This window comes from Phasianus colchicus, chromosome 5, assembly GCF_987193195.1.
Source record: "Phasianus colchicus chromosome 5, bPhaCol1.hap1.1, whole genome shotgun sequence".
NCBI lineage: Eukaryota > Metazoa > Chordata > Aves > Galliformes > Phasianidae > Phasianus > Phasianus colchicus.
In genome coordinates this window covers 46484999-46557087 of record NC_143440.1, presented here as the reverse complement: position 1 = coordinate 46557087, position 72089 = coordinate 46484999, and the positions used below count along the sequence as shown (strand labels likewise).

Below are 72089 nucleotides of genomic sequence, written 5' to 3'. Positions count from 1 at the left end.
TGTGCCCTCAGCTCTCATTGCACAATATGGAGCAAGTTGGATTTGATTGTGGCAACATGCCGACAATGTCAAAGTTAATGAATTAAAGATGTTTAACAAAGTATCCTTAATGAAGTTAAATTATGAGAGATTGTTTTACAAGGTGGCATTTAGCATTGATAATAATAATTACAAAGTACCTTCTCTACCAACCTCTGTCTAGGATCTTGTAGAGGTGTATCACATTTTGGAACACAGTTGATTTAAGAAAAAGCAAACATTCGAAAGACCTACAAAGCATCATCAGTTAAATGCAGTGTTATTTACTGTCTTTAAGGATAGTGATAGAAATGAAAGGAGGGAAAGAAAGAACAATGTTATGACTTCTTGCCTTGTAAATGTTATGATAAAGAGGGTGTACCACCATTCCCTCAATTTTCACCTTTGTTGATTCTTAGCAAATCAGCTCCTTTGCCAGTTCAAGGTTTTCTATGTCTATAGAATAGCCTGGCACTGCAGTCCACAATTATTGAGTGATACTTCTGGACTAAATCCAGAAAGGAATGAGAAGGGCCTTCTCACCCAGTCCCATCTATACCTTTGAATGTCTGAAGGCTTGTCCTTAACTCACAGAAGTTAGGAAAGACACAGCTCCACAGACCTCTTGTTCTTCTTCCTACACTGAAGAATCTGCAAGATGGTAATGGGATCAAAACTTAAGATCATAGAATCACTAGGGTTGGAAGAGACCACTAGGATTATCTAGTCCAACCATCCACTCATCACCAACATCCCACCACACGCTGACTTAGAAGAGATAGGCCTTGATCACGCAGAACATGAAAGGTAGCTTTGCCAAACAGACTATTGATTCCCTATGCTTTCTTTTGTAACTTGGCTGACAGGTTTGTAGGACAGCAAGAATCTCAACTAACAGCCATGCTGCTTCAGCCAGTTGCTCTTAATAACCTCGCCAAGTAAGAAAGATTTATACACAGGCATTTAACAAAGCAAGAGGTTTTTTGTCTTGTGTGCACGTGTGTGCTGGGGGCATTGTTGCTTTTTTGTTGCTGTTGTTCAACGTAAGCATATTTCTCAGGGCAATTTGCTCATGTACTGGTAAGACCATTCTTTTCCACAGGATTGCAAGAATACAGTCTGTCTGAAGTGTTTGCTGGATATGAAGTGATAGATGTAGATGGAGTGAAAGAGGCTGTACATAGATCTTGTTGCTTTGCATGTTCCGTCATACAGGAGCAGCTGTACAATAGCTTGGGCTCTTAAATCATGACTTTCTGAGGACTAATCCACTCCCTTTTGAAGTTAATTATAAAACTCTTATTGAGCTACAGAGGGGTTACATGTTCATTACAGTCAAGGGTTAGCCTTCAGTAGGTCCTTGCACCCTAGAGCCATCAACCTGTTTCACTGTTATTACTTTGTGGACATATTCTTCAGAATTAATAACCAGGTCCTTCCAAGCAACCTCTGTGCTTTGTTGAGTGTCTAAACTTGTGACCTTCTGTTTCATCTACACTACAGAATCTGGCACAGCACACTGGAAAATAAAGGGAATACAATAAAAAAATTGGAATTAAGGCGATAAGATGGATAGTAGAATATACACCAAAGAAAAAAAATAAGTCATGCTGAATATGGGATAAGGCTGATTTACTATCTTTCAAACTGTACCTTAAATACTCTCTGCCTTCAGTAACACAGTATAATTTTTTTTTTTTTTCATCTTCCTTTAATGCAGCCCTTTATATCCTTTAAAAGTCTGCACCCTCTGCCCTCCAGAGAAATACAAATCAACACGAAGCACATCCAGGCTGATAGTTTGGGTTTTAGGAAGTTTTTAGGGAACTGTAAAGAAGGTATCAAGACAAAATGGTCTGATATCTGATAGTGTCTGCACTCGAGTGTGACAATGCCACAAGATGGACATAGAGGCTCATCAGGATTTGCCCATCAAAAAGAAACATGGCGAAGCATGAGTCCTTTTGTTTTGTTCTGTTTTGCTTTTTTTTTTTTCCCCTGCAACTCACAGTAAAATGCATGGGTTATTTTGATCTTTAAGTCTCAGATATGCAACTTACAGGAATTCTGTGGACCAAAAACCCCTCTTTGCTTCTCTAAAGCATATAGCCAATAGTGGAACATAAAACCACCATCCTTGACACTAAAACATCCTAATCATTGTCTCTTGAATTCTGGAATTGCACTGAGTGGGGAGTGAACTGTTATCTCTATGACTGTAAAGCATGTCCTGTAACTTCAGGTGCCAGCATAAGAAAGTCTCATGGAGACCCAGAACTGCAGTAGGAGAACTCAATCACTACAGTGTTTCCAGGCTGAATTAGGCTGAAATACATTCACAGAATGTGCTGACAGGTTTCCTACAAGCAGGAACCAATTAAAAAGAAAAGCCATTCTTTTCTGTAAATGCAAATCTTATTTCTTGTTATTCTCCTGTATATACAATATAGAAATTATCCTACTTTAAGAGACAGATGTATCCTAACTTGCACCTGAACTTCACAGTAGTAAGCAATTATTTCTCCCTTTTTCTTACCCAAAAGCCTTAGGCCAGCGTATTAAAAAAAACACCACCTTTCCAAAAGATTTGACTGTCATTTTCCTGAACAGTGATTTCTAGCTAATAGGACATAGTTCATATTCTACCTCTTAAGGTTGAAACTATTAAACTCACCAATTAGGAATGAGATGGAGCAGTCCCCAAGGGACCTTTGCTCGTTGATGTTCTCACTGCCACTGGAAGAATAAATAAGCACAAAGCCTGTCATCCTAGCTTATTCCAGTGATAAAGGTTACAATTACACAATGGGAGTTAACCCATGTTTCAAAAACTATTTCATAATAAATTTACCTCCCTGAAAGTCTTTTTTGTGACTGCAAAAGAGGCAGCAGATTCAAAGCATATTGCCCAGTAGCCTGTGTTTCACAAGGGCCAGCACCAATCAACCTCAGAAAGATGTTTATTTAGACTGGACCTTTCCTGAGGAGGGGAATATAAATCACAATCAACCAGTTCACAGATGTACAGGTGTTCCTGAACCAAGCAATGCCCTGGATGGCACAGGGCTCTCCAAAGGGCCATCAGGACCTCGGTAACAACAGCAAGGAGGAGCCAGTGCCAGGACAAGCGTTTTGTAGTACTGTGCCCTGTGGTGACAAACCTCACATGGGGTGCTTGAACCCATCCTCCTTCCACTAGGATGTTCCTCATGGAAGCCTCATTCTGCCCCATTTTCAATCATTGCTTTATGGACAGTCATATACATGCAAAAATAAAACAAAAAAGTGATCTAGAGATTTTTTTTTTTTTTAAATGAAGCTAAGTTTTATATATATTTTACCAGAAGATAATTTGCAACAATTTAGCATCAGAGAGACAGAATGCCTTAAGTAGAAGTTTTGCTGATGGAAAGTGAAGGAAGAGAATCATAATCAGAACCTGCAATGCTGGGAAGGGCAACGTTAAAAATGGTTAATGCTCATACATACAACCCTCAAAAGCATGAATCAAAGTTAATGCAGAAGGCAGCCCATGGTAAAGTTCTTAGTGCCAATCACAATTTTGAAGAGTTAAGAAACAGCAACAGAAATCAATGATTTGGAGCTGTTCAGTATGGTAACATGAATGAGCCAACCACAACAATGGCAAAGGCAGCCAGCATGCTGGGTATATTGGGTTTAGGGTTATTTCCATCATGAGGTGTCTGATGAGAGACTGATTCAAAAGGTGCATTTTCAGCTTGATATCTATTACAGAGGATTGTGTATATTCACACATACAGTATATTTACTTATGTATAAGCTGCTCTGAGTTTGCAAATCTGGTTTGTGCTGTGAAAGTCCCCCATCACTATTGAATGGAATCAAAGTCCAAGACTCCAAATCCTGTGTTTTGGTGAAGTGAAAGCTCAGGCATCCCATCTCATGTGTCTGAAACGGTGTCCAGCATCACCAGGTCACCTCCCAGGCCACAGCTCCTCCTGCTCAGAAGAATCTGCACCATCCTCTGTGGGAGCTGAATTTTTTCTTTTGCTGCAAAGTCCTCCCAGTCTTCTATCTCCTAACTGTTCATCACAGTTGGATCTATTTTTACAGCCTTTTTTTTCCTATGATATATAATCAGCACTCACCTGACAGGAGAATATACTCAAGACTTATGAAAAAGCTGCTTTAAGACCACATGATAATAAATTGGCCTTAATTCCAAATATATATGAGATACTGAGCAGGGCCCACAACAAGTTTTATAGAGAGCATTAATGTCAGCAGTTTAAAGAGAATTAAAAGGAAAAATAACATTTCATCCCTGAGAAAAAAAATCCAAGTGGTGCATAAGGCTAGAAGGAGCATTTCCATAGGGAACTGCTTATGAAAGAGCTTTCAGTTCAAAATAAGGAAGTCACTAGGCACTGCAGAAGGATTATATTGATCAAAAAATAGTTTTCTGAAATATTAGGATCCAAAGAAAGTCTCAAGTAAAAAGCCCAAATGAAACAAGTCAGCAAGCTGAAATGCAGGAGAAACCCCACATTCCATTTGCATCAAGGATTGCTTGTGATCTGACTCCTGAATAAGGCAGATGCTATGTATGGTTGAGAATGTTTGGAAACTGACTTACAGCTCTGACCCATAACAGCATTAGATCTATTGACCACCTACTGTGGAACTAGACTAATTTTTTTTTTTTTTCCAGCAACATTTCAGCCTGCCTTTTGTGAAGCATCTTCTCTACCCTTTCTACAGTTTCCTAGATGTGATTAACCAGAAGGCCAGTGCTGCTCCATTGCTGCACGCCCACCAATCAGTGCAATGCTAATAAGATGCCAGGTGAGACTTCTGAGCTCCCATTGAGCTACTCAAAATATAAATATTTAGACAGATTTGTTTGATTTCTCCACATGTTTTCATCTATAATTTATCATTTCAGCTCCTACTTGTTCTGCTTTCTGCTCTGTTTTATTCTGGGGGGAGGGAGGGGGGAGAGAAGAAGGGCTTTCTCTTCCAGCTTTTACCATAAGCACATCAGAGATTTGGATGTATGATACTTACCAGAGCACTTCAGTCCCTGTGTTTAGTTATTCGTCACATCTGGTAAAGCAGCAGACTTTTCTGCTGAGCACAGAGAATGAAATGATATATTCCTTAAGTGTGTACATACTGAGCAGTGATGTTACAGTATCTTCTTCTTCACAAGCATTTTTGATGTCTGCAAATACCCAAAAGATGAGAATAGGTGCTGGGGTAAGCAGAGATTAAAATAAAACAATTATCTTCTGCATAGAAGTATGTCACAATCAGTACAGACTGAAAAGCTCAAAAGCCAAATGCACACATGAACACACAGCTAAGGGATGAAGCTGCTACTGTGGATGGGTCTGAAGGCAGCACCAACTGGCTTCTCATGCTATTACCTGTCCTGTGCATGGCTTCTATAGCCCAGGAATTAATCTCAGGTAGAGATAAGGGAATTCTTTAAGAGATTAAGCAAACTTAATGAGTTCAGAGCAAGATATGGAACATTTTCTTTCAAAAACAGTTCATCTTCCCTATGTGTCTGGATCAATAAATACCAGCAAATGAACACCATGCTTGAATAAAACAAAAAGAGAGTAATCTCAACTATCAAAGACAACTATAAATCGAATGAAAGCAAGATAGGGTAAAGCAGATTTGGAATCAGCAGCCCCATTACAGATGACACAGCCCTTGGCAGAATACACTGCTGTTTTGGAGTTACTGTTTTTAATGTATTATGAGATACAGAACCTAAAGTTTTTTTCACCCAAATAAATATATTCCTTAAGACTCCTTTTTCAAAGGATACCTCTCCATTTATCTTGCATCGCATGCCTCCTAAGTCCTATAGATGATACATTCATTCCCTGTTATATATACATGCACTTAGAAAGCCACTGCTATCAGATTTGCAGCACTCATATTCTGTGCTCCAAATTAGTATGAGCAAATCCCACTCCTGCAGTTCACTCATTTTTCTATTACAGCTAATCCAATTACCTCAGACTCTTATCTTCCTACCAGTGAGCACATATGTCATCTTCCTCATGCAAGTCATCCTGTAGAAAAGTTAATGAGCATATTTATGTGAGAGAAGTCTTGGACTAAAGTGTTTATGGGCAGAGTTTATTACCTTTGTAGTATGCAAGGCAACAGATTGATGGATATGAAAGACAAGTGCAATTTAAACAGAGGAAAAAAGCAGCATGAATGGGTATCTGAAAAATGCTAAACCTCACCCTCAGTTCAGAAAGGAAATAGCAAAAACAGAAGCATTCTTGAAAGCAAATGGTCAGTGTATTGGAAAAAGCTTTGGGGCACAAATAACCAAACCAAAGCTAAAACTTGCCTCAAAACTTGTTCTACCTAAAACTGGCTCTGAGGTTAGGGGAATAGATTTCTTTTTGCACCAAGCTATCTGCAGAAACATGCCTAAACTGAGGCAGAGGGGGGAGTGCCCACTACCTATGCATGCAGATGCTTGCTGCAGGCAGTGCACCCCTAAAATCCATCCAGGGAGCCTGACAGCTTTGAGCAAAGAGAAAAACAGTCAGTTGCAATTATTCTCTTTCTGCATCTGCATAGTGGCTAGTTTTCCAATCTGGCAGCATGAATTCAACTACCAAACAGTGAAATGGGATCCAATAACAGCTCATAAAAGGTACTTGGGAAGGAACCTGATGACTGAGTTACATTTGGGAAGATGAGGAGGGTGAGACTTTGATTAGCTGAGTGCTAATCCTGCTCCAGTACTGTAAAATAGGAGAGAAACACCCTGAGTAGTGCTTCCAAAGCACCAGAAACAGTGCAGAAAATGCCCTGTGGCTTCAGAGTCACACCTCAGTGGGTGCCTTGGCACCAAGCAGGGCAGAGGGGATATCAGCAGGGGGTTATAACATAGGATGAAGAAGGAGAAAACATGGAAGAGAACCAGCCCATTTGCTCTGGGACCCAAAACACCTCTTAGCAGCTCTAAATAGCTCTGTGTGGGATTGTCATTGTAGCTGATACTGGATTATCCTAGCAAAAATGAGCATTATGAGAATAAACCCTAGTGCAAGATAGGGATGGGGCAAACCAGCATCTGATGAAACAGCTTTGTTTTGAGGCAATTCTTTTACTCAAGTATAAACATTTGTTCCATCAAGCAAGAAATCGCTCAAACTGATATTTCCCACAACAGAAGGAACTGCAGGAATACCATCTTCAGGAGCCTGTTTTCTCTCTGATAGGAGGACATGTTGCAGAGACTTTCTAAAGGACAGAGAAGCTGTGTTACGGAAAGCAGTGTGGAAAGGCACAAGGCTTCTGTTGGCCAGGAAGGTTCAATGAAGGCAGCGGGCTCCTGCCTGCAGTATCTGGTGTACAACAGCAGAACTTCATTCCTGTACATGTGGGACAGTACCTACGTCCTGGATTTCCAGTTCAGGAGACAGTGCTCTACAGCACACACACAGGTACTTGGGTTCCTCACCCTCAGCTGGGATTCTTTGGGGCTACCACTCTCCCCTGGCCAGTTTGAGGGAAAACCAAACCACAGTTGCCAAGGAGCTGGATAGATCCTAACCTAGATCTCCTACCTTTTTGTTTAAAGCCATTCTGCCTTGTCCTATAATGATCAGACAGTGTAAAAAGTTAATCTCCATCTTGTTTATAAGCTGCCCTCAAGTACTGGAAGGCTTCAATAAGGGTCTCCCTGAAGCCTTCTCCAAACTGAAGCAGCTCAGTTCCCTCAGCCTTACTTTGTCACAGAGGTGCTCCAATTTCTGCAGCTTTCACACTAACAGCATTGCGTTTCCAAGAAGAATTAAGCTGTCCTTTACAAAAGGAAATATTTCAAAGAAAGAGAATTGCTTTCACTTCTTCCTCAACTCTTGCATTTGATACCCTCTCACCCAGTACCTGTTTTGCTCCATAAGCCCACATAAGAGCACGAGGGCAACTGTCTGTCTCCCAGCATTTGCCCATGGTCTCATTAAGTGAAGCCCCAATAGAAGCATATCCCTCAGTGCTACAGTAATGAACATAAGAAAATAGTATTCAGACTAGACAGATACATAAATAGCTACTATAGCTTTGAGTATAAAGAAAGCAAAATGCTTGCACTTGTTCATAAACAGAGAAATGCTTCCTCTGATGAGGAGTTTCCTCCCCGCTCATTATAAACAATTGTCAACTATTGCAGCCTACAGGTGTACTAAGCTTACTCATCACCAGCTTTACAGCTAGGTGATCCACAGCAGCTTTTGTAATTCAGGCTAAAAGTTATTACAGCAGCACAAGGCAGAAGGATGAAATGAGAAGGAGAATATGTCGAACACAGAATAATATTATATGCAAATTGTGATAATTCATGACTGAGTCACATAAAGTATGTATTCAAAATCTGTCATGATTTACAGTTTTAACAATACAGTGCTTTGCATTTATGTAATGACTTTCATTGGAGAATCTTGAAATGCTTGAAGGCACTGAGATGAATACAAAATAAAATGAGCCTAACAGAGGGGCTTTGGATGCATTTCTTTCCAAATCAACAGCTGCTGGGGGGTGATGCAATCTGGAGCTAAAGGACACAGAAAGTGTCATTAGAGGCATAACAGTAAAAGGAGACTGGACTTTCAAACAGGAAGAGAGAGAAAGTGGGGGGGGGGGGGGGGAAGACAGAAATCACAACATGGGAAGCACATCAGTGTGTTTGATTATGTCACAGTGCCTACAAGAAAATATCAAACAAATATGTTGCAAACAGTAAAACATACTGGAAATTTCCTCATTAGGCAAGTATCATTATCATCAATGAAAACATCATGGGTCTTGTCATCACAAGACAAAAGCCTCTCTCCAGAAAGTGCACAGTAATCTTACAGCATTTTAATTTATGCCTTTTAACATAGGCTGAGCAGAGATGATGGGAAGCTGTGACTCTCGAAGGTAAAAGCAACTAGACCTTTATTGGACATGAACCATCTCTGGAGTTAGAGCAAGAAGGAGCACATACAAGTGTGCATGGAGCGGAATGCTAACACCAGTGTTAGGAGATTTGGCAACAGGTGCCTTAACCACCATCTTCCTGAGACCTCTCAAATTTTGGTGAGCACAACAGTCCACAGACTCCAAAGTGGATATTCTCCAGCTGAAATAGCTACAGACTACCAGACCCCAGAGAGTTTTTATCTTCTACCTAAGGCACAAATGATTTGACTTAGGTTGTATCAGGGCAATAATTTGGAGTTACAGCAATACCTGTGATTTAAAAGAACTTACAAGCACTATAATTTGTGTTTGGCTTCATGAAGACATCCACAACAGGGCTAAAGGTAAAGTATTTCAAAACATATTTCTTTTTCTTAGCATTGCTATTTTCTAAAGGCATTTTTACCCTTCCTTTATGTCAAAATAAGAAAATTCTTCGAAATATTTATGCCACCAGACCTACTATAATGGTATAATGTGGTGAAAAGCATAGCAATGAAAGCAGGGTGGCAGAGTCCCAGGCTGCAACAGGTGAGGATAAGCCCAAGTGCAGCAGCTACAGAAGTACACACAAACCAACCAACCTGATTACCTTTGGAAGAATCCAGGTAGACAGGGAGCTCCAGTGAGATGCCCTTACCTCCACTGCCAACCTTTAAATGAAGTCTGGGAGGGGGTGGATCCTGGATCTGCCCCTTCCAGTCACTCAGCTGCACTGCATGCACCTGAGTTCCCCTGGGTTGGCCCTGCCTTCCCACCAAGTGTTCAATTACTGGTTCAAGCCATGACTCAGCATTTCTGCTACCCTTGCCACTGTGATGGGCCTTGCTCCCAGAAAAATGTCTTCTCATCCTAAAAAATAGCCAGAGTGGGCAATGGTAACCCACTGGCCATTGTCTGCTTTAGCAACATAAACTGGTTGGTGCTGAGGAAAGTAAAATGCTTTGTACTACCTTAGTTCCTAAAACCTTTTTATAACATAAGCTGATGAACTTCCATAGTAGTTTTCATCTGTGGTCTTCAAAGGCCAAGCAAGGATTGCTACAGTAGCCAGTTCTGAAAGACCTGCATGTTTGGCTCTCCTCTGCACAAGGAGGGTGGCAAGGTCTTTCAGGCAATGTGTGTATCTAGCTTTTTGATAGCCAGTCCAGGTCCCAGAGAGCCATGCCCCCAGGCACTTCAAGCCAGCCCAGTCTAAGACATAACAGCAACTCACCAGGCATGCAGGTAACCTGTCCCTGTGGACATCACGGATTTCAGTATATTTTCTGCATTACAGAATGCATAAGCACCTGCTTAGGTGTTTCTTGTCTCACAGCAGTGGCCAAACGTGCAGTCCTCATGATGACTTCAGATACAAGATGTGAAAGACTTATAGTGGCTTACGCCCATAAGAGTTTAGAAACCACTGAAAAACTGATGCATCTTCCTTCCCAGATGCAGAAAAAGCAGTTATTTTTCAGGAGAGAACAGATATACTGGTTTTGAATTAATACCTGTACAAAGACTGGTATTACACACTAAACAGAGACTGGGTGGGAGAAGTGGGAGCTGTTACCACTGCTGCCACTGGGACCTGCCAGTTTATGTCCAAGGGCAGAGGTTTGTTCTCAGCATGCAGATGCTGGAGAGAAACTCTCCTGTTAGCCTAGTGCTATCCAGCTGCAGCAGGTCTCAGTGGTGAGTTCTGATGCCAGTATTGTCTTTGTGATAGCCCGCTACCAGCTATGACTAATAACCAGATCAATAGCCATTGTTGTGAGACAGATGGGCCCATTACAATCAGAGACATTCAGCGTCTGGCTTTTAACTCCTAACCTTGGCCAGTATAAAATATTCACCAAAATTCTGTGTTAGACATTGGCACGACCCCGTTTTTCTTTCCTGACATTAACAAATGTTAGGCTGCAAGACTGTACACCACATCCATCTCACAACAATAGATGCCACATTTGCTGGATGTATTACCAAAGGAACAGCATAATTGATCTTTACAAAAATCCACTGTGGAGCTTATGGGTAAGTGAAGAAAAACAATGGGATGTGTTTCTATCAGTGTTTTGCTCCTGTCAGTGACCATCCGCAGGCCATTGCTCTTAGACCCCCCTGCACTACCAGTTAATTTACAGGTAAGGGAATTTTCCAGCACAACTGGCACTGGATTTTCACAGTCAGTCTCCTCTCTGACAAGATATGGACCTAGTGTGCAGTGGCAGGAGAACTCTGGGAGGCAAAGCACCAAGAAAAATTTCCATCCTTTCCTTTACACAGCTACCTGTTGCTCAGCTCCCCACTGAATGCAGTTGCTCCCTCCCTCCATCTCCTCATATTAACTGCTTCCTGGTGAAGTCATCCGCTCAGCTTCCCATAGCAGATTTCTGTTCTTTCCACTCACTTCTAACAGAAGTAGCAATTGCCTGACAGTGAGCGAATCCCTCATATATCCATGTCTCCCTACACAAATACAAGGAGAGGTGCTAAATCAAAATGGAGTGACCAATCCCACTGATGAAAATAATAAGCAGAAAGAAAACAATGTTAAGAAACTATTTACAAATGCATTTTTCAGTTGAGTGTTGCTGATGACTTTTATGAATTATTGAATAATGTCATGCATTATTCAAGCTTTTTGTGCAGTTTATATTATCATGCAGACCCCTTAGGGCCTGGAATCAGCCAGCTAGCACGTTGTGCCCTTGCTTTCTGTGCGAGCAGTATGCTCATAAATAGAGAGAACTGCTGGCCTCCAGGGCTTTACTCTGTTGACTGCTAATTCTCCTGCTAACTTGTGTCTGGAGCAATCCTGCCCAAGAAGCTCTCTTTGGACAATTTCCAGTCGCACTCCAGAACTCACACAGCAGCACAATTAAGGCACAGCTGGTAGGAACCAGCTCTCCTCAGCTGTCTTGTACCTCATCTGCTCTGAGGATTTTGCACTGTGTTCCTCAGCCTCTCACCTGAGTGCTCAGATCAAGGCATCCTCATAGTTTGGAATCCATACATGAATCCAGATGGTTTGAGTGGCCACAGCCACGAAAGCTGGAAGAGCCACATCTGAGATGTGAAAGCTCTTCAGAATCTGGTTTGCAATTCTTCAGACTGAGTATCATGTTTGTTAGAAATAGAGGTAAGAGATAAGAGAGACAGGGCAGAAGAAAAAACAGTGCTCCGGGAAGTGGAACATCCTTCAAGCATTTTTAGACGAAACATCTCCTGTGTACACACAGATAATGATTTTAGTTACCAGAGCAATTCAACCATTCTTATATGGAGGATAAAAACCCTTGAACTTGTAGTTTTGGGGAAGGTTCTGGGGTTCACTCAGACTGTCAAAATAAGACTTCAGTTTTATTTTTATTTGGTCAGTCAGAAATAATAATTAGACAACAATAAAATGATTAGAATGAAAGATATGCGTATTTCTACTTAAAGGGGAATTAAAAAAAAAAAAAAAAAAAAAGAATCTGAGTGAGTTGGTAGGGATTTTTCCTTCAGCTGGAACTACTTATATTTTTGTATGCTCTCTTGGTCTCGTCCTTGCTCCCCATGCATTTTCACAATAGTCTCTGCCATGATGGTGCTCTTCTTATTTCATTTTTTAACCATAACTACCTCATGGATAGTTGAGAAACACATCTTTTGTACTAGCATGGAGTCAACAAAGAGGTGCTTGGCCACGGGTTAGTAAGGTTTGGTGACTTCTTGGCATCCAGCCAGACACTTTCCAGAGGAGCAGCTACAGACCACAATGTGTTAGGCAGCCACACTGGATTTCTGCAGTATAGCAGATGAGGAATTCCTCCTGGAAATGTCTAACAAATGCTGCCATTTACACTGGATCCACAAAGGAACCAAATGAAGTCCAAAGCTAAATGGGAAGGCAGTGCTTTCATGCTATCTTTTACACATTCAAATAAAGAGTATTTAATCTTCTGAAAAAAATAGATGAAACCTAAGCCGCAATGAATATTGAGTGTAAATCTGATACAGCACTTAAATGATTTTCGCAACCTGCAGTTCACTCAGGATGTAGAGATTTCATTATAATAGCCACAATGGACTAAGAATGTAATATCAGTAATAAGAAGTAATGGGATTGATATAGCTGGAAAAAGAACCAGACATGTTTGGGACCACACAAGCTCTTCCTCAATCTGAGATTTCCCAGAACACTTTTAATAACTTTTCGCACACATTTTACCTTTACATTTATTAACAAAGAACATCTATGCTGCTAAGCACATCTTTTTGCTGAAGAGAACAAATTGTGACCAGCTACCAAAAGTAAGGAAGCAAGAAGCTTGTTTAACACTGAATGCAGCACTTCAGAGCTAGAAAACTGAAAAAAAGCAAGTTCTCATAGTATATATACATATAGTCGTATAGTCTATATATATATAGTTGTAGCAGGGGGCTTTTTTGGTCATGGACACAGTTCTGTGGCACAAGTTGAAGATTACTTGATGCTGTTTTCCATATTGGTCCTATTAATCCCTCACTTAAACTGACATGGATCCATTGATTTTGTTGAAGATATTCCTGTACTGGACCAACCTGTATTTTTCTAGGAAAAAAATATGACTTGAAAGTCTGTTACCTTTAACTTTTAAAAACCACTTCTAGTATTTCATTAACTTTTAATTATATATATATATATATATACACACCAAAAAAAAAAAAATCATCTGACTTAAAATTTAACTCTAGATGTGCTCAAATTTGGAAATCCATTCTCACAAACAGGAATTGTTGAACAACTGAAAGATTTCCTGAAAATCAATTCTGTTATTTGTATGTGTAAATGAAATTAGAGGGGTTCTAATGCGTATGTTTTTTTCCTGCATTCTTTAAAATAATTGAGATCATCAGGAACAATCCCCTCTGCTCCCAAAGAGTTGATGGTGATGTCAGGAGAACTGTGAATCCCTCCACTGTTTTCGCTCTTGTGACCTTTCTTAATATATCAACTCCTAAAAACTTTTCAATTGGTTGGATTCCTATGTAGAGACTTCAAATCCACAAACTGTTTTCCACTGCTAAAAGCACTGCTTTAGATAAAAATTTTCATTAAAAGAATAGAAACAAAAACATTTTTATTATGATATAGCATTCAAAGTATATTGATGCTGTGCATTTAGTGTCCTGTTCATGGTCTCCAAGACTCAAAACTAAGAATTAGTCAGAGAGAGACAGTGCTTTCAGGTAGCAGGGAGCTTTGAGATACCAGTGCTGAAATGTTTTCTGGTTATGTTCTTGCTAGTGTTTCCCCAGGTCTGAAACTCTTCTTGAGTACATTGATTTGCATCCAGAAATGTCATTAGCAAACAAAACAAAATTAAAACATAAAAGAATTCTTCTCAGCCTGACTGATCACAAAGCCTTGCCTTGAGAAGTGGTCACCTTCACTTCTTCCGCCTCTGGCTCCAGCACAGATCCATCCCAACATGTCTGAAGGCATAGGAACAAGTCCTACCAGAACTCAGATAGGTGAATGCCTGTTGATTTTGATGAAGTTTTGATGAGCCAGAAGAGCCTTGTCCTGTGCCCTCTGAACACATGAATATGTGTTGTAAACTGAATCTGTACTGACAAAATAAACAGCCTCTTAGAGTCAATTATAACCATTACAGCTACTTAGATGAAAGGAGTGCTATAATATGTTTGTACAGCTAATCAGTGTTGCAGCCCTTACTAATGTTTCCTGAGTAGTTACCATATTGCAGTGTTAATCATGATTGTTCTGATGATCAGGAATTGTTCTTAAAATAATAATAATAATAATAATAATAATAAAGCAAACAAGGAAAACATATTTCAAGCCTGTTGTTGATCCAAAGCCTGCAGTCTTACAAGCACTATGTCACTTATTTTCCTTCTAAGTGGGAAAAATTCCCGGATGGTATTTTTTCTCCATAGAAACTACAGAAAGGAAGTAAATGAAATTAATAAAAAGCACTAGTACTGAGTGAGCAAGAACAAGGTACATACTCAGCTCTTTCTTCAGGCATTCAGTCTAATGGGAAATATGCCACGTGGTGATAGCATGACGGGAGCCAAAGCTTGAACTTCACCTAAAGCAGGCCAATAGTTCTGATTAAGGAGCTGTTAACTACTAGCACAAAAAGGAAAGATGCTGAGTACCTGGGCCAGAAATTGTTTGTGTGGGAACAACCTCTGTGGTGACATCCACTTCTGTGCAAATGAGGGCAGAGCATGGCCCCATGTCCTCAGTTCCCAGAGCTGTCTGTGGGCAGAAGGAACAACATTTAGGGATGGGCACTTGGGCAATTGCTAATGGCAGGAAAATCCACAGTTCTCTGACATTAAGGCATTGTAAACAAGGAAAGAAAAGAAATCTGTGTTGTGTTTTTTTCCTTTTTTTTTTTTTTTTTTTTTTTTTTTTTGGCATACAACGCCTAAAGCCTTATCTCTCATTCTGTCAAGAACCAAGGAGTATGTATACAGATGGTGCAATTTATTATGTTCTGTACTGTGACCAAGTGCTGAAATACCTTCAGGAAATCACCAGAAAGCCTGAAAAGCTTTGCTGCCTCTTGTGACTCCAGCTCAGTAAGACTATAATTGAATGAGCACAGTATATTAAGCACTCCATGTTACACAGTAGACTTACAGAAAAAGGATGCCATCTTTTTTCAGAATCATTACAGAAAATATATTTGCCGCACAGTTACTGCATGCACCCAACATCATGATGTCAGTCTGGCCGTACTTGGCCTTTACAAACTTATGAGAAGGGGATTTTCAAATAACTGGCCAGCCACGATGGACCGAGTTCAAGTCAGGTATCACTCTGTTGAATTCCACTGTGTTCTCATTTGTAGGATGTTGCTGAGCACTGACATTGAAACCGGTGTTTTTTGGGATTGAAATGAATGGGGATTTGCTGGCATGGAAAGAGACTTTTATCCATGCACTGGCATATTTTCATTCCTGCTTTACTGAGCAGATTTTAATGAAATAGTTTATGAAACTATGTCCAGCGGATGCAAGAAATAGAGGGGAAAAAATAAAATCCATATCCATAAAATCCACAAAAGCCCATTCATCTCCAAGTATGAAACATAAACCTTGAGCCCGACACTTTATTTGAGCCCACTTGTTTTAATTCATCCAAAGCACCAAAAACAGGAGTGTGCCACCAACCCAACAGCAGACACTTATGAACATCTTGGTGCGCGCCAAACCCAACCAGCTGCCACAGCCATCAGTCACTGAAGGTTTTAATTGCTTCAGTACAAGCAAAACCTTCTTCATCTTTGATTTTCTGGCCTGCTTCCTTCCTGCAGAGCCATGATATCAGGGGGCTCCTTATCCACATCCTTGCAAGCGCTGTTATTTCCACGTGCTGCATTATCACATAGAAACACCAGCACTGGGAAGCACCCTCCTTGTGACGGATACCAGGCTGGGGATATCAAGCTGACAACAGGACAATCCCTAGCATCACTCTAAAATAATAAAGGAATAAAATGAGAAATAAAGAAAAAAATAAAAGGAAAAAAAAAAAAAAAACAACATATGATAATTATTTTACTTTTTTTATTAAAAGAGAGGGGGAAAAAAAAAAAAGATTAAAAAACCCCACCACACACGGCTGCAGCGTGGGACCGTGGCACCCCGCGTGCCTCCGCCCGCAGCCCCGCGGAGCCGCGCGGAGCGGAGCCCGGCCGCCGAAGGGAAGAGCGCTGGTGTGGAACAGCGCGGCAGGCGCCGGGCGCGCAGGGACCGTTCCGTGGAATTGAAAAATCGCTGCAGCAGCAGCGCCGACGGGCAGGGGGTCTGTGCCATCCCCGCGCCGCTCCTCCGCCTCTCCCCGCCGTCTCCGGCCCCTCCGCCCTGCAAACTTTTTCCTCCCAAGCGGCGACCACGGAGCGCCCCGGTGGGGGGAGCCGGAGGGGCGGGCACGGAACGGCGGGCGGGGCGGGCGGAGGCCAGGGGGAGCCGCGTCGGGCAGGGCGCTGGGCTTTCCCGACCACCCCTTCCCCTCCCCATCCGCCCACCTCCTGCCTCCCTCCCTCCTTTCCTCCCTCCCTCTTTCCCTCCCTCTCCTCCAGAATTAAAGTTGGGACAGTCGCGCTCCGGGGATGGGTGCGAGCCAACGCCTGTGCCGCCGGCTCGCTCTGCTCCGTCCCCAGATCGCCCGGAGCCCGCGCCTCCGCCCGCCCAGGAGGGATGCTGCTCCGGGAGCTGCTGGGACTGCTCCGCTGCTGCTGGCCCTCCCTGCTGCTGCACTGTGCCCTCCACCCGCTCTGGGGCTCCGTCCAGGTAGGGCCTCGCTCAGGGGGCCGGGTGCGACGGGCAGAGCTCCGGGCGGCGCCGCGGAGGCGGCGGGCGACGGTCCCCGGGCGGGGAAATCCGCGGCTCTGCTGGGCACGGCACGGCTCGGGCTGCGGGACCGAGCGGGTGAGGAGCTGCTGGGCCCGCCTCGAGCCCCGGGAGCGCCCAACTTGCTGCGGCCGGAGCGAGGCGGAGCGGAGTTTCTTGAGCGAGAGCGTTTCGGTGGCGACATGCACGGAAGATGCGGTGCTCCGGAGGGCTTATTTTTGGGGGTGTTCCGCTGTGAGGTTTTGGTGTTGGTTGCGATCTGAGGGCTGTTTGCTTAAACCTCAAATCAGGGTTTTCCAACTCCTCGCCGGGTGTCGGTGGGTGACCTTGGTGGTGGTGTGGGGTGAGCTGGAAGGTCCCCAATGGGCAGGAGCGTGTCGGGAGGCAGAGTGCCCGTCCAGCTCGGGGAGGGGAGCAGCGGCACAGCTCGACTCAAATGCGTCACTTGGGTATTTTAAAGTTTATTTATAATATATGTCTTCAGCCGAGTGACTGATGAGGCAGCTGAGTGCTGTTCAAGAACAGCACAATTGCAGTTTCTTGGAGAAAACACGGTGGAGACTCCGCATCTTTCACTCCTTGTTCTAAACTTAGTGACTCCCCAGAGATTAAACAGAGGTGTTTCAGCATCTCGTGTCTGCCTGTGAGTGACAAAGAAGATCTGTGCACCTTACAGATTAAAATGAGCAGAAACACGGCAAAACCAACATCTTTCAAACTAATTTCTTCATCATAAAAATGTCAGCCAGCACTACCCTGCTGCTGTCCTGCTCAGGTGTGCAGATTGCTGGCTGTAAGGCAAAGCTGTAGCTGCATTTTTTAAGGGAAGTGCAATTGTGCGAGAAGAGATGCCTCCCAAAATCTCTCTCCTGTAATCAATCTATCAGTCAAGCAGACAAAAAATAAATAAATAAAATATCTTGCATAAACATCTTAACGGTGAACTGCTTAAGTGACCTAGGGCAATCTTTCAATAGTAGTTACATTTATAACAATTGAAACAGTTTCTGAGAACTGCAAAAACCAAGGGGTCCAGACTTCCCTTGTAAAGCTTTGTTGTCCCATTCTTCATCTATGTCTGTGCTATTGCCTGCTGCTCTTTGTGAGGGCAATCAATAAGACTTTCGCTTTTTGCCCAAACGCACATGTATCCCAGGACACCCTGGCAGGTACCTGAGGGAAGGATGGTGCAGAATGCTCACCAGTGTGCCAACATGCTGGGATTGGAGCTAACTTCTCTTTGAATCTCTCCCATGGCTCCCTTCCCCATGTCGAGTTGTAACGAGTGCTCTTATCATCAAAGTCTTCCTTTAAGGATGACTGACCCAGGGGTCCCATTGTATCCCTTCTCTATCTACAGCAGCCATTGCAGTTTCTCACTTCTCCCAGCCCTTTTCTACCCATTAGCCATGCTCTGACCTGTGTGTGGCATGGCCTCCTTCACCACATCTTGGTGCTGCTTCCTTGGGCCTTGCCTTGAGGCACTTAACAGAATCAGTCTGATACAAATCAGAGGAGCAGCATTATTCAAATACTTATGTATGCATATATATGTTTTTCTTAGCCTAATAGCCAACACGACAGGAAGGAAGGCATGATTCTGTCTGAAGTTTTTGACATAATTTAAAAAATGTATCAGTATGTGCAGTGATAAATGGTAGTGTCACGTCTTTTCTGGTTTTATAAACATGGATTTGGATTAACTGTGATGTGAATTATGCAGAGCCGCTCTGGGATTTACATGGCGTTGTTGAGATCTCATCTCTGTAGACTGGTTCCAAGAGGCAAAGCTCTCACCAACTCAGCAGGATCTTAGAGGTCTCAGTGGCATTTCTCTTTTCAAGCTTTCCTCCCTTTGCCTGGTTCACAGTCACCAGAGGGCCACGGTCAGGAGACTGTACCAATCCACTCTTTCCATCCCATTCTGTAGAGCATGTTCATGGACTGTTGCAGCCCTGCAGGACTCTACTGGAGTACTGAGCTCCTCTGGCCACACAGAGATTGGTTTTCCCACCCTGCACAAAGCAGAACCGGGCCCACTGCTTCTGCAGAAAGTTTTGGATTAAGCAGAAGTGTGACAGATACGGATCTCCACTGAGAAACTTCAAAAAGAAACCAATGTTTTCCACTTCTTGCTTGCTTTTCCCTGGGCATTTGTGGATCAGATTTTCATTGCCATGAATATTTAAAAACATTTGCCTTTTTGCAAAGCACATTTGTATCAAAGGTACAAAATGGTAATGTCAGCTCTCTCCTTATTTTCAGAGCAGGAAAAAAAATTGCACCCCCTTGAAGGCCAGGCAGCACGTGCACCCAAGCGGACAATTGGCCAGACAAGCAGCCAAGTGCCAAGGAGACATGTGCATGGTGCTTACAGCACCAGGGCTGCAGAGTGCGGCAGGAGAGTGGGGAGTGTGCCCAGGGTCCAGAACCAACCCCTCTCCAGGGCTCTGAGTGGGCAGTTATTAGCAGGGCAAGCCAGAGAGGGATGGGGTTCTCTCAGCAGATCTGTTTTTCTCCTGCCAGCTCCTGTAAAAGCAGCTTACTTTGAATTACAGACAGTGGTAAAGAAATGTGGAGTAATTTATTTCGTCATCCTCCAGGAGGATGAAATTTTTCCCCAAAGCATATTTCCTAGTGATTTGTTCTGCTCACCTTTACAAGATATAAATAATATTCTTCATTCCTTTCATAAGAAGGCTAATAGACATCAATACCATGGGTTGTTTTTTTCTTGAAAACAAGCCAAATGTCTTCTTTTTTTCTCAAATCTATCTTGCTACCATTAGTTAATCTTCTTGCAGCAGTCCTTGACCATTTCTCTGCTCCTCAAGGCTACAGCCTCAATTTATGTCTTTCCTTTTCCTGACAGATTTCAGCTAACTTACAATATCCTTGTTCTTTACCAACCCTTGAAGGCAAAATCTAAGTTTCCTGTAGGTATCTTCCGTCAACTGGATCAAGTGAAAAGAGAAGAGAACCAAAGAGGTGTCAAAGCCAATGCTCTCAAATTTCAGTTCTTTTCCAAGCATTCAGAATCACTGTGAGGAATCTCAGTAAATGATTCAGAGTGAGATATGTAGAGATATGTGGATATTTCTTTTTTTCAGAAATGTTATCAAAAAAGTATACAGGAGCAGAGAGCTGTTGGACATGCATAGGGTTAATCTTGTCTGCAAGGTAATTGAGAAAAATACACACTGGTTTCTGAGGACACTCTATTATTAGTCTAAGGTAGAAGAGCCTCCAGGGATTTAAAAGCAATCAATAGTCTAAAAATAGCCTTTTGGTTCTGGTTGATATTAAGTTAGAGCAATAATTCAGTGTATCATACCATACCAGCACCACGTTCAGACTCATATACACAAAACTACTTCTGGTCTGCGTATGAGGTTGGCTCCAAGACTGCTGAATGGTATTCTACCCTGGCTCTGTTCTCTCCCACTTCACTGGCTCCCCCAAGCCTGTAGGGAGCCATAGGGCTTATCAACCAGAGAACCAAGAAGGGAGTGATCATTAGATAGGGGGTTCATATTGCTGCCCGATCAGCAGTTGATGCTGGCAGAGCGATGCTGCCCCACCTGCTGTGTGAGTGCTGCAGGTGCTGCCCCATGGGCCCCACCTCAGACTGCCCTGTGTGCCTTTCCTCTGGGTGAGCTGCTGGCGCCCTGGCCCCAGTGCACAGACAGCCCCACGGGAGCCAAAGTGGTACAGAGGGAATATTCTGCTGCCTGTGATCACTTATGTTAAAAATAAATGCACCTACTTAGCAGACAGATTTATTACCAGTTCTGAGGGATTATGAAGCCAAGTCACTTTGATTCATTAGTGTGTTCGGAGAGTTTGTGTAAGTTCCTGGAAGCTGTCTGGGATGGTCTCTAACCAGCCTCATGCTGTTACCTGGCTGTGAAGGGAAAGTTGGAAAGCACTCGTGCTGAATTTGTCTCTCCCTATGTTTGGTAATAGATGTTGACGTGCTGTTTAAACAACTGATCCTCCTGACTTGTGCCTCAGCTACGCATAGCTCTTTCTATTCTTTTCTTCCCTCTCTGTAATATTTAATCAACAAAGACCTACCTCTATTTCCCCGAGGCCAGAGCAATGCATCTTTCTGCATTTAGAAACCTCCTACACATGTGAACATGTCCTTGGTGCAGTGATGTTGTTTTAATTGCCCACATCTCTTTTTTTTTTTTGCCAGAACTACATGCAGGGCCTGTGTGCTTCCTGCAGTGGAGAGTAGATGGGCTCTGTCCCAAAGCTGTCTGAGAAAGGGAGGCAAAGGTGGAAGGGAGTAGAAGGCAAGTTGGGGGGGGGGGTGGAACAAGATAATTGCTAAAGGTCCCTTCCAACCCAAAATGTTTTGCGGTTCTGTGTGCCCCAAGTGTCCATGGATATGGGCAACAGGGCAGAAGGGGCTGTCTGAAACAGGCCACAGAGGCTGGAGTGAGACATTCTCTGCATGATGACCATCATGCCATGGAAGAGAGCTGAGTAAGGAGGATGATATTAGGGAAAAACTATTAGGATTATAACCCTCCCAAGACCAAGTTTACAAGGCAACAGCTGAATGTTCCTGTGATTTTCCTTAGCTTCAGTGAGTATCCCATATTTCAGGTTGCCCAAGGAGGTTGTGGATGCCCCATCCCTGGAGGCATTCAAGACCAGGGTGGATGTAGCTCTGGACAGCCTGGTCTAGTGGTTGGCAACCCTGCACATAACAGGGGGGTTGAAACTCAATGATCATTGTGGTCCTTTTTAACCCAGTCCATTCTATGATTCTATGATTCTATGATTCTATGATTCTATGATTCTATGATTCTATGATTCTATGATTCTATGATTCTATGATTCTATGATTCTATGATTCTATGATTCTATGATTCTGATTTTCCATTTGAGTTTGAATCCTTTCAAAAAACGGTTAACTTATAGACCACTGAGGGCTCTCCCCCTGAGTCAGAGGCTCCTGCAGTATTCCACAGATTCCCTTTTCATTAGGAACATACACCTTTTCATTAGCATGAGGAATTTTACAGTTACTGAATATCTTTATTTACATGTTCCTAGACATATTATTTCTGGTAAGAAAAATATGTATTAACATGTTCTTTGTCATGACTAGATTACAGTGCTGAATGTATGCATTCTTGCTAAATCATTGGCCAGTGCCAAGCCATGCCTACATGCTTACATGCCTTCAGCAGTGGTTACACTTGGGTTCTGCAGTGCCTCCTCTTCAGCTTCATTGATCACCAGCAAGAAGCTGCAAGGCACAGGCTGTGGCATTTCCATTTTGACCAAGTCTTCCATGCAGTCTGCAGATGAGTAGGTGGGGCTGCACCTCGCCATGGTGGGAAGTGAAACATGTCTCCAAACATGAAAGGGAAGCTGGCAAAAAAGGAGAGATTTCTGGCTCTTGGTTCTGCCATGAGGAAAATGAGAATAATCCTGATCCTAAATGTCTTGCAATTTTTATTAGCTCTCTTTGGCTTGCAGCAACGACCCTGTGAATAATGCATGCTATTAGACGGCTTTCCTAAGGAAAGAAGGCTTATGCAACCACATTGTCTGCCACTACCCGCCTGCACTCTACCCCATAATAATTCAGAAACTAGTCAGCCACAGTCAGAAGTAAGGAGGTCTTGAAGATACTATGTTAAGTAAAACATAAAGCTGAAACATCATAAGGAAGCGACCTTGTGTCCGCAGTGACAGTGGCAGTTCTCTCCAGGGGGTGAGATGCCAGTTGGGAACTCAAAAGTTCAAGGAGCATGTTCATGGAAAATCAGTCTTCCCTCTTTCTACTGCTCGTGCCATGACTTGTTTCTCCACAGATCACTCAGGGTGAACCCCAGAAGTCATGCTCCAAGCCTGTAGCAGATGAAGTCCCGGAGAGCTGTCAGCAGATCTGCCAATGCAGGCCTCCACCACCGCCACCACCACCACCTCCTCCCCCGCCGCCCCCCAGGCTGCTGGTGGTGCCGGGTAAGTGGGCAGAGGGACAGGGACGCCTGGGCAGATGGGAGAGGGAAGGATGTGGAAGAGGGCATAGCGAGCCTGTTTGTCATTTTCTACTTAGCAAATGCATGAAAAAAATGTTCTCAGTGGAGATGGAGATCTGGTTTCTGATCAATGAATAATACTTGGCTTTTGGAGGAAAGCCAGAGAAATTCCCTCCTTTTATCGTATTATATATGATTCCCTGGCTTTAAATGGTTCACTAATGTCCTAGCCCTGACAAATTCTTTCCTATGCAGACTAAGCACTGTGCTTCTCCTGGGTTTACATCACCTCCTGTTTCACCACATATGCAGCCTGGAGCTCCGAGACCCATTAATTTACAAGCAGGCAAAAATTCCAACATTCTACCCAGACCAACTTGGATGGAAAAGGTGGCATGGACAAGTCCCCAAGCAGTGAGCTGACCCTGCTGGCACTGCCTGTGATGACTCAGTGGCAGGACATGGGCTGAGCCCTGCACAAACACCTTTAGGTGCTTGCTATGTCAGCAGAACTCCTTAGCACTGTGATATTTTTGCATATTTGTCTCTCCCTGAAAGGCTGCCTATTAATTCTTCTCCCCGCTTAGATGAAGTCCCTTGGGAACAGTGTTGCAAAGTATATCTATTATCCTTCTCAGCACTTCCCCTGAGGGAAAAGAAATCATTAGCAGCATCATTTGACTGTTTGTCTGTATCGGCTCCATCCTCAGATGTGTGCAAGACATGAGGCTCGCACATAGTTTTCAGCCTGGCAGAAAACAGGCAGAATTTTGCAGTGTTTTCTGCCAGCAGCAAGCTTCGTATCTGCGCCAGGCTGCAGAAATGTAAGGCGAAGGCAGAAAAAAAAGCAGTAATTTGAAACACTTGGGAAAGGAAAAACAAAGACAGCTTGAAAAGCAGAGATGAATGTTTTTAATAGCAGGAGAAATCTCCTTCAGTTTACAGAAAAAAAATGTTGTGGACAGTAATAGCGAAAATTGCCTTTATCTTTGTCTTATAGTCAGAAAATAATGTGTTTTATCACTGTTTTCTTGCACCTGGGCTACTCATTGCCCCGAGGGCACCACTCTTACCCATATGCAGATCAGTGTCAGCATTGGTCCTGGGCACAGCGCTCAGTGGGAGGAGGTCTCTGCTCTGCTCTGCCTGGGAGGCAGCTGCTCTGCATGTATAGGAACTGTCTGCTGTGAGTGGGAAGGAAATTATCCCAGGAAAAAAAAAAAACAGTCTGTCACATGCTGTAAAAAGAGGAAACAGAAATCAAACGGGCCTGCGACTGGGATAGCCTGATGCTTACTCAGGCTGGCTTGCCAGGTGCTAGCCCAGCTCTAAAAATGAGCTATATAAATCCAGATGACTAATATTTAAACAAGCTCTTTCATTTCAAATGCAATAAAAAAAATAGATTACGCATTCCTTTCACCAGTGATCTTTAGAGTAGCAATCAAGTGCCTCATCTCGAAAGAGGCTTTAATTGTCATCGGCTGTCTAGGCGCTGTGATTTAGCCCATGTGTACAGCAAGTCCCATTCTTGTGAGGATGAGTGAACCTTGTGGTTAAATATTGATGTTATGGACACCACTTTTAAACAGCATTCAGATAAAGCAGTAAAGGGACAAGACAAACCATTAAGTACTTGATGCTAGGTTTGCACTTTTGCAGTGATTTGAGTATTGAAAAGGCCTCAGCAAAAAGAAGCCGCAGCCCAGGATCCACAAGTTTGTTACTTTTACAAAGTACAATATTTGCACCATGAGGAAGTTTGAGAAGATGCTGCCATTGCCCTTTGAGCTTTGTCAGCCACAAAAGGCTGCAGTCTCCTAGGCACAGTCTTTAGCTGCTATTTTTTCAATTGCACTGAAAGTTGTTGATTTATATCATCTCTACATGTTGTGGTGGGAGTCTAATGGTGAAAGCCAGTAAGTACGTATCTCTTGCCCATCCCATTACTACACACATTGACAGCCATCTTTGCATGTTCTGGCTGGTCTCCACCTGCTGTGGTGAAAAAACAGAGAACACTCTTTCTGTGTTCTCCATCAATCCCACTTCAGGAAACACTACTGAGATGTGCAGGACAACATTGTATGTGAGCAGCTGAATCCATCCCTGAAAGGATTTTGCTGTGCTTGAGAAAAAATCAGGACTTTTGGGAGCAATTACATTGCATTTAGTATCTTTTTAGACCTTTCAATATTGACTGGTCCATCCAGTGACAAATTATCAACTCTGCTTCCTCCAGATATATTTACACAAAATCTGTTAAATATTATGAATTCCAGAATTCATGTATAGTTGCTGAAAAATTTTGTGTTTATTCTAATGTACAGTAAGCTAATTCCTTCCACAGAAAATAAACAGAATCACATGTAACTCAGCAGTCAGTCTAAATAAATGAGAAGTGGCAGAAACATCAACTTACTTGTATGGAATGTATGAGTTTCATTGCGCTCTGAGGAGACATATCACTCATGCAGCAATATGAGTGTGGGAAATCAAATTAGATCATTTGGTCCATATATTTCCCAGCATGGATAACTGAATTACAGACTGGTGAATTCAGATGATGACTCTGCCACCCAGACTGAAGGTCCCAGGAAAGAAAACACAAACTGCTTTTGCTCTCAACCACAGTCAGGGGCTTCCTTTTCCTATGTTTCTAACTGCTTCATATAGGCCACTGACATCTCTGCTGTCCCTTCCAAACAACGTTCTTGCTTTCACTGTACCTGCGCTGCAGCTCTCATGGGACATTCCCCATGCCCTGCAGCAGCACATCCATGTTAAGCAAAGGAATCCTAGTCTGCTGCAGTGAATACTTCTGCTTTACAGTATCTGACTGAATGCTGAGTTGGCCACACTCATCTCTGTGGATGCTGGTTCTTTCAGTACTGCTAGGCTGGGGTTCGGTATCTCTTTCCATATATTGGGACACATGGGTCTTCACCACGAGTTTTTAACTTTTGAGTTTCTTAAGTTACATCCTGGGTGCTATTTATTGGTGTCCCACTGAGATACTACTGCTTTGTTCAGTATATATGAGTGTTTCCTCCTGAGAGCTTTCAAGCTGAGGAACCCTAGCCTGTATTAGAAGTAGCTAGGTGAGGACTGTTGGAGAATTGAGCCAATTACAGTTCCTCCAAGCAGTCTGGCATCCTTATGTTTCTGCAGTCTCTCTCCTTATGCAAGCAGCAGCCTGCTCTTTAACCCATGCCTAGAAAACTGCTGGTTAATGAAGTGAAGGAAAAGCTCATGTGGCTGTGAGGGGCCTAAGGCCGACCAAGATTCTCAGAACCTGGCTTTTAATTAACTGTTTCTTATTTCCCCTCATCTGCTTTCCTCCTGGTTCCTGGCTTTCAGCCAACGCTAAGGCAAGGTGGATGGAGTACTTGTTTAGGCAGAATTTCTAACCCAGCTTCACAGACCCATGAGATGAAGCTAGTTCAAATGAAATTGACCCGTCAAAACCTAAAACATTGCAGATGTCAACCTTTAAATACTTTGCGAGCACACAGGATTCTCCAGGGCCACTGCAAAGAAGAAAGGACTTCATCTGAAAGTAGAAGCCAGACTTTCAAAGGAGGAGAGAACTGACAGTAGACATCCAAGTAGAGACAAATACTGCAGTCAGTATAAGTTTTAGACTGTGTAAGTTTTGAGGAAAAAAATCAGTTCAGAAGTGACTTATTAAAAATGAACCAAGGAAGGGAAAAGAAGTCCAGCACGAACACCTCACTTGTTGGTTGGCAACATTTGCTGTCTCTGCCCATCTCATTTACTGGGTGGAGGCATCCGTGGCACTGCCATCCCCTCCCTAGGTGATAGGAATACCAGACCAAATATTGCTGCAGTTGAAATTTAGTGGAGGAAACGTGAGTAGAACTGGCACAACCAAGTCTGGATATGAACCAGCCTTTGACTCGCTGGACGTCCAAATACATACACAGATCCTGAACTCAGTGAAAGTCCTAAGCTCTCAATTGAGATAAAGCGTAATCAAGCTGCATTGCAAAGCCAAAGTGAATTATATCATTGCAGAGGACTCTAATCTCCAGGTTGTAATTGTACAGCTTGGTTTTTCAAGGTGAGATCTTTCATCTTGAAGATAATGCATCTAATTAATTAATTATTTGGACTGTTAAAAATGCCAAAACAAAAATGACCAACTGTAGTAGAAAGCAACTTTTTGGCAACTGTACAAGCAGAAATGTATAGCTTAATTTCAGAAAGTGTGCAGTTCCCTTCAGTGCAAGTAGGAAAGCCAAAGACATTTGGATCTTTAAGGACAGATGATCACAATGTGTGTAATGGGGAGAAATCTGGAGGACAGGAACACTCTGGAACTTCTCAAACTTTGAGTAGGTATTAAAGCAACTAGTCTTGGAAGATTTCACTTGCTGACCACTAGTAACATGGCCTTTCACAGCAGGAACTTCTTATAGAAATGAAAATCATATGCTGCTGGGACTAATAAATGGAATAAGAAATGGCTATTAGCCATTAGCAAAAATGAGCAATAATGAAAATAAAAAATGAAATAATTTTCTTTCATGAAAACTACCGTAACACCTAAAGTGGAGAGGTACACAAACTCCTACATCAAAAAAATTGAAGTAATGATAGCTACTATGAGAGAACATTCTTCTAGTATGTCGGTCTAGATTGTGATTTTAAAATGTAAGCAGGATGCTGAAACAGGAAAGCCCTTTCAGTTTTGGTAACACAGCTGTTACACTGTGAATTACACTCCTGTGTGAGAGCTTTGTTTATAATTTCCAGTGTAAAACCAAATTCATTTCTTGTCTTCTCCCAGATACACTTTCAGTTTTTCTGAAGGGTTGTGATTCTGAGAACTTGCGGTAGGATTTTGAGGCTTTCAAATCTAAATTGACATCCAGTCACACAACCTGAAGACACAGATGATGGCACATGTCAGTTCAAGTCCAGGTTCACATCATGTTGACTTCACATTGCAGACACTGCCTCCCCAAGAAGCATAGAGAACAAAATGATTAAGCTACTAAGGTGGAATTTAGTAGAATTCACACACCTAAATCAGAAATGCAGTGGTTAGGTTTCCTGCTGTTAAGGTTTAACACTGTAAGCAACTCAGTACCACACAGCTGTTTGCTCACTCCCTGCTCCCAATGGGATGTGAGAGAGAACTGATGGGAAAAGGAAGGAAAAAAAACAATAGTAAAGATAATTATATTTATACACATATTTACAAAATAAGTCATGCACAGTGCAGTTGCTCACCGCTTGCTGACCAGTGCGAAGCCAGTTTGTCCCTCCATATTTATAGTTGATGTCATACGGTATGAAATATTCCTTTGGCCAGTTTAGGTCAGCTCTGCTAGTTCTGTCCTCTCCCACCTCCATATGTCTCCCCCTCAGCCCCTTGCTGGCAGGACAATAGGAGAAGCCAAAATGTCCTTGACTCTGTGCAGCACTGCTCAGCAACAACTAAAACATCAGCGTGTTATCAACCTTGTTCTTTTCCCAAAGTCAAAACATAATATAATACCACATACTGTGGAGAAAATCAACTCTGTCCCAGCTGGAACCAGCACACCTGCTTAGCAGTGCAGGTATTGGTAATTAAAATACCAAAGACACAAAGATTTCAGAATCCCAGTATCTTTTTGCCTGTAGCTCAGTTATTTATAAAATAAATATAAAATAATAAAATAAAAGTCAGAAGTTCTTGTATCTGAGTCAAAATGAGAAAAAAAAAGGGTGAGCAAATTTCTTAAGCAGCAATGAAATATGTTTGAAATAACATACATACCAGATGCCCAGACTAAGTCTGAAGTGACTAGAAAGCAGGTAGGACTGGAAGAGTTGTGCTAATAATTGATAGAACTCTGCTGTCAATTGTGTACATAATATCTCATATTGGGCTGTTGCTGTTGTAAACTCTCTGTATCTCTTTATAAAATACTGGTTGGATTACACTGTTATTTCCAGCTTCCGTTGCCTTCCCAACTCAGAGTTTTTTCACCACAATAAATTCTGAAATGTTTTGTCAAGGCTAATTTTTATTTAGGCAAGTGATGAATCTTCCTGCTGCTCTGAGACCTTGCAGATTTGTTTTGAATTTTTCATGCAGTAATAAATCCATGTTATGGAAAAATCCACTCTCTTGAAAACGTACTCGTTCATACATTTTCCAGTATTTAAAACTAAGAGCCTCAGGCCAGATTTTGCAGTGCAGAAATCAGCGAGAGTTCTGTTATCTATAAGTTAAAAGTATTGTCTAATTTAGAAACAAGAAGCAGTAGATATTAAACTCATTCTGCAGAAGAGCAATCCCTTCTGCTTTGAGATGTGCACTCCAAAAGCCTGATTTTATTTTAATTTTTAAGCAAAAGGACTTGGCAAAACTGAAGACATTAATTCCTTGTGTGGATGGCAGTCCATTTGTACATGACTACCATTTCATTGATTAAGAAGATAACAAATCTTCAGTGAAGTTACTGATGAGTCAGAGGCTGTTGAGATACAAATAATTGTAAGTTCCCATGCCCGTGGCAGTCTGGAGTTGTGCCTCTTCTTGACAAGCCAGAAGTAAACTCTTAATTGGCACAAGCTGTGCTGGCAGCAAAGGCTAAGCAGCTGACCTTGGTAAAGCAGACCCACAGATGAGTATGTTCTCATAATGTTTTCGTGCATTATCTTAGTTATCTTAGTTATCAATTTAGTAAATAAGTATTGTGCTGCTTATAAAATCACAACTTAGGAATAATTTTTATGTCGGGATAGCAGATCAAGTGGTCTAGATGTTTGAGTTCTTATCCTGAAGCGAGTACATAGTGTCCATTAATGTAATAAAAATGTCAGTTGATAACTGATACTACTGCCAAAAATTATCATTAATAATTATGAGATAGTTTAACACTTGCACTAACAAATCATGTCACATATAAATACTAGCACATTGTAAATATCTAATTGTTATTAAAATGAATCAATTTTTCATTTTGAAGAATACCTTTTAAACAGGGCTGATATTTCATCAGTTCATTAGCAAAAAATGTTTTACACAAAGGTTTGTTCTTTAGCAAATCAAACTGGACTTGTTGAAGGTAGCCAGCGGGACAAATTCTACTGAGTCATCACTGGACATTTTCACTTCCTTCTGGACGCAGGACATAATCTTATTTCACAGCCAGTATCGAAGGAAGTTACTGTCAGCAGAGAAAAGGGAGGGTTTGGTTTAACCCTCAGTTTGATTTAGCAAGCTGCAGGTGCTTTGTCTTCATTCTTCAGCACCAGCTGACAAGTTCTATATGCTTCATTATGAAGTGATGGTTGATTACATCTCTGCAAGAGTTTGCCTGCTCATCCAGGTTCTAGATTTCTGTGTGAAGACAGAGGAAAGTGCAGGCAGTGACCAGTAACCAATTTGCTTACATCTGTAACTGTGAGAAAGGCTGTGCCTTGTCTTTTGGCTCTCAGAGAGTTACAAATGTGCTCCATGCGGTGACAAAGGCCTTCCTGTTGGGCATTTGGCATGGTGCAATGACCAATCTGTTAACAAGCTGTAAATGCAATTTTAACTATTTTGGATTTTACAGATACTGAATGAGATGATAAATGGAATTTTATCTTACTGAGATTAAGTTTACTTCTGGTTTGAAAAACACTTCAAGTTTTAGTTCCATTTTGCTCTGATGAAGTAATCAGTTTTAGTTATATTTCCCTTAAGAGAAACACAAACACACTTTGGATAAGGAATCCAAGTGCAGTAGGTGTGGAAATAACTGGTCTCCTCAAAGAAAAATGTTAGGTGATAGTTGTAGCCCCTTCAGTAATAACTGAGGCACTGAAGTGATAAAAGGAATTAACTGTTATGTCTAATAGGAGGTCTACACTTACATAAGTGGTATACACAACAGAAGTATCTGCTACATAGTCAACCAGCTGTTCCCTTAAACTCAGACATATGACTTGCAATGTCTTTCTTTTTAAAATGAACTCCTTAAAGCCATCTGTAGTCATAAATCTAAAGTGTATGTCAAGTATAGCCACTCTCCATACAGTGTCTGAACACCCTACACACAACCCATTAATTTTTTAGAGACAGACACAAACCAGTGCCTTAGAAACCACTGCTACTAATACATGAGGGAAATATCCCGAGTATTTCCAAGTCTTCTACAATCTGTGCTAGGAAATTCAGCCTGCAGATGGCCGAAGGTGGTTTTCTATCTGCCTTCCCCGAAGGCGTGAATGTTGAGATCGCATCAGTTCCAAGCTATAAGTTTTGTCCAATCTTTGTTGTTGTCTGGGGGTTCCTGAGCTCTTTAAAAAGACAGTACCTATGAGATAATATCTTAATCATAACAGTAGTACTGAATTCTATTTGTATTTTATGGCACCACTCAAGTGAATACTGCTCAGCCTGAAGAATTTGTGCAGATCTTGTCCTTAATTTGATCTGTACGTATAGAAGATTATACAAAGAAAATCTGTCATTTTTATGTGTGATTGAATCTGCCTGTCCTGAAATATCTCCTTAATCATTCTGTGGCAAAAGACTGGTCATCAGTGCAGGGGCTTAGACTTTTAAAATCATGTTTCAGCTGTTTGGATTTCAGTGTACAGCATCCCTCCTCTGAAGGTCTGTTCACTGTAAGAACTGAAGGATGAATAAGCTTTCAGAAGACTTCAGGGTAATGTATTGTGACTCTTGCAAAAGAGGTCTCTTGCCTCCCTGCAGAAAGCAGCAACAAGAGAGCCCTCTACCTCCAACCTGCTGATTGGATCACAAGAACCCCTCAAACACTCAGAGCTATCACGTGTGAAACTTACTTCTGTAAACTTTGGATTTGAGATGGATGTCAAGTACTGAACATTATTATTTTTACACGTCTGCATGGCTGTTGAGCATAGATGTAGAAATCTGCTAATACAGTTTCAGGTATCAGAGCACTGCAGTGACAGAGGCAGACTCAGCATGATGGTTAGGTGTTTTCAGGCCTCTTTCCTGAATGTGAGGGGATCACACAGTTTGTTTGGGCAAGCAGGTGTTCACAGGCACTGATTTTCCCTTCTGAAGCATAGCTCATGCTTTCTGCACATCGCTTGCCACTGGAGAGCTGGGCTGTGTGTTTGTGCAATGAAGTGGATGGTACAGCACTTGCTTATGTCTGTGCCTCTCAGCAGTGCCTCTGTTCTAAAGAACTGAGAATCACTGTCTTCAGGTCATGGCTGTGCTGTTGTTGTTCTGCCCTAAACCACTGCCTCACTGCTGTTCTTGCTTGAATACACAGTTGGTGAAGAGATCGAGGAAATGCAGCTGGTTGCTAGGGAAGTATAGTACCTCTAAGGGTAGAAATATTTACCCCACTACAGAATTGGATAAGGAATAACTGTGCAAACATACTTTTTATTCCTATACCTTGGAACACTACAGAGAACTTGGACTACTGTGCCTGGAGGAGAATCAGAAGATGGGGTAAAGATCTTGCAAAAAAAAAAACAAAAAAAAACACTGAACAAGGAAGGAAGGAAAGAGCTGAGGCTGGGGTCTCCCATGGGACAATACCTCAGAAAAGAAGGGTTGGCTCCTGTATAATAAAACGCAAAAGGTTAAACTGAAGCTTGTATATTTATATTCAGGCACCCAAGTTAAAGCATCCAAGTGCTCAGAACCTGCAGAAATCAGGTCACCTTCTGAAATAAATTCCAGAATACTAATTTAACAGAAAATGTTCAGGCATTTGTGACCTGTTTCTTGGAGGCACTAGATACCCACTAATCTGATCAACTCCTGCATTTCAAAAAGCAGGCCATCAAGTACAGGAACATCTGCCTGAACGATGACTGTCATGCACTAGGACTCTATAAGGGTGTCATCCTGCTCTGTGCTATTCAGCCTGGTGCTGGTTCAGGTCAAGGACAGCAGGGAAATAAGATGGTACACATGAGCCTTTCCAGAATGACTGTATTGTCGCAAGGAGACTGCCTTGCAAACCATAGGCTTCAATTCTAATTTGCTTAGGACAGAAATTGATAGTGTGTGATTTATCAGGCTAAAAACAATTCTGTCCATTCACTGAGGGAGAATCAGAGGGAGAAACAGCATCTCATCAGGAGACGGCTGGTTAGAAAAACATGTGACAGAGGGCAGTAGCTGACGTGAGCGCCCATTGTAAAGATAAATGCCAGAGCAGAGCGTTAACATAGAAAGTAGCTATGATGTAATCTCCTTAAAAGCTTTTTTTCCACCAGGCCTTGAAATGCAACTGCTTCTCCAGATCATGCTTTAGAGAACAGACTCTTCTTCCACACTCACTCTCCTCCAAAGGACCTTGGCATCTGAAACCATGTTCAGCTCCTATTTGTGGAGTCGTGACTCAGTTCTGGTGGGGCTCATCACCTTGATAGGATTAAAGCTGGCAGATCTGGTCCTCAGCTTGTTGATTGCTTGGAGCACAGACTTTCACTCCTTAATTTTTTTTTTATTTTTTTATTTTTTTAAACATTCTTCTGATTGCGCTGCACTCTGCATCATTGTATTTCCATAAGCATGTAGGACTTTGACCTGAAAAGCCATTCTTCCGCTACAGAGATGTTAAAACCAATACAAGTTTTCTACAGGATTAACATGAGCCCTCCCTGAATAACCTACTGGATACCAATGAGTCTCTGCTACACAGAAGTTCTGGGCATGGCATCAGTGTGGGCAGAGATCTGACTGCTTCCACCATGGAAATGCAATTATGACTAAATCCAGTGTTTCCATCTGACTCCCAGGGAGGAGTCCAGAATGTAGGACTGGCCAGGAATCAAAAGACATTCTGTTTTCTGGCTTTTTTCACCAAGCTGTAGCGACTTTGGACAAGCTGCTTCATCTCAATGTGCTTCACTTATGCCTGAGCAACCAGTACATTCATCTGGTATTATTTTTATTTTAGTACTAATGACAAGTTCATTTTTCAAAGGATTCTTAAATCTGCCAGAAAAAAAAAAGCAGGAGAATGTGAGGTCACTGAAGACAACATAGTAACATGAGGTTTTAGTGAAATCTACTGAAAAACCCAAATGAATCCACATTCAATGACCTCTAAAGCTCGGGTATCAAGCACCACACTTGGAAGTCCAGCACAGCTCTTCTCTCTTTCCCTGGCTACATTCAGGCTCAGCTTTTTTCCACCCGAGGTTACAGTCCTACTTCTTGCAGTGAGCCATGTACCCCTCTATCACCCATGACCACCATAAAGCTCTTGCAGAACTGCTCTTTTCTTCCATTTCTTCAAGTCTCATCCTCCAGATCTCTGCACAATACTCGCATGATTCTTGTTTCAGAGGGAAATTATTTTTAGAAAGGAGGAGAGAACTAAACAAAGAGGTGAACTGAGAGTGCAGAGAAACAGCGTCTGCACTGTGAAAGCTGCAGGGAAGGGAATTTCTCCAGCATTATCCCACACATGTTTTTATTATAGCAGAAGTTCCCACTGCATAGTGATAGCAGCATCCCCTTTAAAACTGTAGTAGGAACATATGCACAGAGCAGCTGCGTGATATAAAGTTGTCTGCAACATAATGCGATAAACAGAAGAATCATCTGCTCCAGGAATAGCTGATTTCCACCAGTGTTATTTAACCTAACTACTTGAGGGAGGCAGTAAATCAAGACAGGCTTTCTGCTGAGCACACTACTATTGCCTAGAAGCAGTTGTTTACCTGACTAGCTCATAGCTCTCTGGAAATAGCCCTCCGTTTACAAGCAGCAGGAAAAGCACAGGACTACAAAGAACTGAAAAAGTAGGAAAAAAGATTGCAGAATTTTTGTGTACATCAAAATCTACAGCAAATTTAGGGGGCTCTTATTTTGTTTAAGCCAGTCTATTCATATTGTATACAGTTGCAGCCATAATCCAGAGATGAGGATGCTGGGACAGGACACTGCTGGTGTAAAGGAGTTCTTCAGTCTTTCCTTGCTGGGCAGCATTTTCTTCTGGTGTTTGCTCTCTGTGGCAGCATCTCAGAAAACAGATACAACATGCAGCTTCCTAAGTCAGTGCTCTTTGGGTACTGACATAATCCAAATCCACTCTGTGATGTTTGGATTTACTGAAGGTGAACTTGTCCCAAGTTGACTTCGTCTGTTATTGAAGTTGTCATCCATTCCTGCTTTACGTTCCCGTTGTGTTGGCCCAGTCTCTCAAATTAATGATGGCTGCTAATGGATCTGGCTTTCTGTGCTGACCATCCTGCACAAAGTTTACTTCTCCAACCAGACAACAGCACATCTCTCAGCTTGAGAAGAAAAGCCCTGAAAACTCATGGCTTTCTGGAAATTTTGTATTTTAATGCATTTGCTGGATTTAATTCGCTGTTTTGGGTACTGATTTAAGTACTTTAGCATAGTGCTCTTTTGGAGCTTGCTGTTTCTATCCAAGAGAATTGAGGGAGAAGCAGTGGCAGAGCTGGAGCCACATCCTGAGTGTTGTGCCCATCAACATCCATGTTGGACGTTTAAGAGTCCGTGCACTATCTTGTTCCCTTAAGACAGTCTGCGTGTAATATCTTCTCTGCCATTTCATTACACCTGTAGGATACCTACTTTAGCAGGGGATTGGACTAGATGAGAGGTCCCATCCAATCCTTACAATGCTGTGATTCTGTGATTTCTCCAGGGGACTGCAGCTGCCTTGGGGCACTGGGGTGGGGAGGACAGTCCATGGCCAAAGCTCTTCAGCCACCAGCTAGATTGATTCGCTTGTGAACATGAAGCAAAGGAGCAGCCTTATGGCTGATGTGGCCAAATCCAGGTTGTCTTTCTGGTGAGCAGTCTGGAGGTGAAGAGTAGGCAAAGGTTGTTTGCAGGCTGTCCCCAAGGCCATATCCAGAAAGCTGTGAAGGGCCTGGCCCAGCCTGTAGGCCTGCACTGATCCTAGCAGTGCCACTGCCCTGTGGTTTGATGTACTCCCTCACCTGCCCTCTGGCAGCTCAGGCATTGCCTGCTAGCATTTGTAGGTAATAACTGTGAAGGGAGGTCGAGATGATATCTGGACCTGCCAAGGAGACAGTGAAGTGCATCCATTCATATCTTACAGCTTCTGAATCTTCAAAATGAATCATTTCAGACACGTGGTTTGTTTTGACATGTTCAGCTTGTGCAAGGAATCTCAAGTGCAGGGCAGAGGGAACAGGAGTAACAGCAGAAGACCCGCTGCAATGCACAAGTGCTTTTTGCCCTGAGGAGGGAGCACCAAGGCCCTCATCTTCTGGTTAGGCTCATTTCTCTCATCCTCCCAGGAATTGTTCTCCCTCAAATCCAGGAATTTCATTGGATAAAGCCCAAAGAGGACAGAACCTACTCACATTCCTGAAATCCATTTTAAAAATAACAGTTGAAGATCTATATTTGTATCAGTCTAATAGTACCACAAATTTCATTAGATGGCTCTTTGTGAAAGATTTGTTTTCTCCATGCTGGCTGGCTGCCTTTCCCTGTTAGCAGCCCTGAGTGCACACACTGTATCCCTATCATACGGGCTATCCAAACACATCTGTAGTTGCTCCTACGTGACAAAATGCAGTAACCAAGCCAGAGACACTTGAGCTTACACTGACTCACAGATCTCTCCACATTGCCCAAGGTTAGGTAACAAATCCTTCATCCAGAGAGCCCAGAGCTGCCAGAGATGCTCTGCATCCCAGTGCAATAATAGCTGTAGAAACTAGTAGCTTCTCCTTGTCTTATAAATGGAGATGCCAAAGTGCAGACTAGTGAGTTTATCAAAATAAGAAGGCAAATAAAAGCGAAGTTGAGACTAGAACTTAATCCTGTCTAAGCTAGCAGATCAACAGGTCCCTAACATACTTAGCGTAACATATGGGTCAGCAGAAACACATTGCCTGCATCCCCAGTTCCTTTCGATTTCCAACTAAGATTGATAAAACACTTGAGACCCTCAGAACATGGACCTGCTTTCAAAACACAATCCAGTGTGCTTCTAAGGCAGAAAAGTAGAAGAACATGTCTGATTCAGGCAGCCCTGCAAGAGCGAGAAATGCGTTGCAGGCATAAAGATGGCTGGGCTTAGCCTGTGGTGAATATACAATATTAAAAATGGGCAGATGTCTCATAAAGATGATTACACCAGCACTCTTGACCTTTCTGCAGGAACAGAAATAAAAAGCAGGAGGAAAAACAATAAGCAGTTTTGATTTATCTTGAAAGCACTCTTCCTTTTTTAGGCATGAAGTCACTGTTGCTGTAGGGAGGTGAGGGGGTCACTGTCACTCTTCCACATCATGTCAGCATGCACTCACCAGCTGCCTGGGACTGAGCCTGTAGCAGGCTGACACAATCAGACCCCAGCCAGAGACACTTCTCTGGGACTGCACGTGGGAGATGGGTCACTGCTCCCTTGTCTGTTTGTTGTCTCATCCCTGTTTTGTTCAGCTGACTGGCAGAGATGGCCAGGACAGGAGGGATGACTGCTGCCTCTCTCCTCTCACTCACTGAGTCTGTGGAGGGCTGAGGCTCAGCATGATCTCTGTTGATCGTTAAGGGGTTGAAAGTACCCCTTACTACCTCTTGGCAGATTCAGGGCTACTTTTTGGATGCAGTGGTGTTCTCATGCAAAGAGCAATTAGCCTACAAGCAATACTACAATGGAAAGTAACAACCCTCATCAAAGTAATTAATGGCATTTCCAAAATCTAAGGTTTATAAAGCATAGCCATGAGCACTGAAGATAACATGAGGACATGTGACGTGAACTCCTTGAACATTTCTATATTCTGTTGCAGACAGTACATATTGTTTTTATATCATATACACCTTAATGGTGATCCAGAAAACATGACTAAAAACTGCTTCATTATTGTTTTTTTTTTGGTTGGTTTTATTCTGTTTTAAGCAGCTGAGAACAATTTTGAGAGTGACCTACTCTAAGATTTGCTAAAAAGAAAACAGATATTTCTTCATAATTTCACAGAAGTTTTACTTCCATTTTCCTCCCAGCATTTTTGTGTCTGGACATTCAGAGAAGCCCTCTGAAGCTGAGCTAATCCTTCCTGGTGTAATGCTATAACAGGACAGAAAGGACCACAATAAGAGCAGAATGACACAGCCTCTGGCTACAGCACATGAGAACAAGCCCAAACACAGCATAAGAAAAAATGAAGGAAAAGAGCTGCTTACCTTTAGAAGGCCTCAGGTAGGCAGGAATCTCCAGCAAGAGATACCCTTTACCTCCACTGCCAACACTTAAATGAGGTCTGGGAAGAGGTGGATTCTGGCTTCACCCCTTCCAGTCACTCAGCTGCATTGCATGCACTTGAGCTCCCCTGGGTTGGCCCTGCCTTCCCACCAGGTGCCCAATCACTGTTTCAGGCTGTGACTTAGCACTTCCACTACACCTGGTATGTTCATTGCTAGTTAGACCTCTACGCATACAAATGCTTGTTAACTTATCATTGGAGTTGAAACTGCCCTAATGCTGAGACTTGCAGACAAATTTAGTCAAAGAAAGCAAGTGAGATTTTTCTGGTGCTTGAAGGGTTTGCAGGACGCCTTTACTCTCAGTGTACATTTTCATTAGTTTGTTATCTCAAAGTTGTTTTCAGCCACCCATAGTTGGTCTGAAATGGGTCTGTTGATTCATTGCGTTGATACTGTCTTTATTTAGTCTTTGGTGCTGTTTGGAATAAGGGAAAGCACTGTCCCTCTAAGAGTAAACCTAACTGAAATTTGTACTTCCTGATTTTTAAGGCCAGAGGAAAAAAGGCACTGTGCTCATGTGGGCTTCCCAGAGGCAGAGCGTTTTCTTGACTTGATTGTTGTTTTAAGTAAATCTCTGCAGCTGGATTTGGACTTCTTTTAGGAGAAATGAACAGTCTACCTTAAACTAAATTTTTCAGTGAAATGTTTTACCAGAGTTGATAGAGTATTGTAACAGATAATTACCCCTAATGACAATAATTATCCTATTTCTAATCTAAATAGGCTTATCTCCACTTGTAGTGAAGTACATTCCTGAATGATTTACAAACTGTATCAGTATCTATTCCTATATTTTGGGGGTAAAAAAGAGAGTTGCTAAAAAACAAATTATCTCAGTAGCATATACAGTTCTATTTTGAGGCATACCAGACCCCTGGCTTTTAGCTTAATTCATATGTTCCAAGCATACTGTATAGCTTTATAGCTTAATAGCCTCAACATCAAATGCTGTTCCAAAGTCTAAGGTTATCATTCCAACTGTAATACATGTATTTACCAAACCAGTACTCTCCTCAGAAAATATCTGGCTAGTTTGACATGATGTGTTTTCTTAAATCTTTGCTGTTTAGCATCAGCGACTTATTTTAATACTTTATTAATTGAATGAAATATTCAATATTTTAACAAGACTTCTGTCAGGATGACGGCCTGCAGTTGCTTTGCACTGGTTGCTTATCTTCAAAACATCACAACTTTCCAACTACTTTCTACCCAGTGGTTTGTTCAGGGTGCAGAACAGCACTTTAGGGCTTAGTAGAAAAAGAACATTTTCCACAGGTTGCTTTGCACTTTGAAAATCACTTTCTCTGTTCAGCTGATCCTGAGATCAATGAAGAGCAGACAGAAATTAGTCAAATCTGGAGGTGGTCATGCTCTGAGCAGCTGAAGCCAATCATGTGAGACCAGCACTGGATGGCAAAGAAGCAGATGTCAGCTCTTGGTAACCCCATAGTGATGATGCAGGGACTAGCTTCACATGGGGACATCCTCCTTTTCTGAAACAGTGCTGTGAATGACAGCAGTACATGGTTCATTGTTTCTTTATCAGACAAGGGAAAGGATATGATTTAGTTCTGGAACAATATACCTTTTCTGTTTTATATCAGATTTAGAAGAGAATGAATAAAGATGGAGGCCATCAGGGAGCAGTTCAGAGCCACGTGCTCCAGTGATGGAGACATCAGTGTCTTCCTAACGTTGACAGCCAAGTGTGGGCCTCTCCAAGGGGCACCTCTCTGTGCCTCACACCTGATATATGGGACATCCAGGTGGGCCAAGCTCTGGTTTCCCATACATTCAAGAGGATCAAAGCAGTTCTGCTTTTCCTCAGAGGGTAATTGTGAAAAGAAATGCATTAAAGATGAATATATGTCACAGTAATGAGGGCAGTATAAATGCATACTGAGGAAGTAAAAGCAACCACACAACCAGAAGCTTACTGGGAATAGTGGACATTTCTAAGGTTACTTAGCATTGCAGTAATAAGCATAGAAATATAACATAATTTTTAAAGCTGTACAAAATCACCAGCAACTAACAAACAGGCTTTGATGACTTCCAGAGTTGTTTCTCATGTTTTTCTCAGTGCCTGGTCTGGACCAGTGAGGAAAGGAATGGAGCTGGGTGAATTAAGGGTCATCTCTCCTTGGCAATTCTTATTTCCTGTCTTTAATAGCTACATTTAAGCTGTCAGGAGTTATTTTCACTATTCTGTTCCAAATGTATCTGTTTATTCTCTGTGTAAAAATACTGTGAAAAAACACCAAGGAGCACGTGCTACTCAAGCAGGTAACAGGTGTTGCTTTAGGCCCTTTCTTTGCCATCTGTTACTCTTATTTATTGTGCTGAAGAGCAACCCAACCTGGTCTCACGATCTTGGTTTACTCTACGACTAGATTGGTTGATCCTTGGAGGAAGAATAGGAACTAAGTGCAAAGGACCCTACCAGTCCTATTCTGTATGATTGTATGATATGCATATATGTTTCATTTGATTTCAGTGGAACCATTTCTGTTTCTTGGGGCAATATCAGGAGGGTAGAGTTGGCCCTGAGTATGTACGCCCCTGCGTGCCAGCATTTTATTATCTTTGAAATGCTCTCTGTTCTGGAATGTTAAAAAGATAACAATATTTAAATCGTTCATAATTCCATCCCCCCAGTGGAAACTAACTCTGCAGCATCATAGTAAGAAAGTGAAAATTTAGTTGCTGAAATGGTTAGGAAGTAGACTGTCAGAAGTGGAACCAGGAGCCATTAGTTCTACAACTTACTTGATTTCTCAGCTTTCTTTTGCTATATTTGATTATTTCCTCTACTTAACCAAAAATGCAGATTTAGTCATTCCCATTAACTGAATCATTATTGAACTTCCTTTAGAAGGACCCAACATCTCATGATAGTTATGTGGTTTAGTACACTGAGGAAAGGGTCTCTTCCCCCTTTGCAGTAACCAGTGTTGCTCATGGCACTGTCTACTGCTCACCATTCTTCAAGAAACAGGTGTCCCAGAAAGTATGGGAAAAGGAATTTGGCCCTGGAGAAAAAGATTCGAGCTAAGTGCCACCAGTAGTACTTCTCATTCAAAATTGCTTGTCTTGAGTAGCATTAAATACACAATTCTAGCCTTAAACTGAACAAGAAAAATGTAACAACAATTGCTTGTTTTCATGAGTTAGCATTTCTTAATGTAAACATTTTTTAACTACTGGGATGCATAATAGGGAAGAAGTTTGACAGCCAAAGTCCTCTAAGAGCAATTAATAAATGCAGTAAAATAGGCTTTTTTAAAACCTATTCCCCTTCCTTTCTCCAAGGTTACAATGATAGCAGCTGCAATACTGATTGGTACACACTGCTACTGCTCCCTTACAAACCTCCCCTAATGTGATTTGAAAGCCTGTCCTTATCAGCATGACGTCTGCTGCTGATGTACAGACGATGACAATCTTGGAGGAGGGGAGAGATTTCCTGCAGGTAGCAGAGTTGTGCCTTTCTCCTCCATGCTGAACACTGTGGATACACAAGAACTTGGTCATCTGGAAACCATAACAGAAATATCTAGTACCAAACAGGGGGATTCAGGGAGGAAAAATATAAATTGTCCCAAATGTGAGGCAGCCTCTTTGTATGAATCTGTGGCCCTGGCATTGTGCTATTGCATGAGTAACTAAAATGGATCTGACTTATGCAAGAGAATTCATGTGTTTTTTTCATACTCTTTATTACAGCTCCCAAGTCTACTTTCTGCCCCACTGAAGAGACCTGGTGGCCAGGCCTGGTTATTATCATTGCAGTATGCTGTGCCACACTAGTGTTCCTCTTTGTAGTTGTCATCATTTGCTACAAAGCCATAAAAAGGTAAGGCTACAGATGCTTTTAATGTGCTTAGAGCAATGTAATCCTACAAAAGCTGATCCAAGACTTGGCTTGGTTTTCTTCAAATGCATCCTAAGGGCAAAATGCAGACTGAGGTACTCTATGGTCAGTGTGTGTTTTTATTGGAAAATTACTTAATGTACCTTGTCCTGTCTGTGTAAAGGATGAAGTTCAATGCACTTGAGGAGAGGAAAAGTTAGAAATGGGACAAAGACACAATGTTTCCCTAAAGTTAAAATGCTGCAGGATGCTGAATAATGTCAGTAAGTTTTCAATTCAAAATGTGGGATGTGAGATTTTTGGCCCAGACCCATTGCTAGGTGCAATATTTCAAATTGATACAAGCTCTTCTAACCTAAGCCCTAGGGTAATTTGTGTAATTTTTCATTTGGAGACTCAACTTCTGACTTACTCTTGATTATTCTTTTTTTTTTCTTTTTCTTTTTTTCAAAATCAGAACTTCTTCTAATTTAAAAGCTCATGGAAAGCCTATGTACAATGCTGTGTGTAGTAACCATCTCAGCTCCTCTGCCACTGGCTTTGTGATAGATGTGTTTATTGAGAGTCCAGGCAGCTAGATAGCTTTAACATCAGTTACACAGAAAAATGGGATGGGAGATCAACTCTTTAAAAAAGAATTTCAACTTTCCAGTGGAAAAAAGTCAAAACTCAAAAGCTTCTATATGAAAGCACTGACTGTGAGTCCAATAGGTGGATTTAGAAAAGAAACTGTATTCCCACAATGGATGGAGTTTCTTTGAGGACACCTCACAGCTGGGTTTTCATTGTGTCATTATTTCATACTGTAGGTGTCTCAGGCAGGAACTGTACTGCAGCTGGGCCTCTTGGTTCACCATAGAGAATACAATAATCATAACTCTCATGAGATGCTGCAGTGTCATCTGAATCACAGTTTAGAAAAGCGATGTTTTTTCAGCTTTGGAATGTTTGATGGATCTTTCTGAGATGAAAAAAAAAAAAAAAAAAAAAACAAAGCAAAACAAAAAGCAGGAAAAGAAAATAATTTTCATGGGAAAGTTATTTGTGTGCAAGGCAACTGCAAGACTTTTGATGAGCCCCAGCAGGGATATCACAATGGTAGAGCATTGCTTGTACTTTCTGGTTGTCTGAAAAATTTATGCAGGATTTGGAGGATGGTATATCCTAGAGTATCAAAAAGGGAGAATTCAAACAAGAAAACAGAAATCTGTATCTACTACCTTATTAAATTGACATAAGTATCTTTGCTATTCTAGTATAGCTTAAATGAATGGTTATTAGTTTTAAGGAGCTAGAAAGCTTCCACTCTGTCTACTGCACTTTAAAAAAAAATCATCCATGGAGGACTGAAACCAGAGTCCAATTGGATGGGTAACACAGCAAAATTTCTTGCTTGTTGTTCGTAATCTGCTTTGGTCTGTTCACAGGGGACAGGTCCAACTCCCTATGGAAAGTTGTATTTTTTTCAATAGCAGCTATTGCATTTGTCTGCTTAATGTCAAATTATGAATGATTTCTGTCAAGGCAGCAAAATATGCCGATGGAAGCAGTAACTCTCCAGGACAACGTGAGCTTAGCAAAAAAAAAATGCTCTTCTGATCTGCTCTCTGCTGCTGGTAGATGGGAAATACAGAAAAGAAATTTAATCAGACAAATTTAGAGCTGCCTGGAAAAGGCTATGGGAGTTCACATAACCAACTCTCTTGTGTCTCATGTCAGTGAAGGGTAATGCAGATGCTTGATGAAGACACCAGTTATTTGTCAGTGGTGAGAATATTAACATACAAGTCTGCAGCTTGAACTGGCATTAGGCTCAGAGAAAAGTGAAAATTCCTCTTTTATCTTATTATTGACATTCACAGTGTTGACAAATGCTTAGCTGAAAACTGCTCAGCTGTGGGATGGATGGCTATAAAGAAAAATCTTATTAATTATATTTTTTACAGAGTAAGTAGAGCATTGCTTTTCATCAATGAGTCCTTTCTGAAACAACTGTTAAACAGATGCCTTGAAGTGCCTGGAAGCATCCCTCAGTAGCTCAGGTTCCTTGATCTATTGTAAAGGATATCTATCGATAAGCCCTGAGAAATAAGATAAGACACTACACAAGGGAAGCATCTCTGCCTTCAACACAGAGTATTATCACATATTGTTGAGCTGAATTGGTTTTAGCTAGTGTGAGAAATCCTTCACTCTATTTTTTGCTGGGAGGTAGAGCTCGCTAAGGAGGGAGAAAGGATATTAATCTGAGTGACACTGAAGCTGAGTCGCTCCAGTGTGCTCCATCGTGCTCTGTAGCCATGCTTTGCCCCATCCTTTCTTACACCTCCATCACACCAGTTCTCACATCCAGTCCCCCCAAACCCTCATTTCTTTCCATCTCCTGGAAGTGCGATGTTTGTCCTTGCAGTCTCTCTGACAGACATGGAGGCTCACCTCCAGGGCAGCATGTTGTCTGATTGCTTATCATACTCTCATCTTCTTCAAATGTGATCCCCTTCAGACACTCCTCCTTCAACTGTATCTAGGTTGGAGTATAGACTTGATATGGCATAACCCTTTTTGTCCAAGGAGGGGCCCACGCACTTTCTCTCTATGTAGAAACAAGAAACCAGTCAGAAGATCCCACCCTTGCCCATGCTGAATCTTTCTTAGCTCAGGATGAGGATGATATTGTGGTCACCACTGAACAGCATCCCCTCCTTCTTTGTGCCACATCAGGCGTGTCTGCAGGTTACAAAGTTGGCAAAGCTTCATTTTGCTGCCACCATTTAGCTGATCGTTGAGGGGGCAGCAAGGGGGACCAGGAGAGTGGCAAAGCTTGCTAGGAAGGAGCTATTTACAATGCCCATCATGAGCTGACTCTTGAGACCCTCTCCTGCTTAGTTTCCTCACTCTGAGACAGATACCTAACCATTTGCCTACATCTCACAGGTGTCAGCTAGGTTCAACACCTGCTGTCTGACTATCAGTGTAAACACAGAAGTGGCAAGGATTATTATCCAAATACATGCTCTATAAAACCTTGTGTGTCACCTTCCAGAATTCTTAGACAGGAATTTTCTACCTCTTCCTGGAAAAGCTGGGGGAGGTCCACATCTTCACGTTTGGAAACTCTCACTCTGATGAGAGCTTGGGGTGCAGAAGAAACTGAAAGCACCAGTAAGCATGAAAACTGGTTTGCCAGCAAGCAGCAGATGGTTCAAAATCTTTTTTGGAGCTTACAGGAACTACATTTAAAATTCTTACAAGCCCTTCAGCTAAAAAAGAAATAAACTGAAATAATAACACCAAGAAGATACCGAACACGAGCTGCTTGTAAAGTACATCTACCCATGGGCAAAACTTATACTATCAGCCAATCTGAATTAAACTACAGTAAACATATATGGTGTGTATCTCCCAGTGACAAATCCTTAAGTATTATGGATTATGTATTGCAAAGAGCATAACCGGACTAACTTGATAGCTTGATTCCGTATTTCTCTGCTTAATAGCCTTCCAAATGAAGTGGGATTTATTGCCTGGCCATCAACAATATCTATATCCTACTTAGCCTAGAGCGCGAGGCTCATCTTAATTAGCAGTATAAGCACTAAAGAGATGCCGAAGAATGAAATAATTACAAGTATCTGATTGTAGGGTATAGCAAGTGTTTAATGTCTTAGCAGAAGAGTACAGGCAGAGATTTATTTGCACAGAGCTTGATGCTGTTGTACTAATCCTTCACTTTCATAAGAATCAAATTTAAGTGGAAAGAAAAAGTAGAAAAATGCTATTGCACTTAAGTTAAAATCTCCATTTTCAAAGGGCCAGACTCAATCCAACTCTCTTGTATCTGCTTTTCTGCTACAAGAAGACAGGGAGTACCTGTCCTTAAAGTATCATAAGTCACTCTATTTTTATTTGCTCTGTATAAAATATTTCACCTGAGTTTTCAGTAAGCTAGAGTTTGGCTTATCAAAAATTTTTTTGGCACTAAGCCATTTTTGTCATGAAATACAACCTAGTGAATTGCTGCTTATTTGTATGAAATAACTACTGAAACCAAGCCAGCCTGCTGTTATCTCCATCCCCACATCTCTCTGGAAATACTGAATTCTCTCATATGAAATGCTCATAAGAAATGCTGAAATCCACTCCTGTGTTTTCTGGTGCACGAGGGAACTAATACCAAAATATTTAAATCAGCTTTAATTCTCAGAGCACTGCCAGACATATTAAGCTCTTGGGAAGATACCTATGGGGCAGTTTCTAGATTTCTGCATGTGATACTGGGGTCTGCAGCTGCACGGATGAGCTTTATCAATCATTTGAAGAGACTATGTTGTGCTACAGTGTGGTTGTACACTTGATGACAGCAACCCCAGTTTTTCAGTAGAGGAACAGCTATTCTCTTTGGTCACAATGACAGAAGGATATTTCCTCTTTAAAAAAAAAAAAAAAAATCTGAATTTTCTCTTAAGAAACTTTCACAAAGAATATTAGAAAAGAATCTAAGGATTGACTGGATGTGTTTCACTGTGTTCAGACAGCCATCAGTGTCTGTGACACCTTTTGTTTGCAGATTTCTAGAACAGGCATAACCACAAGGAACTCAGACTCATTCAGGTAGTGGGAATTCTCATTTCAGAGGGTAAAGATAGCACTCTTGAAGTCAGGGATTTCTGTAACACTTTGCATATCTGAATAAGTAATCAAATATCTAGTTCCAAATCTGGACTACCTGCAGGTATTTCTCTAGCATTTATCCCTCTAAAAACCTGATGCCCTTTCCCTTTCCCTGGAGCATACTCACCAAGAAGTAAAACCAGGAAGTCCAAGGACAATTAGCACAGGCTGGAGGAAGCAAGGCCATCTCGGTATTATATGGTTTGTGGACTGGACTTGGGCAATGCACTATGAATGCAAGCAGCTCTATTAAATCTTAATCTGGCTTAAATCAGTGCAGCTTCAAAAAACAATCAGTGGAGCTCTGTTTCTCTTAATCAGCTCTGGAGGTGGCTGCCTCCTGAGCTTTTCTCAACATATCCTTACCATGTAAGCACCTGAACCATGGTAAGACAGTAAGACTGGACTGAAGTGGGAAGTAAACACAGCAAAGAAGATTAATGAGGGATATTTTTGTAAATAAACAGCTGAAATGGAGGAGAAAGGGATCAGCATTTTGTAATCCTGTTTCTGCAGCTCACTGGTGTGTCAATGCCTTACTATGAGGCATTTATATAAAAGGAGAAAACAAATCTCTGGCTGTCTATATAAAATTAAGATACTGGAGCCATCCCTCAAGCAGAGAGCAAAGCTGAGCACCCAGGTATCTGTGCTAGCTGATGCACAGGCCTTGTAACCTGGCAGGAGATGTTTAGAATCTTTTTCAATACATGAAAAGCCTGTACTTAGTTTCCCCAGAACATCCATATCATCTGAGATGGCCTGTGAGCTTCTCACTGTGCCTAGGGATGTGACTCATTGGTTCTGCAGTGTTTTAGGACAAATACCTCTGTATACCACAGGTTTTGCTGACAAAGAGCCCTCTTGCTAAGTCAGCAAAGAAAACATCCTGATGATAGCAGAGTCTCACACAATATATCTTCTACTCATTACTCAAACTTTGTCAAGCCTCAACAGGTTTGTATGTGTCTTATAGCCTGTTTCGGTAGTTGGAGCAGGCTTCAGGAGGTTGACTTTAACAGAATGAGGCAGATGCTTGCAAAGGGAAAACATCAAGCATCCTGCAGAGGCAGGAACTATAGTAAGCCATTATGTTGTCCTACTGAACAGACCACGGCCCTCTGTTTCTCATTTTGTACTGCTTGCACTCCCAAAAAGAAAGCACTATATAGTCCATTCTTCTATAGCCATATGGCTGTCTCTTATGAGAAGTACTGAAATAAAGCACAGTCTAGTCCAAAATCATCATTAATTGCAACAAAACAGTGTTTTTCAGTATGAGAAGACAGAAGAATGGTCTAATCTACATGGTTGCTATAAAGTGGATATCTACAGCATGACTGATGACCTGCCATTTTTCTGTTTTGTGCTGCAGATTAGGCTAGCACATCAAATGGGCAGAAATCCTGCACTAGTTGAAAGTATTTTACTGTTACTGCCTCAGCACAACTCTGAGCTACATGTGGATTTCACCTGTATGATGCTCATGTTAATCTAGTTGTACTAAATGAAATATTCACAAAATGTACCCAGCACAAATCAAAGATACAGTCAGATACTGGAGGTCTAAAATGGAAGATGTGCCAATTTGAATGATTTTTAAATGATTTTTTATTACATGCTGTTTTTCTTGAAGCTGTAGCTTCTGAACTAATATGTTTAAATATGAGATTAGGGTTTAAAATGGGATTTTCATCTCTTCACCCGCTCTTTTCACCTACAATTCTTAAAATGGACTTTAAGCTCAAGACTCCCACACATTCAAAACTCCACAAGGAAAAGAAATAAATTTCTATTCCTTAGAAATTCATTTGATTTTTAAACTTCTGCAAGCTGACATGAGGGCTTTTGTGGTTGACCCTGCAGATGAAAAATCAGAGCTGTGTCTGAGATGTGTCTGGTACAGTGTGCTGGTACATCTATGGAACGTTTTTGTCTGGGTTATCTAGGGTACCTGAGGGTCTGTGTTTGTTATAGCCTGCAAAAACCCAGCAGCAGCACACTGGGATGCCCAGAACGATCTGTTTTATGAAGCAGAGGAAACTGTACCCTTGGCGCTGGGATAGGAATCAGTTACTCCATCACTGTACCACACAGAAATTCCCTCTACACTAAGAGAATCCCCTAGGAACCTGCTGTGTGCATTTATCATTCCCTGTCCCTTTCCACAGAGGATTTGCAGTGCATCTGGAATCAGAGCAGTGGAGCCTGATTTCTCCAGTGTTGGAACAGCTACAGCTCCCTGTGGGCTCAGCAGACAGAGAGGATTTGCAGGACTTCTAAAACCCAACAATTTAGGAGGAGAAAGCCAGAAAAGTGTGGGCCTGATTCATCACTGTTAGTCTGTGTTTCTTTCCAGCTATTTCTACTGAATTTCAAGTCATATCTAGTTGTCTCTAGCCAACTTCCTGGTTTTTGCCCTCACTGCTGGTACTCACCCTCTTGCCACAGCATGAAAAGAGCCAAAACAGCCAGTCACACGCATGAGTACCCTGCCTCCAGCAGTTCCTCTGCAAGTCCAGTGCTGTCCCTAGTAGGCTTTGTCTGGACCTGATTTGTTCTGCACTGGGCCTACTACATGCTAGTCCTGCCCGTGGAGGAGGAAGGCACCAGTTCTTCCCATCACTTTCATCCAAGCTGTTGACTCCCTTAGGAGCAGACAGGCCTCACAGAAGGATCTTGACAAGTTACAGGCTGGGCAGTCACCAACTGCATGAAGGCTGATCAACACAGAATTGCTCGGGCAATTGATGTTAAAGATCATCAAGTCCAACCACAGCCTAACCATACTACCCTAACTCTAACAACTCTTTGCTAAATCATGTCCCTGAGCACCACATCCAAATGGTTGTTAAACATTCAGGGACTCAACTCAACTACCTCCCTCAGGAGCCTATTCCAGTGCTTAACAACTTCTACTGTATAGAAGTTTTTCCTGATATCCAACCTAAATTTACCCTGGTGCAACTTGAGGCCATACAAGAGGCCATACAACTTGAGGCATAGCAGGAGCCATGCCAGATTCTGCACCTAATCTGATTTCCACTTAACCATCCTTCCTTCTCTGCACCCCAGTACTACACACTTATAAAGCTCCTGGGTTGCTAAGCAGCACTCAGCTCCCACTTTGGGAGAGCCTTGCTGCAAAGGCAAGATGTGCTGTAGGTCAGTGTGGGAGAAGATGACACTTGCTGGGGTGGTCCTGCCCAGCCACATGCTTGCCTCATTCCTCAACAGTTTCCTCAATCAGCGGGTGTGTGGTTACCCCCTTCAGTACCACCAGGCTGGAGAATGTGCTTCCAGATTGTCTGGCTTTGAGAGTTGTTGGCTAAATATCTGTCAGAAGGCATTTTTGGAGATGGCCTGTTCTAGGAGCATCCTTGCATCTCTTACCCTAAACTAAAGCCAGGTGGTGGAGTAAAGTGCAAACAGATAGGAATGAAGAGTCTGATCTCATCTGTTTACAAGTCAAGAATAGGAAAATAAGGTTGTTCCTTTTCTTGCCTTTGCCTTAAAACATTCTTGCGAAGAGGCTCCAGATGGAGAAATTATGCAGTGCCTTCTCGGATGTCTTTCTGAAGCTGTGGCACAAAACATTGTGAAAGACGTTAATACTCCCAAGCTGTGATAAGTGTGTGCTAATCTGGCTCTTCCCTTCAGTTGCTCTTAACTCTGAGAGCCCTGTGGTCTTCTGAACATGGAGACAGGCTGAACTGAATCCTTCCTTAGTTACAACTAGCTGAACTACTTAGCTCCCAAACTACATAAATCCAAATCTTTGTGCATACATCAAGGTGCACTGGACTTGCTGCTTGCTCTACCTCCGTACAGGCTTGCCCAGTTGCACACCTGGAACATTGGAAAGATGGGACCACTGTGTACAGTCAGCTCATGGCAGGTGTGCATTTTTCTTGCATAGAGAAGGATCTGTCTCTGCAGGCTTTTCTCTGTGACTGGAGAAATTTAGGAGCAGCTGCTTGGAAATCACTGGTTTTACTCTATCTGGTAAAAGAGATAGATTGCCTCAAATGCAAAGTAATACAGAAAGCTGCAGGTCTGTTTATTTTACAAATTTTAGCTTTCTTCTCAGCTCCTTGCATTTATTTGTCCTGTAGGTAGTCTTCTATTAGAGACATTTCTGTATTAGAAAATAGGCAGAGAATTTTATTTCACCTGCACAGAATGCACCTTTTTAAATAATTGCGTGAAACTCTATTCAATGATTAGTTGAAATAGCAGTAGCCTTGCTCTTCTGTCTGGTTGCTGCCTACATTTTCAAGGGATCAAATAGCAGGGTAACTATATGCAGATAACCATCTGCATTCAGCAAAAAATCTGGGCAGAAAGTAGCACAGATCAACTTTGTTTGGGGGATGGAAAAGTCCAGTGCCTAGAATGGCAATATCTATAATTACTTGGGTGGTGAGAGATGTCCTTCAGAGATTGTGAGAGAGCAATAGAGAGTAGCTTTTGCTCCCTCTTCCACCTTACTACTCCAACCCCATATTTTTTCCCATATTTACAATCCAATTGGCCTGGCGTACTGACTACCAGCCAGTTTGCAGACATGGGATGCAGTTCCTGCAGCTTTCCCTCCTCCACTTCCCATATAAATATCCTTTTGTAAGGACAACTTCTATCTGGGAGCTCAGCTAAGTAATAGTTTGTAACTGGTTTTACTGGCCAGCGTAGCTGAGTAAATCGATTAAGCCATTCTCAGCCATTCAACATATATGTTTAGATGTCTGTATAAAACAAGCAAGGTTTTAATCAGGATTGATACAGTGGGCATTTAAATAGCACATTTCTTCAGATTTTCTTAATGTTTGTTAAGCACTCTGAGGACAGAAAGTACACAGTAGTGATAAAGGTTGTTCAATCTACACCAGAAAGACTGGAGAGCAGTGGGGGACTAAAAGAAGATCTCAAGTTTAGGCTTGCACTCATGGTTCTGTATGACCAGCAAGTAGCAGATGATCAGAGCAAGGTTTGCTGCTTCACGTCCTCACCCGTGGGAATGTGCATGGCTTATTTTTGTGCAGGTCACAGAGAGCTCTCACACACATGCAGAAATGAAGGACCAAACCTGTAAGGAGACGTTGCATTGACAGCAGAGCATTAGTTGGCAGGCAGTTGTATTGTTAGCTGGGCGGTGGGTGCTGAGTGCATACATCATCGCATTTTTTTTCCATTTTATTTCTCTGTGCTGGTACTTTAATCTCAACCAACAATTTCTGTTTTGTTTCCAATTCTCTTCTTGGGAGGGAGGGAGTGAATACCTCTGTGGTGTTTAGCTGCCTGCTGTGTTAAAACACAACAAATTCCTACCATACACATATCAGCCTCCTTCTTGAACCTGTGTCACTTTCACTCATTCCTTGCTTCCTCCTCCAGCAGTCCCAATTCAAACCTCTATTCTTCTGAGGACAGCAAACTTATTTGCATATCCAGCTTAAATTTTTCCCTGTCTGCTTCCTATTTCTCCTTTTAAACAGACTTTTTCTGGTATTCCCTGAAACGATTCCCATCCCCTCTTTTTTTTTTTTTCATTAGATTAAATTGTTCAAGCATGTTTATTGTCTTCCATAAGAGGTTAGGACAGAAATTTAAGCTTCACTCTTTAATTATCAACTTGCTAAGGCAGATACCTACAATCTCAGTTAGCAGGGCACTACATATGTACTGGCAATGCCAGACAATTTCTGTGTTTCTTGGCTGTGGCCTTGGCCATACTTCAGATGTTTTTTGGCTTTGTTAAAAGTAAGGTACCTTTATTTCATGCTTTAATGTCTCTTCCTTTTTTTTATTTTCTTTTTTTCCATTTAGTGGCTTTTTGCCAAGCTGAAAGGTCAGCCGTATGAGCTCATTGTTTCACATTAGGCCCATTCATTTTATTTCCTTTTGTCATCAAAACACATCGATTATGTCTTTCACAGTGAGAACACCCAATGGATAACGTCAGCTGTCATATCTCACTAGTCAATAAAACCTTTTAAAGATCATTATAATGAGTGCAGAGAGTGGGGTGTAAGATGAGGGGTCACTGAAAGTACTTTAATCAGTTACCTCAGTTAACAGTCCAGTAATAAAGATGCTTCTTAAGATAGGTTTTGTGTAAGTGATAAGTAAGGAGCATTATTGTGAAGTTGGTTTAACTGAAGGCTGAGTAAAAAAGGCAATTGCATAACCTTAGGCTTCCAGAGCCAGATCTCCCTTTGGTACACCAGAACAAATCCTGCTCAAGTCCACCAAAACCTGTGGAATTACTCTTGATTTTGTCCTGGTGAAAATAAATGAGGGCTAAACTTCAGTTCTTAAATTTCATGTGTGGCTCAGCAATCTACTGCATTTACTTGCGATCTGAAGAGGCCAAATTCTCCTACCAGATGCATTCCCAATGTCTCCAGTAGGCTGGGGTAGGTGCACTTCTGCAGCAGGAGCCCTGCCCACTGCATTTTGCTTTTTTGTCCAAGAGCTCAGGGGGCCTCTAAGTGCTGATGAACGGCTGCAGAGAGAGCTCCATATGGAAATATTTTTCACTGAGAGAAGCACTCAGCAAAGACTAGACATTCAATCTGTGCACAGCAAGGGGGATTTGACTGTCGCAGGGGAGTGTGAAACACCCCAAAGTGGAAATTGCCCACATGCCTGCAGATCTTGCTTAAATATACTCCAGACATCAGTCAGCTAAATGTGGCTGTGAGGGAGAGCTATAAATTACAGACTTGAAAATTCTCATATGAACACCCAGAAAAGAAGAAATTTTGCTTAGGAGACGGTATCTTAGGGCTAGATCAAAGCCTATTGATTCAACATGATTTGCAGTGCTGTGAAAGAGACTCTTCCATTTTGCATACCAGTTCTAGCAAATGCACTTGCACAGATCTTCTCTCTGTCTCCATGTAGGAGATTAACTGAGTAACTTGTCCAGATGGAGCTGTTTTTTATTATAGCTGTAATATATAATATATGTATAGCTTTGTACATGGGAAGTAGTTGAGCCAGTAACATCTTCCTACAAGTAATAGTGTGCTCTTGTTTTGTGGACAGACTGATGGTCAATATATGACTAATTGATTGAGAAAATCTAAAGTTTCCAATATTTTTCTTCTTTAGGAGTTCTTTGGTTTCTGCATTTACAATGTCAAATAAATAATATCCAGACTGAACTTTTCTGATCTGAGACAGTCAGAGGAAGTTGGAATGTGACTCCCATTCTATGGGCTTGAAAACCCATAGAGAAGTGATCTTCCTTTTCAATTCAAAGCATGAGCCCTGTGCGTCTGGTCCATTGCACCAGGCTCCTGGTGAGCAGCTGCACACCAGCTTCTAGATTTGACAGCTGTCTCCCGTAAAGCAACTTCCTTCAGTGCATTGCGCCTCTCTAGTAGGGGTTCTGCTCACAAACCTGTCTTAGAAAGTAAGCTTGCTTCTCCCAGCAGTTGCTATTATGGGAACAGATTCATCTCTGGTAGCTTATGCCCAGCATGAATTAAGCTGCTGTTTGATGAACACCTACAGTGCTGAGATGTAAACACCCTTCATTCACTTTCTTTGCATTCTTATAAAAATTCTGGTTATTGAGATGGTCCAGTAACTGAATAAAAAATTGTAAAATTTATTCTTCCATGTCCGCATCTGTTAAATGAGGATGTTTCTGAAGAATGATGGTAGCCCACACGTCATCTTGTCTGGGCTTCCAGCAGCAAAGTCTAGCTGCCACAGGAGCTGCTAACAGTGCAGCACTGGAGGCTTGACTGTGTGAAAATACATGTATCAGATATCTACACTATTTCTTACAAAAGTTTGTAACCCAGAAGGTTGCTGCTGCTATTGGATCACTGCATATACCTAGACAGCATAGGTATTTCCACTATACACATGAGGATAAAACAATCCTATAAAGCAAAAGAGTGTGCTGTATGATATCCAATTTTACAGAAAAACATTAATTTTTATGTGTTGATAGCTAATGAAATATTCATCCTTGTGGAGAGCAGCTTTGAAGTTATTGCATATACAAGCACAGGAAGGGCTCTGGAGTCATTGTGGGGCTTATGGTAGAACAGGTCTGCAGCTATTTATCTTTCCTTATCGTACATTTTAAGTACAATTTACAATTTTGTACCACTGTTCAGGAAGGAACGGACTTGCACTGTGTTCATCTGGGCATTGGGCATCTCCTCAAACAGTGTACAGCTGGGAAGGCATAGTGCCTGACTGCATTTTTAAAGAGAAAGTTGATGCTCTGTTTCCATTTTGTAGGAAGCCAATTAAGCATTTCCATCAGTAAATCTCAAGTGAAGGCAGGTATCTCCTTGCAGTCCTGAGCTGAGTATCAGAGCTCCAGCAGGAGGTGAATTTATCAATTTTAAAAAAATTATTTATCAAAAAGTCATATATTTTATTTTTTTAATATTTAAGAATGAGAAAAATAAAGAGAAACCCTCCCATACTACTCTATCAGCAGTGCTGCATTACAAACATAGACTTACATCTATGCTAAATTTACTTCAGTAGTAAAAGCTGGGAGGAGGGTGTTGTTTGAACATACCAGCTGAGTTTTGTGATTAGACATGATCATGTGTCCAGAAATGTCTTCCTGTGCTGGTTTCAGCTGAGATAGATTTGATTTTCTTTATAAAGGCTGGTATGTTTTGGATTTGGTATGCTGTGTTTTGGATTTAGAATGAGAATAATGTTGATAACACACCGCCATTTTAGTTGTTGTGAGCATCATTTACACAAAGTGAAGGATATTTCAGTCCTCACAGAGCCCAGCCAGCAAATGGGCTGGAGGAACACAAGGAGCTGAGGGGAGATAGAACTGGGACAGCCAACCCAAACTGGCCCAAGGGATATTCTATACTATATGGTGAAATGATGAACAATAAAACAGGGAGGAGCTGACCATGGGGAGTTCGCTGCTGTTACTCAGTCAGCAGGTGGTGAGCAGTTGTGTTGTACATCACTTGTTCTGTATTTTGTTATTATTACTGTTATCCTTTCCTTCTCTTTCCTATTAAACACAAGTTTTTACTTTTTTCCAATTGTCTCCCCAATCCCACTGAGGGGATCTTTTCTAAAGTCAGAACATACAAATCCTGTTTTAATGTCACATTGACCTTTACACAGGACTCTGCAGAGTGCTGGCATAAGCCAATATGAATTTTTTTTTTTTTTTTGCAAACAAAGTTTATCATGTTATGTTACCAGAACCTCATCAGAAATTGAAGTCTAGCATGTGAAATGCTCTCGTAAATAGCTGTTTGATGATATCTTGATTTTAGGACTCTTGCAAATTAATGCATACATGGTGGAGAGGTCATTATGGACTCTGATGCATCATTTCAGGCGTGTATTGCAGAGTTGAAGTTATCTTTCATTCACGGTTGTTTTGCATGAAGAGTACAACAATTTGCTTGCTAAACCACAATGTGTAGCAAATCACCTGCAAAGCAAAGCAAAGCAAAGCACTTAGCAAACAGCCTGTTTCACCTGTCACCAAGTGCGAATGTCAGGTATGAATAGTTCCCTGCTTTTTCCCTTCACTAATTTGACTCATCCATCCATACCAGTGAAGAGCAACCCTGGAATGGAAATGGAAAAATACAGGGCCACAGCATTTCAAATGAAGGGGAGCTTGAAGTGTTACATGTAGGAAGATCATGTACAATTTTACATATCAGGCAGAAAATAGGGTAACAGGGTTCTTGGTGTGTAAAACGAGAACTTGTATATTTGGATCAGTAAAATTTTAGAGGAAAAAAAAAATAGTGGCACACAGAGTTAGCCACAAAAAGAGCTAGTACCCTAAGGCAGTTTAAAATTTGCAATATATTAAAAAGTCTTCAGTTATCTAAATGCATGAGTCAATTTTAATCAATGTGATAAATGCAAAAAGTACTGTCAAGACCATGATTTAAATGGTGTAACTGAGGCAAGTGGGACACCAAATCTATATCTGTCATGCATTTGGAAATAAATTGAGGGAGTTAAGCAGAGCATTCTGCAAGCCTGAGCTTTGGTTCTGCCAAGAATAAGTAAGTGACTCAAATTGCCGTTTCATTGAACCCCAAGGTAGTTGCTGTGTTTCACTCACACCAACCCTGAGCAGCTGATAAAGCAGAGGGGGATGTGGGAGCTACAGAGAGCCAGCAGAACCCTGATAAAATGTCCATTCCACTGTTTTCAGGCTCTGAACAAATAATTTTCAGTGCATTCCATTGCAGGCAGTACAGTATCAAGGATAGCTTTTCCAGCAGGCTCTTCAGACAGGTCTTGCTGTCAGAGGGGAGTCTCTGAATCACTCAGCTCCATGCTGGGAAGTGAAAGAGCAAACAGCTGCTCCCAGACAAGAAAAACAGAAGCTAGAAGAGGGCAGAAAGGGAAAAGGGCAATTTCAGGAGGGCTGAAGAGTTCGTTCCTGAAATCACCTCTAGGAAGCTTTCCTCTAGGAAGAAAAAGGAAAAAAAGAAAAAAAAGAAAGAAAAATGGAGGTAAACAGGAGAGGAAGATAATTCCTGAAGAAAGAAATCTAGACAGGGAAAGCAAATGGAGCTGGAAAGTTGCAGAAACACTTGAGACAACAAAATAAAGAAAGAAGGCGACAGAGCTGATAGTGGCCAAAATGTCTTCATTGTTTGACTGCTCATAAAGCCAATTTTCATGTTTGGAAGGTGAAAATAAAAGAAATTTTGAAAACAAAAGAGAAGTTTAAAAAGAGCCACAACATTTTGCCTGCCCATGAGGAAAGGAGGAAAGTGCTGCCATCAGGTTCTCCATTTCTCTTGAGTGGGCTGGGGTGGAGGCTGCTTTACAATGACATGATGGGTAGAGCCATAGGAGCTTTTTCCAAAAGCAGGCAAGCACAGCATGTTAACAGCTGAAATGGAGTTCAACAAAGTTCTTAGGTTCCTCTTCCCTTCCATTTTCACTCTCTAACAGCTGGACTGACTGCTAATTTTAACAAGCCTTAACCCTCACCAGCTAAAAAGGGGAGTAAGACATTGCAGTCAAAAATATTTTCTGCAAGATTACAAGAGAAACAAACTTATCTTCCTGTAATCATTCTCTATACCTTTCACTAATGCTTTTATCTGCTAAAATTAAATATCGTTAACTATTTTTTTTATCAATTGTTGTTTTCTTTGTTAAATGATCTTAAGAATAATAGCAGGAAATGTATTTTATGTATTTATGTATCTCTCTTTTTGCCTTTACAAGCACTTTACACTCGAGGCACAAATGTGTGAGATATTTTTTTGGAAAGCACAAAGCTTTTGCCTACTGCTTTGTGTGAGGCTTTGGCTTTAAATAAAGGTCACACCATTTCTGAGGAGAGAGATTGTAGGGGAAACATTTACATGAAGTAACATTGTCTGTTACGGAACTTTTGCTCTGGTCTTCCCCTTCAGAGTCACTTTAAAATCCCAAAGATGTTTTTGCTCAGTGATTCACAGATTCTTGTTAGTTTTCTGCATGTGCTGGGCATTTTCTGAATTACAATTAGTTTTGTTGGACCTGGACCATGTTACCAAAACGGTGCCAATAGCCAGTAGCTTCAACACCTACATGGAGTTCTCTGAGCTAGTAAACTAGGTTTCCTTCACAGGCAGTGCAGAGAAACAGGGATGTCTTGGGCACAAAGCATCTGACTAATTTTGGGCATCCACTGCAGCTGATCTTAATCTTGTTTTATAATTACCTCTTTCTGTTCACTGACAGTGAAGGAAGTCTGGGGTGATCACCACAGATGTAAATATCTATATCTACTCACAGGAGTCCTGTCCTGAACATGGAGTTTTTATTATGACTGTTAAGTGGCTGAACTGGCGAGTGAGTTGGGTCCTCAGTGGACACAACTGGCCATCAGCCCAGTTTGAATGGTATAGCACTTCAAGGGGAAAGGCCTAGGGCTGGCCCAATGCAGAGCCTCAGCCTGTGCCTCCATTCCAGGGATGAAGGTAGTGAAGAGCTGGGAGGTTGCCAGGGGGAGACAATTAGCCCTGCGTGAGGCTTAGGAGCAGACCTCTCACCTTCCAGGTGAATCATCAGGCTTGACAAAATTTAACTGCTGATTTGACCTGTGTTCAGAAAGGGAAAATAGAAAGGAAAAAGTCAGTGTTTTAACACACCTTTTGATGTCCTTGCTTTTCTGTATTGACAAATAAGATGTTTATCTCTGTCCTTTCTTTTTCTCTCACCCTACCTACACATCACCGAATCTGGGATCACCTAAGGAAACCCATGAGAAAAGAAGAGAATGGAACCAGTCGGGCTGAATATGCAATGACCTCCTCCCAAAACAACAAAACAGTTGATAACAATGCCGTCGTATAATCCCTGAGATCCTACTGACTCTCAGGAGGTGGTAAACTTTTAAAGCACAGCATGGAATATGCAAGGTGGGTGAAATAAGGCAACGAAAGGAGCTCTGTGGCCAAGGACTTCATTTCAGAAATAGCGCACGTATCAGTGATTCAGAAGAGAAAAGCAGACTGCTCTTCAGGCTTGCTGCTTCTCCAAGGGAGGATAATCTCCTTCTCCAAGGGACGTAGATCCAAGCTGCCCAGAGAAAAGGCATCACAAAGCATTGCATGCTGCATCTCATGAAAGCAACATCATGATGCCTTCTGTTTCTTCTTTCCCCAATTCTTAGTCTGAGTAGAGCGCTCCCAAAAAGTTCTTTATATAGGGTCTTCAGAGGAAAAGGTGACCTGCTGGAGTGGCAGCAGCTTACTGTAAATGAGTCTGAGGGTGGAGCTGTCACCTACATATTTTTCCAGTCTGAGCAGTGTTTTCACCTAGGACCTCGCAGCTTTGTGCGCTTATAATTCATTCATTCTTATCATTCTTATTATTTCATTAGAAAAAAAAAAAAAAGAAAAAAAAAAGGTAAAAAAATCTGTTAAGACATCAAGGAACCAAAAATTGCATGAAATTGTGACTTATCCCAGGAGATTTGTCTGTGGTCTGGTGACTATGCAATTTCCATGGCTGAAGACTTTTCAGGCAAAAGAAACAACATTAATTTAGCCATTAGGCTTGCTAATAAAAGATATGATCAATAGGTGCTTTGAACATTATTGCTTTGTAATCAGCCTCCTTTTTTGCATCATGTTTCATTTCTTTTTACCTTCAGAAACTTCTGTTTTGGTGAAAGTCTGCACATTTCTCTGTGTTTGCCTCATGCTGATTTGCCAGGGAAACCCCTACAGGAAAGTTTTTGTTTCCATCTTGAAGTATTTGGGTGGGATTGTGTTGCAAGGATGAGCAACCTTTTGAAGTCCTCTTCATTCACTGACAAGTGTTGCTTCCTGAAAGTGTTAAGTATCATGAACTGACCCACTGAGGATGTTGTAGATCTGGCTTGGAGGGCCATTTTCTTAGGGCCTGGTAAGCTGGCTATGCTCACATTAATTCAGTTTCTGCCTCTCCTGGCAGAGACTGCCAATCCTGCCGAATTCAGCGTAATAGCTTAGTGTTGTACTTTTCATGGCATGGATTGCTGACTACTGAAAGCAAAGCTGAATCCACCCAAATTCATTTCATGTAGGATCTCAGGTTAGATTCAGTAAGCAACACTTAGGATAAAGGCGATCAAGCTGCTGGTCTTTCCCCATCTCCTGAAAACTTTCCTTTGTGTCCCATCACCACACATGTGACTTTATTTACCTCTGTGCTGAAGGTAACGACACAGTGGTTCTACCCTGCTTCTTGTCTGGACCTCAAGCACCGATTCCACTCTGTTTCCATGTGTGAGTAACTCCCAGGCACCAACTCAGTCTTGCTCTGGGACATAGCTGTTTCCCAGCTGTCGCTTCTGTTGTTAATGCAACACACTGATACTTTCAGTTCGACATAAGGATGTGCCTGAACTGCAGAAACCAGATTTTGATTTTGAACACGTTCCTGACTGCATTTGGTCTACTTCTAGGATGTAGAGTTTGGCCTAGAGGAAGACAATGTTCTGTAGACCCTTCCTGAAAAACCTCCAGGATGTTCAAATCAGCATTTTTAGATCAGGCCCATGTCTAATATTCAATTACCTATTAACCAGTAGAGTATATGTAAATATAAGTATCTTTCTAATGATAAAACGAAATGCTGCTGTATACCACCACTGAGGAATTTGTGGAGTTACTAGCTTTTTGGCCTGTCATCACTACATAAAAGTTTAGCTACATAAAATTATTTTTTAAAAGCTAGAATTTCTTGAGAAGTGAATGCAATTATAAAAGTTAAAGGGAATAAGTGACCCTTTGCCCAAAAGTACAATCGTTACCTTCCATATTTACATTGTGTGCTTGCACAAGATACAGCGATATGTTCTTACATCCAAAGTGAGATTAAAATGACAGAATTTCGAGTCTAGTATTCTAAATGTTGATTGCCTAAAGCACTTAGCCCCTAAATACTATAATAAAAATATTACAAGTATATTTCTAGAATATTTTTTAAGCTATAACATTTATTTTGGTGTAGTTACCGATGTTTGCCTTTTTTTACTCCAGTTCTTTCTGCCTAAATGTGACACAGTCTGAGACTGGTTGCAAGTTTAGCTGAGAGTATAAGTGTGAATGCAGATGAGTTTAGCATGATACAGGCTCAGGATCAGCACTTTCTCCTAAAGGTTCTTGATTTTATTTATTTTCTAATAAAGCTTTAAAAGCATGTTCTGTAAAGCCAAAATCTCAAAAGGGATTTGTAGCTCATTATGTTTATCAAAATGTGTCTGTTTCTGCAAGAATAAGTCTAAAGAGATGATCAATGGATACTGTCTTATTTTCAGTGATGTCAGTGGTAAAATGGCCTCATTAACTGAAAATCCTGATACATGACATAACCCATGACCAAACCTCTCACAGGCCCCAGAGGTCTTCTCAGTGAAAGAGATGTTCAAACCTGGTGTGGAGCAGGGAGCTAGGAGCCACACATGGGGACTGGCATCTGTTTTCAACTCTGCCATTCACCTGCTATTTACTAGCAAGTAATTTTGCCTCTCTGCACCTCAATTTACCCATCTGTATAATTGAGATAAAATACTTAACAGCTCTGTGGCAGAATTTTGAGAGACATGAACATATCTTACTTGCACAGGCAGAGTTACAATGCCATTATATCCAACGTGCTGATATTAAATAAATGTATTTGGGAACGTCATTACATAATATTTGTACTGCCCAAAGCATTTCATAAATAAACATTCCTTCACATGTTTTCTTAGTCTACTGGACACAGAAGAGCAGTAGCTGACAAGCTCGGAGTTGCTTCTCCCTGCTTGTCTAGTCATTTGCTCTCAGCACTTACACAGCTGCGTGGCTGGGAGAAATAGAAAATTCCATTTGGGGCAGTTTTGCCTGTAGAATCCTGGGCATCTTCATACAGTTGACTACAATGCACCAGAAGTTTAAGGTGATCTACAGAAAGTCTCTTGGAAAAGTATGCTGGAAGCAGATTTAAATCTTCAGAAAAGACAGACCAGACAGGCAGTGTCTTTGGGGAACGATTTTTGAAGTTTTCTTATGAGGTTTAAGTGTTTGTCTAATACTCTTCAGAGTACTTGGAAAGCTTTTCTGAAATGGCTTTCTATTCTTCCCTGTTGTACCATTATTAAATACAAAAGGAAAGGAAAGGATAGACAAGGGCTCCACTAAGCAGTGACCCTGGATCTGGGGAACTGGCAATTCAAAGTACAACTTTACAAGGACTGCAAGTTTATTTTTAGATACAGAAAAGCCCTCCATAGCTCCAAAAAAGCCAGATCCTCAGTAGTTACAAAGGTGGCATGTTTCTAGGCAAAAGTATAATGCTCTACTGTGACCCCCCTCTGACCACCACCAGACAGCCTTGCAAAATAGAAAACCACTTTTTTCAGTCTGAGGGTGAGCATTAATTCAACATTTCTTTTTAAGTACCAACACAAGTGTAGGCTGCACTTTAAGGGCCTGAGCTACAAAGCACTGAGTTTCCTCAGCACTCAACAGGAAGGTGCAGCTGAGGTGTTAATGTCTTGCAGGAAGCCTCAGCCCTGCAGCCCTCCCTGGCTCAGACCTGCCACAGGGCTGTGACCAGGAGTGCGTCTCCACCTTGCATACATGTTTCAAAATTCAGACATGGAAGGAAAGAGGAGAGTTCTACCAAGTTTAAGATATAAATATGTTGATATATATCTAGATAGAGACCTAATTGTCCAGTCTTGCATGCCATATGGTCATGCATAGCATGTGAAGCGAGCGTGGCCCTGCTTCTCCAACCAGGTAATGGCCATAGATGCTGCCAAGCAATGGAGAATCAGGCCTGTGGTAGATATGTATTTACAATACTCCCTGCATCTGTACAAACCAAAATATATTATTTTAAACTGCAAAATAGTGTGTTTGAATCAATGCATGAATGTAAATACTCTAAGATCTGCCTTCTTGACTGTGTACCACATGTACAGATGAAAACAAATACTATTTATAGGAAATCTGTATTGGTGGTTAAATAACTAAAGAGAAAAAAAAAAATCAGAATTAATGTTGTCATGTTTTTCAAACAAGCCATTAATGTATATTTAGTATTTAAGGATATTGCTCAACAAGTATGTTCCGTACCAAAAACTGTGTTGCAAATACAGATTGTGCAGTACCCTATTTTAAAAAGGCACCATAATTACTTTTTATTTTAAATAAAAATGTACTTGTAAAAAGTTTCCTGTGTCCTGTGGGTTGTGTAGCTAAGGGCTGGGACATGGTGAAGAGAAAAGCTGCAGGGGGGAATGACTGTGGTGCCTCCTTAGGCATTCTCCTACTGCTGAATTTACCCTGTTTGTTTAAACATGCTTTCTGCTCTGGTTTCAGCACAGCTTGTGGCTGCTGACATCTGGTTGGGTTCTGGTGCATCTTGTCCAACCCTCAGTTTCAGTCCCAGTCCTTTGCACTGCTACAAGATTTTAGTCCTGTCCATTTCTTACTCTCACCCCATAGTGGGGTTCTTGCTTCTTCAAACAACAAGTGCCTGAAATAACTCCCCAGGTACTTTCAGGCTACTGAACCAGATCAGTTTTACACAGGCCTGCATGGGGTGATTTTTATTCCAAGTGTGGAGTCATCTTGGTTAGCTTTAATTCAATAGATGGAATTTCCTCACGGTACAAAGATTTGTCTGCCTAATTCGTAGAGCTCAATAGATTTCACTGGTCCCTTGTGAATAATTTCACATCCCCATTTACAGGATCTCTTGAACAAACCCCAAACCAACAAAAATATAAAATGAGCAATAACCACTATGCCATGTACTGTAATATCCAGGAGACTTAATTATTAGCTGTTTTATGAAAGAAAGCCCCCATATTAGAATTTCCACGTGACCACAGAAAAATACCTCTAGAAGACACTTGTCTTCACTTCAGACATCAACGCTGCCAGTTCAACATCCACACTTCCAGCCTGTAACAGAGAAAGAAGCGCCTCACTATGAAGAGGAGACTTCCACAACAGGGAGAGACTGTTTGGAGACATTGGTAGGACACAGACCCTCAAGTCCTAACAATAAAAATATCAATCAAGAATTCACTGCCATTTGACTATTTGTATACTTTAGTCCTGGTGAAATGGTTGTGTGAAACAAAGCATGAGCATATTAAAAAACAACCAAAGCCCTGGTTCTCTTTGGTGAACGACCACAGTATTTGGTGGCTGATTAGACTGGAACAGTGCAGGAGAGCTCCAAACCAAAAAAACTGAAGGTGTTTTAACCACTGCTGAAAATATTGCTAAATAGGAGACACGGTGAGTAACTTGCCTTGCTGTGAAGCCTGGTGTTGTCTGGTGTGCTTTTCCTTCACTGCCCCATCACTGGAAACCAGCATTATGATACCAATAGAGTAATTAAATTACTGGGTTTTAATATTATTTGGAGAGGGAGCAAGAGAAGAATAATGAGGGAGATGCAGTGTATGATGTGACTTTGGTAATATACAATCATTATCAAGTGTATTTCAATGATTTCATCTGGTCACATGCATTGCCAAGGTCTACAGAATTTTAATAGATGTCCAGTACAATTACTTTCAAATAACAACTTTCTCCATTTCTGAAAGAGGCCCTGATTTGGGCATGCTTGATTAACACGGGTGTTGTCTTTGCCCACCAAAACTGTCAGATGTCCGCCTTGCAAACAGGTAGTAGAGGGGAACCGGCAGGTAGACTGTGTTCCTGCTGCAGTGCAAGGCAATTTGAGAGCAGAGCAAGGCAATCTAAGGGAGGAGGAGGAGTGGAAAAGGATACCAGCTCGGCGAAGTGGGCGTCCTCCATCCCGACCATCCTCGGCTCCCCAGGTGCCTCTGCAAAATAGGTTTGAGGCCCTGAATCTCGAGGGAGAGGTGAGTGAGGGGGTGGAGGGAGGTCCACCTGTAAGGTTGCCTCGGGCGAAGCGGTCGACCCCACGCCTCAAGACTGCCTCCGCCCGGAAGGACAGAAGGGTGGTTGTCATAGGTGACTCCCTGCTGAGAGGAACGGAAGGCCCTATATGTCGGCCTGACCCTACCCGTAGGGAGGTGTGCTGCCTCCCTGGGGCAAGGGTCAGGGATATTGCTAGGAAACTTCCTGGTCTGATTGGCCCTTCTGATTATTACCCATTATTGATAGTTCAGGCTGGCAGCGATGAAGTCGCTGAGAGAAGCCTGAGGTCTATCAAGGAAGACTTCAGGGGACTGGGGCGGGTAGTTGAAGGAACGGGTGTGCAGGTGGTTTTTTCTTCCCTACCTTCAGTGGCAGGGAAGGATACCGAGAGCATCCAAAAAACCCGCCTCATAAATAAATGGCTAAGAAGTTGGTGCAAGCACAGGAACTTCGGTTTTTTTGACCACGGGGCAATTTACTCTGCGCCTGGCATGATGGCTGCGGATGGAAGTAGCCTGTCTCCAAGGGGTAAGAGGATCCTAGCCCAGGAACTGGCAGGGCTCATTGAAAGGTGTTTAAACTAGGTATGAAGGGGGAAGGGGACAGAATGAGGGCCACTGGGGTTGAGCGGGTAGTTCGTGGCTCAAAATGGAGTTCGATGGGTGAAAAGGGTGGAGTTCAAAGGGATGGAGAGAGGCAGGGGGGTGCTGCTTCCCTAAAGTGTCTATACACTAATGCGCGCAGCATGGGAAATAAACAGGAAGAGTTGGAGATCTGTGTGCGGTCGCAAGGCCATGATCTCATTGCGATCACGGAGACGTGGTGGGACAGCTCGCATGACTGGAATGTTGTCATGGAGGGCTATGTGCTTTTTAGGAAAGATCGGCTGGCGAGGCGGGGTGGTGGAGTTGCTCTTTATGTGAGAGAGCAGCTAGAATGTATTGAACTCCACCTGGGGGAGGGTGATGTAGCAGTGGAGAGCTTGTGGGTGAGAATCAAGGGGCAGGCTGGTATGGGTGACACCGCTGTGGGTGTGTACTACAGGCCCCCTGATCAGGAGGAGGAGGTTGACGAGGCCTTCCACAAGCAACTGAAAGTAGCGTCGCAATCCCAGGCGCTGGTGCTTATGGGGGACTTCAATTATCCAGATATTTGCTGGAAAAGCAACGTGGCCAGGCATGCGCAGTCCAGACGGTTCCTGCAATGTGTCGAAGACAACTTTCTGATGCAGATGGTGGAGGAACCAACGAGGGGAGGGGTGTTACTGGACCTTATTCTCACAAATAAGGACGGGTTTGTTAAGGAAGTAAAAGTTGGGGGTAGCTTGGGTTGTAGTGACCACGAGATGGTGGAGTTCAAGATCTTGAGTGGAAGGAGCAAAGCAAAAAGTAGGATTGCTACCCTGGACTTTAGGAGAGCCAACTTTGATCTCTTCCGGGACCTACTTGGAGCTATCCCGTGGGCTAGGGTGTTAGAAGGTAAGGGGGCCTGTGAGAGCTGGTTGGCATTTAAACAGCTCTTCTTCCAAGCCCAGGATCGGTGCGTCCCTGTGAGCAAGAAATCAGGAAAGGGTGGCAGGAGACCTGTGTGGATGAGCAAGGAGCTCATGCACAAACTCAAAGGGAAAAAGAAGGTCCATGAAATGTGGAAAAAGGGTCTGACCACTCGGGAAGAATATAGAAATGTTGTCAGGGCCTGCAGGGATGCGACGAGGAAGGCTAAAGCCCACCTGGAATTGAATCTAGCAAAGGTGGTAAAGGATAATAAAAAAGGTTTTTTTAAGTATGTTAACAGTAAAAGGAAGACTAGGGAGAATGTAGGTCCCCTACTAAGTGAGGGGGGTGTTCTGGTAACGGGGGATGCTGAGAAGGCGGAGATACTGAACGCCTTCTTTGCTTCTGTCTTCAGTGAAAAAGCTCCCCCTCGGGAATCCCAGGCCCTGGTGGTTAGTGAGAAGGTCTGGGGAATGGAAGACTTCCCTATAGTCAGGGAAGAGGCGGTCCGAGAGCGCCTAGGCAACACCAATGTTCATAAATCCATGGGACCCGATGGGGTGCATCCACGGGTGCTGAGGGAGCTGGCAGAGGTGATTGCTGAACCGCTCTCTATCATCTTTGAGAGGTCTTGGAGAATGGGGGAGGTGCCTGAAGACTGGAGGATAGCCAATGTCACTCCGGTCTTCAAAAAGGGCAAGAAGGAAGATCCAGGTAATTACAGGCCAGTCAGCCTCACCTCTGTCCCTGGAAAGGTGATGGAACAGATTGTGCTGGATGCCATCTCCAGACAACTGGAAGAAAAGGAGGTTATCAGGAGTAGTCAGCACGGGTTCACCAGGGGGAGGTCGTGCTTGACCAACCTGGTAGCCTTCTATGATGTTGTCACTGGCTGGGTGGATGGGGGGAGAGCAGTGGATGTAGTCTACCTTGATTTCAGCAAGGCATTTGACACTGTCTCCCACGACATCCTTATAACGAAGCTGAGGAAGTGCGGGATAGATGAGTGGACAGTGAGGTGGGTTGAGAACTGGCTGACTGGCAGAGCACAGAGGGTTGTCATTGGCGGTGCAGAGTCTGGTTGGAGACCTGTAACCAGCGGTGTTCCCCAGGGGTCGGTGCTGGGACCGGTCCTGTTCAACATCTTCATCAATGACCTTGATGAGGGGGTAGTGGCCACCCTCAGCAAGTTTGCTGATGATACGAAGTTGGGAGGATTGGCTGACACGCCCGAAGGCTGTGCTGCCATTCAGCGAGACCTGGACAGGCTGGAGAGCTGGGCAGTAAGGAACCAGATGAAGTTTAACAAAAGCAAGTGTAGAGTCTTGCACCTAGGGAGGAATAATTCCATGCACCGGTACAGGTTGGGGGATGACCTGCTGGAGAGGAGCTCTGCAGAGAGGGACCTGGGTGTCCTGGTGGACGACAGGTTGGCCATGAGCCAGCAGTGTGCCCTTGTGGCCAAAAAGGCCAATGGCATTCTGGGGTGCATTAAAAGGAGCGTGGCCAGCAGGTCGAGGGAGGTGATCCTCCCCCTCTACTCTGCCCTGGTAAGGCCTCATCTGGAGTACTGTGTCCAGTTCTGGGCTCCCCAGTACAAAAAAGACAGGGATCTCTTGGAAAGAGTCCAGCGGAGAGCCACAAAGATGGTGAAGGGCCTGGAGCATCTCCCCTATGAGGAAAGGCTAAGTGAGCTGGGTCTGTTTAGCCTTGAGAAGAGAAGACTGAGAGGGGACCTGATCCAGGTCTATAAATATCTAAGGTGTGGGGGGCAAAGTGGCGAGGCCAGACTCTTTTCAGCAGTGTGCGGAGACAGGACAAGGGGAAATGGCCAGAAGCTGGAGCATAGGAAGTTCCGCACCAATGTGCGCAAGAACTTCTTTACAGTGAGGGTGACGGAGCACTGGAACAGGCTGCCCAGGGAGGTTGTGGAGTCTCCTTCTCTGGAGATATTCAAGACCCGCCTGGACGCCTACCTGTGCGACCTGGTGTAGGGATCCTGCTTTGGCAGGGGGGTTGGACTCGATGATCTCTGGAGGTCCCTTCCAACCCCTACGATTCTGTGATTCTGTGAAATCCTGATGTGTTGGTCTTAGGTTATTAATGTATCAAAATTCTTATTAGCTGTTTCTTTTTTATCAAAAATACTGCCTCCAAGCTGATCTTCCATTAAATAAAGATGTTATCTAAGCTTCACTATCCTAACTATTAGATCCTCAACCAGTTTTATAGCACAGAAACAATTATCTAATTGCAATCTAACAGAGGAGTTGCCCTTCCTAGCATTCAGGAATTAAAACAAAAGCACTCATTGCCACATTTAAACACTTGTCATGTTGCTCCTGCCTTGCATCATAGCACAATTTGGTATAACCATGCAGATCAGCAATTCTTCCAATTACTTTGAGCATCTGAGTAGAGTTGTCATAGCATCCTCCTGCTCCAGTCCATCCTGCCAGAAGCATCCATATTCTCTGTAAGCCCCAGCAAGGGCTCCTTACTTGGACACAGAGAAAGGCAACAATGCCTGGGTTAGGCATCCAACCCCTCAAGTAGGAATTTCTAGGGAGAGGGAGGGACGGTGCAGCTATTGGGCACAGGATACAGCACCAGCACCCCTTAGTTCTGCCACTATGGTCACCAAACAAGTTAAAGTATAGCAGCACACGACTGAGGTTAGGGGTGAGTAGTCAAACCTCCCCTCCTCCCTTACCATATATCATAAAATGACATAAGTGTATTACACCCATGAAAGATGCATTGTTGCACTGACCTGAGCTTGTGATCAGCCTCCCATGCTGCTGGAGAGTGGCTGGACAGGATTAATGTAGTCCTTGGAGACCCAGCTCTGCTTCCCCAATGATTTACAAAAGAAGATCCTACAGGCTTTAGTTTCTGCCTCACTGTATAGATGGCAAAGCAACAACAAGCTGATTTTATAATAAGCGCTGGCTAGATACATCAAGTTCTCTTTCTGGTTTGTTGGTTTCCTTAATCTGTGAGCATCCATAAAAACATTTAAGTGGTATATATATTTCTCTTCCTGAAAGTACTTTCTATTATATATCACAGGGGCTGAAGGAGAAAGGAAGTTTCTTTGTAAATAGCAGCTGGATGTTTTTTTCTTATGCATTGATATAAATTTCTTGAACCAGGTTTTGTGCAGCACAAAAAGAACTTTGAGCCAGAACATGAATAAATTTCCCTCTAAGTTCAGCATCACTTCCCCCTGCACACGCACACAGAAATGCTTTCAGTATTTAAGGTTTCATTTAACACAGCCATAGTCGGAAGCAGAAAAGAAAGTATAAAGAAAAGCAGCAGTATGGCAGACACGTACAAGTGAGCGAGCCTGTGAGCCAGAGACAGCCTTTCCCATTTTGATTTGTAATTTGAGGATAATTCAATTAGACATTTCAAGCAATTTAAACATCCATGCATTGTCCAGCACCAAAGCATGAACTGTTCAGCAGCAAACTAGACCTGACAGCCTTAGCAAGCCAAGTACAAATCTCAGCATTTCAAATGAAAAGACCTCACCTAATTGATGCCTACCGGAAAATTAAAAAAAAAAAAAAAAAAAAACGGGACTGCCAGGAGGGTGTGGGGGGTGAGAAAACTGCAAATGGCAGAATGAGGCATATATCCCGATCAGGGACTTCACACCTCATTAGCAGTCATTTGCTTAACAGAATATTTCCAAGGCCTGTGTGTTCCTCTTAGAGAGAGATTAAAATCTGAATGCACCTGATCACCCATCTGCTGCTCCTCTCCAGCGGTGGCTTAACAGCAGGCAGTTAGCAGAACGGAATGGACCTGCAGCTGCTTAGTGCAGCCCGAGCCATTGTTAAGCCACACTATCAACTAATGCCAACCTCACTGCACTGTACCCACACAGCGGGAGAAGCCCTACCTGGACAAGCTTGTGGACATGGCAGAGAGAAGTCAGACAGCAGGAGTCACTGTTCCTACATCTATTTCTGCCCAGCAGGTATTGCGAAGCAACTTCCCCAGCACCGCAGATAAGCCTACCCAGGGGCAGAGGCCGAGCTCATTACCTGTCAGGCTGCCCTTATTTGCACTGAGCATAAGCAGCTGAGTCCCTGCTGGGGGAAATCATGGCTGAGTCCAGGGCACAGTTTAGTGATGTTAAAACACCATATGCATTTGAATTTTAGAGGGAGTTTAAAATAAGGAAGTTTCAGTGTCTTGTTTGCTTTAAATGTGTTGTTCCTTACGACCTCTCATGTCAGGGGAAAAAGATTTGTTTTCTCCCCAACAAGCTGCCCTTCAATCAGCAGGTCACATTCACCTAGACTGGCTGCCTGGCAGGCTGACTGTTTTGATGGACACAGATCTGGGCTGCCCAGAATCACTCTTTTCATTATCAACATTTAGAGGCAGGCTAAGATAATAACATGACTCATCAAGAAAAGCTTCTCTGGCAGCAACATGCCTTTGGTGTACTTTCAACGGCTCCTCAGACCATTGCCAAAGAAGAAACAAGACCTGCAAAACTTTTTGCAAAGGTATCAAGCATCTTCCCTCTTCATTTTAATCACTGTATATTCAGAGTTTACTAAGTAGACAACATTTACTCCTTCCAAAGTAGAGAGGTCTTGCAGAGAGATCTTGACAAGATGCAGGGCAAGGCAGTTATCAACAGCACAAAGAGCAGTATGAGGTTCTACACATGGAAGCGGGAAGCTGTGGATATACTTGCAGACTGGGGGACAAGAGGCTGGAGAGCAGCGCTGCAGGAAGGGATCAGAATGTTCCAGCTGATGGTAAGTTGAACATGAGCCAGCAATGTGCCTTTGCAGCCGTAGGGCCAACAAGTTAGGAAACTCCTGATTTCCATTCTCTACAGGGCATTTGAGCTGATTAGGTAAACCATCTGACAAACCTGCCTTTAGTGAAGTTGTCCCATCTGCAATACTCCAGCTAAATTTAAGGCACTGGGTTTCAGTCAATTATTGTCCAAGAATAAATTAAGTGAATATCTTAGAATAAAATTGAGGGTAGAATTGAACAAAACCAATTCAAATC

General features: G+C 42.3%; 1 protein-coding gene and 1 long non-coding RNA gene across 2 annotated transcripts; one reads left to right on the top strand and one right to left on the bottom strand.

Annotated features, from left to right (window-relative positions):
* Positions 1-16957: 16957 nt before the first annotated feature.
* Positions 16958-63858, top strand: PRIMA1 (proline rich membrane anchor 1). Its single transcript, XM_031593056.2, has 4 exons — positions 16958-17295; positions 23193-23343; positions 42340-42469; positions 59401-63858. The coding sequence occupies exons 1-4, from the start codon at positions 17203-17205 to the stop codon at positions 59498-59500; spliced, it is 474 nt and encodes a 157-aa protein (XP_031448916.1). The 5' UTR covers positions 16958-17202; the 3' UTR covers positions 59501-63858.
* Positions 59077-69955, bottom strand: LOC149917904 (uncharacterized). Its single transcript, XR_016467043.1, has 3 exons — positions 69814-69955; positions 64529-64593; positions 59077-59244 (listed from the first exon to the last, which is right to left on the bottom strand). It is a non-coding gene; the product is annotated as an uncharacterized LOC149917904 (long non-coding RNA).
* Positions 69956-72089: the final 2134 nt, after the last annotated feature.

Bases quoted from the DNA above. Each gene is read 5' to 3' on its own strand.
- PRIMA1 (XM_031593056.2), top strand. From the start codon at position 17,203: ATGCTGCTCCGGGAGCTGCTGGGACTGCTCCGCTGCTGCTGGCCCTCC. The intron at 17,296-23,192 runs GTAGGGCCTCGC...GTTTCTCCACAG, and splicing joins CGCTCTGGGGCTCCGTCCAG to ATCACTCAGGGTGAACCCCA. The intron at 23,344-42,339 runs GTAAGTGGGCAG...TCTTTATTACAG, and splicing joins CAGGCTGCTGGTGGTGCCGG to CTCCCAAGTCTACTTTCTGC.